This window comes from Eleutherodactylus coqui, chromosome 9, assembly GCF_035609145.1.
Source record: "Eleutherodactylus coqui strain aEleCoq1 chromosome 9, aEleCoq1.hap1, whole genome shotgun sequence".
Lineage (NCBI taxonomy): Eukaryota > Metazoa > Chordata > Amphibia > Anura > Eleutherodactylidae > Eleutherodactylus > Eleutherodactylus coqui.
Genome location: NC_089845.1, coordinates 137863257 through 137920603, shown reverse-complemented (window position 1 = coordinate 137920603; position 57347 = coordinate 137863257). Strand labels below are relative to the sequence as shown.

Genomic DNA, 57347 nt, shown 5'->3' with positions numbered 1-57347 from the left:
TATATATATATCTCATATCTCTCATAACGTATCATGTGGAGCCGATGACGAGAATGCAATATCTATAAGCCGACTAGGACCTTCGGTGCAGGCGGGTTACCATTATGGCGCATGGGGTTCCCGCTTAGCAACAGGTGAGTTCATTTTCACTCCATTATTTGATTGATACATTGGTCTCATGCTTGGTGGTGCAGATTACTTTTCTCTTTAACTAATCCCAAAAGATATTTGAAAGGGGAATTGTTTTTTAATTTTCCAAGTGGCAATGAAAAAGGTTACAAAGAGTTACTCAGGCAGACAGGGTCTGGGTTATTCAACGAAGTGTTGACAGCAGGAACAGTCCAGGTCCACCCACTGGACTTCTTGGACCTGTTTACATGCAGAGTGGGATATTTTAAAAGTATATTTTTCCAGTTATATTGGCTATAGGCAACATTACAAGATATGATTTGTAAAGAGCGCTACTTTATAATTCTGTAGCTCTATGTGGTTTAATCTGTTCAGAAATGTAGACAGGTTCCCTTTAATTCTGACATTTTTCAACACCCTGGAAACAAGTACGGATTTCTGATGTTTTAAGAGGGACCAGTTTATTATTTGATAACAGAATAAAAATTCATTTTCCATTTCTCCTCTCTTATAAATGTTTTATTTGCTGTTCAATTCTACGTTCAAAGCAGGACTGCTCAAATTAGTAACCCAAAATAAAAACTACCATTGCAAGAATTATATGTACCTTTTATATACTGATATACCAAAATGCATGGGACAGGAACTAATATAGTGGAGGATCTCCTCTAGCCCAACACATTGTGGCAACTTGATGTGGCATTAATTCCGCAAGTTGATGAAAGATGTTTGAAGTGATGTTGAGTTGTGCCATCTGGATAGCAACCCACAGCTCCGTGGTATTTGTAGGTTCAGGGTTTCGGGTATGAAGGGACCTCTCCATCACATCCTATAGATGCTTGAGTGAGCTCTGTCAGGCGAATGTGCAGGTCACACCATTTGTAGGAACTCTCTTGAAAGCTTTTTGAACCAGTTCTGGAGAACTTGTACCTGATGGCTCAGTGGATTATCCTGCTGGAATATCCCATTGTGGAGTACATGAAATCCATGAAGGGCTGCAAAAGGTCACCAAGCAGTAAAATGTAATGATCATTGGTCAATTACATGTTTTACATGGACCAGTGGACCCAACCTATGCCGTGAGAATACATCCACACCTGTATGGACACACCACCAGCCTGCACAGTGCCTTGTTGACAACTGGAGTCCATGGCTTCATGTGGTCTGCATCACAAATGAACTCTGCCATCAGCCCCAAAGTAACTGGTACCGTGACTCGTTGGACCACAACACATGTTGCTAGACCTCTAGAATCCAGTTAGCAACCTCAGGAGTCCAAGTGAGGCGCTGTGTTTGTTGTCGTGGTGTTATCACAGGGCTCTTTAGTGGGTCTTCTGCTCCTATATCCCATGGAAGATAAAGAACGTTGTACTGACTGGTGGGATATGCATGTTGGACCTCCTGCATTGAATGGAGATGTGATTTCTGCTGCAGTCTCTTGGCAGAGAAGAGAAAGAAATACACCAGTAATTTATCAAAAGGTAGAAGATGAGTAAAACCAATTAATTTACAACACGGGATAATTCAGAGATATGTGAAGTGTTCACATTTTATGTAACAGTATTATGGCTGCAGTTACTAGAAGAATTGTGGGTCTCAAGCCAGAAGCACTAGATTGAAATGTCATCTTGTAGTGTGACTGCTAAAATGCAACACATTTCAAGTAGTCAAACGAGTTTATTGTAATTTGCATGTAGGCCTGAAGGCACTAGGATAGTCAGTACGTGACAAAGGGAAAAATAACAAACACACTGGGGGACACTTAGCCTCTGGTGATAGTTTGAAGACATCAAAATGGAGAGGGGAACACAAGGACACTTGATCTTGTGGAGAGAAAAGGACAGTCAGTCATGACAAAGGACACACTCACTGGAGGACACTTACCCTTTGGCGACAGTTCTACCGACATCAAAGGGGAGAAGACACACAAAGGCTTTCTTCCTGTGGAGAGAAAAGGACAGCCAGTACTCAACAAAGGTCTTGGGAGGAGAAAACACAATGTAGTAAAGAATACACAACGGTATAAACATTTCATCCACTGGACACAAAAAGACAGTCAGTGCCTAACAAAGGACAATTTCAGGAGCACACACACAAATATATCAAGAACACTTAACCTTTGGTGAGGTGTCCTTCTCCCCTTTGATGTCAGTAGAACCAACAAAAAAATACAACAGTCTTCATCCTGTTAAGGACGAGAAGAGGACAATCTAAATCTGAAAACAACACACTCACACATTTACACATTTGCACTGGAGAACACTAAGGCCTAATGCACACGGGTGGATTTTTGCTGCTGAATCTGGGGCTGGTGTCTGCCTCCGAATTCCGCAGCAATAACCCTCCATAGCATGCAATTTCAGATGGGCCGCGAATTCCACGGGAAAAGCAGGAGTTTAAAAAAATCTGTACTGCGCATGTCTGCCGGCAAGCCATGTGGACCATCCACAATAGAGAGAACTCAGAAGAAGAAAAGTCCACACAGATGCCACCGCCTGCACACACAGGTACGCAGGGTCACCCGCCGCAGACACGGATGGTTTTTGTGTGAGATTTCCCACGCGGAATCCATGTGTGCCGTGTGCATGAGGCCTTACACTTGGGTTACTGTATTTGCATCAAATGGGGGGACAAAAAGACAAAAACTGATAAAGGACAAATTCACGCATGCACAGGGCCAGTATTAGAGTGAAGGCAGACTGGGCAATTGCCCAGGGATTCTTATCCCCAAAGAAAACCCCTTGTTCAACCTATACCTCCCCGAGTCTTTCTGACTGCACAATAGAACTTGGGCCCTGATGTGAGAAGATTGTGTCAAAAGTAACTCTCAGGGCAAAAAGAGGACATAATATTGTGAGGGGCAATATTACATTATTAGGACACTATTAGATTATGTGGTACATAGCGGGTAGTATTAGATTATGTGAGTACAAAGGGGACTCTGTTACATTATGGTAGCACACGGTGGGCACTATTATATTGTGGGGGACACTTTTACCTTATAGGACACAAAGAGCTGATGAAGCTGAGGAGGGTCTAAAGTCAAACAATCTAAGAGCAGTATACAAAGCAGTCGCCAGAATCCGAGGGTCCTCAGGGACCAGCCGGCATACGCCAATTCACAAGTCTGATGGCAGCCCTTGTACCAACCATGACGAGACACTTCAACACTGGCGTGAACATTTCTCATCCTCCCTAAACCATCCACCGGCAAACCCGTGCCATGACCTCGATGACCTTGCATCCGTTGCTGTGGATGACCATTCTGTGCCTGCGGATGCTCCTTCATGGGAAGAGCTTCATTCTGCTATTCAGAAAATTAGATACAGATGGCATTCCACCCGAACTGATGAAATGTGCAATTGAGCCGATAAGCGCTGCTTTACATCAACTATTTCTGCGCATTTGGTCTTGTGGGAAAGTCCCCGTGGAATGGAAGGAAGGCATCATCCCCGCCCTGTACAAGGGAAAAGGCCCAAAAACAACCTGCACTAGCTACAGGCCGATAACGCTCCTCTCCGTTCCCGGCAAGGTTTCGCGCATGTTCTACTCTCAAGGGTACAACCACTCCTGACCTCCAAGCGGAGACCCCAGCAGTCAGGCTTCATGGCAGGCCGCTCCACCAGGGATGTCTGGTGTTCGACAAGGTTGCGTCTTGGCTCCTGCACTCTTCTGCAGGGCCATGGACTGGATTCTTCAGTGTATTTTCCAACGTAATGGGGTCACTCTTCTGGAGTACCACTTTACCGACCTGGACTATGCCGATGATGTTGCACTTTTGGATGTCACATCTAATAATCTGAGACACTCATTAGAACAGTTCGATTTTGAGGCATCCTGTCTTGGGCTTCACATCTCCTGGCAAAAAACCAAGCTGCAGAATCTAGGAGCTGGCGCAATCCCTCCGGATCTAGACATAAACAGACAGAGAGTCGACGCTGTCAGTGAGTTCTTGTACCTCTGCAGCGTTCAGCACACATATGGGAGGGGGCTTTCAGACATCCTGCGGAGAATAGCGCTGGCAGCCTCAGCGATGAGGTCCCTGGATAAACTCTGGCAGAGGCAGAACATAACACTCAGGACAAAGATTCGATTCTACCACACCTGCGTTATGCCAATATTATTGTACGGCTCAGAGACTTGGACCTTGCTGTTGCATACCACTGAGCATCTGGAGTCCTTTCACATGCGATGCCAATGCCAGATTCTCCGTGTCCATTGGTTTGACTTCATCAGAAACAGCGAGATACAGGCTTGCACGGGGCTTGAGTTAATCACAAAAACAATAACAAGGAGAAGACTCGCACTTTTTGGTCATGTTGCACGCTTGTCAGAAGCTGTTCCGGCCCACGGTGCTCTAACCGCAGCAATTGCTAGGAAAATTGAGAGAAGACCCCCTGCCGGATGGCGGAGGCCCCCTGGTCATCCGCGGCACTCGTGGGTGCAACAGATAGTCAACGGTACCTCCTCCGACATCAACACCGAATGGAATAATGCTCTTGGTTGTGGTTATTCTAGATCGGCGCTACGGACCCTCCTTGTCCAAGCGAGATAACTAACTAACTAACACAAAGAGAGCACTATTATCTTATATAGACGCAAAGGAAAAACTATTACCTTATAATGGATCCAAAGGGGCACTATACCTTGTGGGGGCCTAAAGGGGCACTATTACCGTACAAAGCCACAAAAGAAGCACAATTACTTTGTGGGGACACAAAAGGAACACCATTTGTTTGTATAGGAACTATTACAAAGATGACACTATTACCTTGTAGGTGCATATATAAGGCACTATTACTTTATATAGGTAAAAGGGGACAGTTTTACCATGTGGGGCACAAAGTGAGCACAACTACCTTATATGGGCACAAAGAGAACACTGAGGACACTATTACTCTCTGGGGGTACAAAGGGGAGACGTATCTTATGGGGGAACAAAGGGGTCATTATTACTTTCTATGGGCATGAAAAAGGCACTCTTATCTTATGAGGACACAATAGGGTATTATTACCTTGTGGGGAGACAAAGGGGGCACTATTACTTTCTGGGGACACAGTGCTGTACTATTACCTTATATGATGAGCACAAGAAGGCCACTATTATCTTATGGGAGCACAAAGGAGGTACTATTACATTGTGGGCCACTAAGGGGGCATTATAAGGGAGTGGCAGGATGGGGATAGTGTACAGAGATGAGTTGCGTCTGGAAGAAGTTTCTCATGTCGGTCTGGGTTCAGAAACAGAAGAAAAAGGAATGTGAACAATTTAAGTCAAAGAAGATATCATCTGCTTACTTTTGTGGATTTACAGCTTACTTGATACACTGATAGATAATCTTTATGGCCACACATGGTAAACCTTTGGCAGACAACATCATTCTCCATGCCAGAAGTAATAATCCCGGGAGGGGAGCCAATACTTGATGCAGATGTTGCCCTTGGTCAGACTTCAACCAAAGATCTCTAAGCACTGAGCCACCATGCACATGCTTTGCACAGATGGACGGTAGAATCTTAGAATAATTTCTGATGGGTGGGCACAATAAAACCAGGTCCGACACTGGTACTGTATATGTTGAGAACAAACGAACAGCTGGATTTAGCATTGGATTTCATCATGTCTACCATTTGGAGCCCTGTTTGTCTTCTTATCTCTGACTTCCTGTCTTCTCACATCCCTACTAATATTTTCTCTGCCATTTTCAGTGATTACTTTATATCTTCATTCCCCTATGTTTTTCGTTTCAGGGACAACCAGAAGCCATATCCTTCATGCTGAATAGATCAATCCTTCATATAAACAATGTAAAAGAGAACATTGCGTTATTGTATTCCTGAGAGTATTCTTGGATTTAATGAATGATATAGACACAAAGTGACAAGGCACTCAGTGCCGAAGGTCTCGTCTCTTTTGTGAATTTAGATTAAGTCCCTCATGGCTCCTATTATATTTCTTTGGGATGAACGTGAGAACGTTGATGAGAGCATCATATAATAGTGTGCCCAGATAACATGCAATATGATGTGGCAGCCCATTGAGCATTCAGAAAGTTCTTGAGCCAAGGACTGTATTTCATGCCTCCACAACAACTATCAAGGATCTTAAGGCTTTCTAAGATTCTAAAATGCTGCTGTATGTAATGCCAAAAATAACCTTGAAAAGTAAGGCTCTGTTCACATCTGCGCCCATCTTACATCTCAAGAGCCAGACTTTGTTAATGCTATTGTAACACACCCTTCTGTTGTGAAGTAATGAGTAATACCTCTTGTAAGTTTACAGAGAATTAGTTTTAACTGAAGGTAAAAAGATTATACAAAAAATCTTTTGTAGCTTTCACTTCTGATAAATAAAACCTCTTTTTGTGATACCTTTAACAAAAGTATGATTACCATGACAGTAAGAGAAAGTTCTTTCACATCCTATGTAGAATATAGAGTTGTAACCAAAATTATTCAACCCCCGTTGCAAATTACATTTTTGTCAAATTAACAAAAAGAACAATTGAAATAGCTCAACACAACTAATATAACAAGTGGTTTCTCCAAATTCAACATAAAATGCCACTTTCAATGACTACCGAAGTCTCAAAATTATGTAAGCCCTTGAATAGGATCCCTTATAAGAGCAAACATCTGTTTTGGCATCCCAAGAAGAAAATTATATAATATACAGTATATATATATAGTGGTAGCTTGGGGATTATTCATACATGGCCTGCCATCTTTCCTCCTCCATAAGATGGGTGGCAACACCTCAGGAAAATCACATCCAGGTGAAAGTAAGTCCATTGACTCTCTCAAAATCAGGATATCAACAATATTCTGCTCATATGTTCTCTCTGAAACCACTTTTAGGGCAGCAACACCTATATGCTCTTCTCTGGGGGCCACACAGGCCCTTACCTCAGAGAGGGCAGTCTCCTCCAGCACTGAGGTATTCCACAACCATGATGTAAGTCTTGGAGCGTCCTTCCTGTCAGACTTGGTGCCTTTCCAGCTTGGCCCGCACCAGACCTCGGACTTGCAGCCCTCTCAGCTCCTTCTTCTGAGCTGTCTGTTCCCCCTCTGAAGCGATGTGGTTGTAGGTTTTAACTCCTCCAAACCTCCCCCTCTACAGCTGTCCCAGCACATTGGTAGTCAGTCTGCCTGTTTTCCAGCCCCCTACAGACTATCCTGTCTACTGGACTACTGCAAAATATATACAGTCCCCATTCCACAAAATTTGGGACACTGTAAAATGTAAATAAATCTAAAAAAAAAAAAAGAATGCAAGGATTTGGAAATCTCATATAACCATATTTTATTCCCAATAGAACATGTTTCAGAAGTTAAAAATTAGACATTTTTCCATTTCAGCATCTTCTGTGGGCCAAAGCCCATTTAAAATGAACTGAGGCAAAATGGAAAACTGTTCTGTGGTCAGATGAATCAAAATTTGAGATTCTATTTGGAAACCAAGGACGCCATGCCCTGTGGACTCAAGAGGAGAGGGACTTGTTATCAGCGCACATTTAAAAAGCCTGCTTCTCTGATGGTCTGGGGTTGCATTAGTGCCTATGGCATGGGCAGCTTACACATCTTGAAAGGAACTATTAATGTTGACCAGCATATAGAGGTTTTAGAACAACATCTGCTCCCACCCAGGCAACATCTTTTTCAGGGAAGGCATTGTATATTTCAGCAAGACAACGCTAAACCACATACTGCATCCATCACAACAGCATGGCTTTGCAGAAGAAGAGTCGCTGCCTGCAGTCCGGATCTTTCACCAATAGAAAACATTTGGCGCATAATGAAAAATGCAGCAAAGAAGAACCAGGACTGTTGAGGAGCTAGAATCCTAAATCAGAGAAGAATGGGACAACATTCTTCTCCAAAAACTGCAGCAATTGTTCTCTTCACTTCCCAGACACTTGCAGACTGTTGGAGGATGCTACACAATAGTAAACATGGCTCTGGCCCAACTTGTATAAGAGGCGTTGCCATCAATTTCTAATTTTTTTTTTCATTAAATGGAAAAATGTCTCCCTTCTACCTTCTTATAATATGAATCTATAAGATTTCCAAATGATTGCATTTTTATTTCTTTACATTTACTTACATTTTACACAGCGTCCCAACCTTTTTGGAATTTGGGTTGTATTCATACACACACAGTACCAAACTCATGACATAAATACAGCATGAACCAACCTTAGTATATAGATACAATACCAGAGCCAGTAGCAGAACTAAGTGACGATGTTGCAGTGGGCGCCAATGCGCTGACAGGGGGCTCTTGCTTTTGTATAACCATTAGTATGCCATTCTTTATATATACATAGTAGATTCTTTCTATGGACTAGCAAAGTCAACTATTCTATTCCATATAATAAAAAGGTATACCAAAGTATACTAGCCAAACAGAGAGCAAAAGGCCTTTTGGCCTCCACTGGGTGAATGGAGCTCTATGGATATGCTTAGAATTAATGTTGGGAGCTCTTCCCGGTGTACACGCTAAGCGTAGGTCATTAAATGAGATGTGAACAAGGCTTAAAAGTCAACAAAAATCATAGGGGCAATAAGGAAGCACTGAATTCAATGGCATTTGCCATTTATTGCTCCTACAGTGCCCATTCCATTCAATTGCCACTCATTGTCTCTTTAGTGCCCTTCTTTTCAATGCCGCTTTGGTACCCATTTGCCATTTATTGCCCTTTAGAATCTTTTTGTGCCACAGATATATAGTGCTTCTGTAAAGCAATAGTGCTGTCTTTGTGCCCATAAAACAATAATGCCCGCTTTGTGAATCATCCTCCTCTGTGTCCTCCCCTTTGATGTTGTGATGCACTAGAGTGAAAGAGCTGGAAGAAGGATGATTTGTGTAATTACACAATGCAGTACCATATCTGTCTGCATAACCCTAAGGCCTCGTTCAGACGAGCGTGGTTTACATGCTGTTACAACAGCGTATAAAGCACGTTTCTATAGCAACCAAAAGGTTGCTATGCAAGTGCTCTCATGGAGTTTTTTTTACCAGCGCAGAATCTGTGCTGGTAAAAAAGATGCGACAGCAAGTGCTGACTCGCCTGTCAACTCTATGCTGCGCCGCTGTCCTTGGTGCTGACAATCAGCTCCTATTGGAGATGTGGCAGCTCTGCCTACAGCATGGACAAGTGAATGGGCTGCTCTGCGGAGCACTAAGCAGCTCATTCATCACAGATTTCCTGCGTTTCAGCAGCGTGGTTTACACACTGTTGTAACAGCGTGTAAACCACGCTCGTCTAAATGAGGCCTAAAGGGGAGGATTGCTTCAACCCCTATAAACTGGTGGCTAGTATGATCTGCGACTTCACAGGTTGTGCATAGCTAAGGTTGACCAAGCAGAGGTCATATCTGGAACCATGGTGTATGAGGGGGTCCAAATCTGCCACACTAGAATACACTGGTTTTATAAATGATACATGGTACCTTGGTGGCTCTCCAATAAGTCTTGCCAAGGATGTTCAAGTTATACCTCTGCTTCACCCTGAGTCTTTAGAATTTGCATATAATATAATTAAGAACTCTATTCAGCAAAAACTTTATAGAATACATTTCTGCTGGATACAAAGTCATCACACAATAAGGTTAATTCTTCCGCAAATAATTCAGCTCCTCCAGCATGCAAATTCTTCTGAGCACAGGTTTTGTCACTTGTCTGTTTGGCATCTTATTTGATGTAATTATTCTTCGTTAGACTACAAACCCTTTTTCTAATTGACTTTCTTAACTTGGGAGTTATTTGTATTCCCATAATCCATAACTGTATTAGAAGAGTAATTTATTCCAACAATTCATCAAATGTCTTGATGAATGCAAAATACGACATGAAAGGTGACAAAAACAATTCACAATTCCTATAGTATAAAGTGAATGTAATACAGTAACACAGCATGAAATATATAATTAATGCTGCAAAATAAAATATGTGCCCCCAGGAAGAGGATCTCAAAAAGATGAGATATTTTATAGTTTATTATTCTCTTCATTCAGATTTTTTTTTCTCTTATTTACTGTTTTAGGTGCTTTCAGACATGCGTGTGCATACATAGGTGTGCACAAAACCACAAAAAAGTCTATTAGAACCATGGGTTCCCTATGGTGTGTTCACATGTTCAAATTTTACAGGTGTGCAAACACACGTACCTGCAAAACATAGGACATGCGTGCACCATAGGTCTGTAGTGCCCGTCAATATTTCCCAGCGGGGAGTCCCCTTGTCACTGAACACTGTAACAGCACTGTCACATTGATCAGTGCCACGAGCACTCCCCGATGGGAGTAAAGAATCCCCTGCCACAGCTGTCACAGAGGATCACCATGTTCTCCTATTACTTTCAATGGGACCGGCGCTTCTGCAGTCCCATTGAAAGCAATAGGCTGCCAGCAAGCCCTGCAGGGATTTTCAGGGGAAGGGCTTTAAATATAAGCACTTCCCTGAAAATCATTCATAGAATGTGTTAAAATTAAAAAAATATATACTCACCTCTCTGCAGCTGCCGGGGCTCAGGCACGTCCAGCCGCGTCTTCTCCCTACACTGCTCTGAATCTCTTTCAGCATGTGGGGATTTTTAATCCCCACCTGCTGAAAGGGCTGTATCTGATTGGCTGAGCACTCAGCCAATCACAGGCAGCGCTCAGCCATTCATTGAATGACAGCTGAGTGCTGCCTGTGATTGGTCACAGCGCTCCTCCAATCACAGGCAGCGCTTGGCCATTCATTGAATTCAAGATACAACAATACCGGCATGTGATACCAGGAAGTGGCACACAGCAGGAGGTGAGTATTTTGTTTTATTTTTATATACAACGTGCCCACCCCCTCCTCCCATTCCCGGGGCGCTGCCAGCAATCTTAGGGGTACTTGGACAACCCCTTTAAGAAAAGGGGTGTGCTGAGAGGTGGGCAGCTTACTCACATTTATTGAATGGCAGTCACATACAATAGGGGTGCTCAAGATGCACCTGCAGCATAGACAGAGCCTGTGTGATTCTGTCGCAGGGCAAGCAACATCCTTTTCAAGTGATGACAGCTAAGGCGACATAAAGAAGGGGTGGGCAAGGGAAACACAGAACAGCGAACGCCTATAATAACGGGCTAGGCTAGGTAGACTAATTGTGTCTGGGAGACTGGTGTTGCTTGGTGGCTGCAGACACAGAATTGTTCTGTCGGGGGCCCTCTTGAGCCTATGGAAACCCGGGGGCTCCCTGAATAAGGGAGAATGTGGACCCTGGAGTTAGAGCTCCAGTGCTCAAATTTCAGTCTGGCCCTGACTGTTGATAGAGTCTGCTCTCCCTGGGCTTGTACGACAGTTGTGTTGCCATTATTCAATGGCCAGTATGTGGGGAAATCTCAATACAATATACCGGTAGTATAAAAATTGTTGACAAATACAGAATGAAAGTCTTTTTTTGCTACTTATCTCCATTGTCTGTGTGTGGTGTTGCAGCTCAGCACCACTTAAATGGGATGCAATACCAGACATGATCAAGGACAGAAGGTATGGAAATAGAAATATGAAAAACCTATATAAAATAGACAAACCTGATTTCAGCAAAGCCTCAGATGGGTAAAAGGAGAAGAATCATGATTTAAAGCAGAGAACTAGATAAAAAAGATTATTTAATATGTCATAGATACATATCACCAACTACCATGTGCTATTTGCAATATTGGTGTCTTCTTATGTGGCAAAGAGGCCTTTGGGTGACTGCTACCCCCTATAGCTAAGCCCAGGGGTGGCTCTAGCCTTTCTGCTATCTGAGGCAAATATCAAATTGGAGATTAGCGACCCCCTATATTGGTGGCCCCAGTAGTAATAGCGACCCCCTATATTGGTGGCCCCAGTAGTAATAGCGACCCCCTATATTGGTGGCCCCGGTAGTAATATCAACCCCCTATATTGGTGGCCCCAGGAGTAAAAGCAACCCCCACAGTGGCCTCGGTAGTAATTATTGCGGCCTCGGCAGCAATAGCGACCCCCTATTGTGGCCCCGGTAGTAATAGGTGACCCCAGTAGAGAAAGCGGACCCCTATTGTGGCCCTAATAGTGACAGCGGCCCCCTGCTGCGGCCCCAATAGTGACAGCGGCCCCAATAGTGACAGCGGACCCCTGCTGCGGCCCCAATAGTGACAGCGGCCCCCTGCTGCGGCCCCCTGCTGCGGCCCCAATAGTGACAGCAGCCCCCTGCTGCTGCCCCAATAGTGAAAGCGGCACCCGGCTGGTAAGTAACTGAGCTGCAGGGACCACAGCAGAGCACACCTAATGACAGCCAATTGGGCGGTAGGGGTGTGACAGGGCCATCCCTGTATCTAAGCCTTGTCACGCCTCTACCTTCTGATGGAATTTCCAGCCAGAGAGCCGTGGCACCCCTGGCAGCCTCTCGTGGCACCCTGGTGGGGAATAACTGCTCTAAAGACTATACAGTGACTACAGAACTGCTCAGATGCAACCAATGGCAGAATAAACGATGACATTGTGACTCACACAACATCACCTCTAATTTGCATTGTTGTTTTCTTCTCCATCCCGTCCAGACTGAAATGACCACTTTTCCTGGATACAATTTCTCTCTTCAGAGGTTACCACACTGATGTCTTTAACTCTTTGCTTTTTCATATCCGTAATCCCTATATTAAGATAAACTTTTATCAGTGCCACACATCATTTCTCCCAAACAGTGCAACTCACAGTGCCCCCTGAGTAATGAACACCACACCGCTCTGTCCCCCTGTAGTAATATATAGCCATACTGTCCCCCTGTAGTAAATACGGAGCTTTACTGTCCCCTTTAGTAATAAATAGCCATCATGCCCCCTGTAGTAATAAATAGATGTACTGTCCCTTGCAGCAATAAATAGTAATAATGCCGCCTGTTGTAACAAATATCCATAATGTCCCCAGTAGTAATCAATAGCCATAATTTCCCCTGCTGTAGTAAATAGCCATAATGCTCTGTTTAGTAATAAATAGCACAAATGCCCCCTGTAGCCCCCTGTAGTAACAAATAGCCATAACGCACCCTGTAGTAATAAGTAGTAATAAATAGCCATAATGTCCCCTGTAGTATTAGCCATACTATTCACTGTAGTAGCCATAATGTCCCCTTTAGAAATAGCCATCTTGTTCCCCATAGTAAAATAATAAAGTCACTCACCTGCTCGGATGGCACATTCCGTCCATTGCCTGGCCTCTTCTGCCTGACATCCTGCAGAACGATGCAGGCAATGTGAATACATCATTGCGCTACCTGCGTCATATAGAAAGTGCCAGGCGGCAGTTCAGGAAGTCCAGCATGGCTTCCGGCACCAGTGCTGCTACGGTTTATTGTATCCGCATCTTAAAGATACAAATATAATTAACTTCAAATTCAAATATGGAGATAAAGCAGGCAGTAGCTCTTTTAAATTACCCCCCCCCCCCTGCAGTGGGGGAGGGCTACAACAGGGGTAGATGTTTCCTGGATATACCTCAGGTTTAACCCTTTCCAATCCACTGTTTGACATCTGAAGACATTATGATTTAAGGCTGTACAGATCCGATGTTGGTAGACTTCCGTCGGGGGTCCTCTTACTGTATATTGCCAGCCTCTCTGCTGTCTGAGCCTCTCCAACGTGTCACCTCATGCAGTACTGGCTTTAGCCAGCATATAGCGCCGTTGTATAACGGCAGAAAAGAGTAAGCCCCCTAGGAAAACCAGGATACAAATTGGATTGGAAAGTGTTAATGTGCCCCTGTATTTTATGATGTTTTTCTGCTGATTTTATAATAGGTGTATTGTCACTTTAAGAGGTGGGTCGGGGCTGCGGTGCAAACAGGAAGGTCGCATGTTTCATGTTCTTCAGAGGAAACAGTTACTGAGCAAGCCAGACATATTTTCTGTTCCTGCCATTGGGAAGCAGCACTGTGAATTGGCTCCTTCGGAGGCTCAATGAGCGGCCTGGGCTTTTGGGACTGAGTTCATTATTCCCCAACACCATCAGAACGATCCCAATTAGAGAACATTCTTTTACCACCAGTTAGTTTGTGTAACGGTTCACTACAATTTAACTTCTGTGCCCCAGAGAACCCGGAGACTGAACCAAGCCATCATATTGTTAACTAAAGGTTGTATTACAGCATGGAACCAGGCTATTTTGACTTTGATAGGGAAAGAGACATGCTAGCTCGGGTATACGTATATCTGGCCCCAGCACGACCGATAGGGTGTAGCAGCTTGAGGGAAGTAGAGAGAGAGGAAAGGCTCACCTGATCTTAGGCCCAAGAGGGATGTCCAACTCAAGAAAGTGTATGTGCCTGTGGCATATTATCCATTGAGAGAGGCCCTACCACCATCACCGATGACGCCTTCTTCAGGATCACCTGAGGCAGAGTATTCAACTCACAGACAGCCTTGTCCCTGGTTAAGCCCTCTCTAATAATCAGGAGCAGTTACCAGTCACCAGATCTCAATCCAATTAAGAACATTTAGGATGTGGCAGAATAGAAGGACTGGAGGGATTCACCCCATTCTCCCACCAACCTGCTCCCCTCTTAGGCCTCATGTCCACGGCACGCACAAAATCCAGCACTGCAACGGCCAGTGAGCCCTGCCTACCTGCACTTCACCGGCAGTGGTGTCTGTGCGGATCCCTCCACTTCTGGGTTCGCTGTACTGTGTATGGTCTTCACGGCTTGCCATCAGACATGTGCAGTACAGGTCTTTTTTTTTCAAATCTCCTGTTTTTTCCGCGGATCTGTAGCACATCCGTAGTGTCAGCTGCGAGTGTGCCACGGATCAGACGGCTTCCTTTGAACTCAATAGAAGCCGTCTGTGCTGGACCCGCAGAAAAATAGAGCATGCCATGATTCGTTTTCTGGACCAAAAGGTCCGCAAGTCAAATCTGCATGTTTTAATCCATTTGCGGATGCCTATGCATCTGTATGGGTGTCTTGATTTGCAGATTTCCCACACGGGTGCCAGGCGCGAATTATGTAAATTGGACCAGCCCATGGACATTGGGCCTTATTCTAAATGGAAAAATCCACACAAAATTGGCTTTTTAAGTGGGGAAGACCACAGCTTTATTAACCAAACCATTTATAACAATTTTAAAAAACAATCAAAAATGTATCAAATCTTTAAGTAATCCTCTAACTCTTCCCATGCTTGAAAACACCCCTGATTTTCTTTGAGTCCGAAAGGCGTTAGAAAGCCCCCGATATAACTCAGGCTTGTAAATCACCCTTACCTAATCCAATTGCTGGCATGGAAAACAATATCCGCCTACACCTCCGCTGTGACGACTTACGAAACTTCTGCATTCCATCTTCACTCTGACATGAACCTTTTGTGCCCCTTCCCTTGGGCAGGCGGGCAGGTGTCTTCTCCACAGCTCCCAGGTTCCAACTGCTGCTTGCTCCTTTCTTCTTCCTCTTAACTAACCCTGCCTCTTCCTATTGCTACACTCCACCCCCTCTAACTATAGGTCGCTGGCCCCTCTAACCTAGTCCCCCCCCCCCCCCCCCCCCAAGGCAGCTTCATTATCTATTCTGCTGCTCTACAATCCTCAGCATAAAATGGGTTTTCCAATTAAAGAGCATTGGTGGCATTGGAGGGATGATGTGTGTAATAAAATAAAAAGCTGCTCCACCACCGGTATTTACTGCTGCTCTGGTCTAGGTTTACTTCACCGGCTGCAGTGATGTGGGGTTTTTACCCAAGTGCCGCTGTTGCCAATAGAAGGCCGGCAGGGAAACCATCAGTGAGGTCCTGTAAACCTCCCTCTGAGCTCCTAAATTACAGGTTTACAAGATATCACCAGGCCTGCTGGCCATGTGATGTTTTCTGTCAGATGCCATTGTGTTGAACTGCTGAAGCAGCTATCCGGAGCCACAGTGAGTATACTTCTTTTATATACTTTTGGGTACAGGGGGCCCAAAACTTTGTTTAAAAAAACAACTCAGAAAACCCCTGGTGCATGATAAATAAAACCCCATTAAAACTTGTGTATATGATATTTACCTCATCCAAGGACTCTATATAGTGGCACAAGCCCTTACAGAAACCCTCTTCCCCAATAGATGCAATGTTTCTTGGGGAGAACAGCCGCTTAATGTGGCATAAAAGAAAAAAAAAAGGAGGTATGCAGCAGAAAACAAAGTCATGTGACCTCTCTCTGGAGGTCCTAACAGGAACATAATGAAAGCACAACAACAATATATGCTCATTGATCTTTAACCCCTTACAGCAGCTTCCCTGGCAGGGAATCACTGCCCTGAGGAATGTTTCCAGCACCTTGTTGGGTGCCACAGAAAAGTCTAAAGCCAATTGTCAGTCCTATCCACTACAAAAAGTTGGACATAATAAAGTGGCCACAAAGAGTCCGCACACATTTATATTGGTAATTATGAACGATGACAATTGCTGAGTAGTGCTGTAATTCTAAAGTACAATAACTCATCAGGAAACAAGTAATAGCTTAATTAAAGTGAAATAACTTTACAGCTCATCAGAACAATAAAATTACTTTGTGAAAAGTTATTTAGTTCACATTGTACGCGCAGCCTTGCTGTTAATTAGGATGATTTTTATGGAATAATTATAGCAGACTGATTGTTAATTTCTAAAACTATTTAAGGAGGTTTATTTTACGAAGGATTAAGCACATGCAGAGTAGACCAATTAGCAAGATGGGAGAATTAAAGCGTACATGATAGTTATTATATTTTGGGGAATATTTTGGGCATTAATGCCCAGAGCAAAGTTTTCTCTTCTGGAAAAGCTAAGTTTTACTTTTTCTTGCGGGACACTTGGGCTTTATTATTATCTAAATTCGGAGCAATCTCAATTAATTTTGAAGGTCGTTTTTGAGGAAAAATGGTCAAAATTAGGAAATAGAGATGAGCGAGTACCAAAATGCTCGGGTGCTCGTTATTCGAGTCGAGCTTTTCGTAATATTCGAGAGCTCTATTCGAGTAACGAACCGCATTGAAGTCAATATGGGACTCGAGCATTTTTGTATTGGACCCGCCAGGTGCCGAGCTTTCTTTTTCTCTCTCTCTCGCTCTCATACTGCTGTGGACGTACGCATGCTGGCACGTCACAGCAGGAAGTGGTAATGTGGGGAGGGGTCAAAATGGGGAGGGGGTCCAACTCGGCGTCGTACTCGCTCGAGTAACGAGCACCATCGAGTATGCTAATACTCGAACGAGCATCAAGCTCGGACGGGCATGTTCGCTCAACTCTATTAGGAAAGCAAATAAAGAAGTATTCCTATCTTATAATGTTTAGCACTGCAACGCTTTACTATTTTGCACTGTACAGCATTGCTCCAGCCACCCGCAGTTTGAAGAACTGCAACTTGGCTCTATCCAAGACAAGCTTCAGTTCCTTATAGCCAATGGCCAGGAGCATTGCAGTGCAGAAAAAACATATAAGAGGGAGCAGTGCTATACATCACATGTATCAAACTCAAAGCTCATGGACCACTTTCCACGGAAGATGCACCCAGTTCTTGGCAGAGGGGGGGCGGTCCTGCTCAAGGACAGTCTGTCAACTTATATTCTTAGTACCACCACACCACTCTATTCAGTAATTCACCGGTGGTGTCACAACCCTACCTAGTCACCCTAGCCACCCTCCAAGGTAGGAAGCTCAGTGGTAAAGACATAACATGGTAACATAGTATGTAAGGCCGAATGAAGACAATGTCCATCTAGTTCAGCCTGTTTATCCTTCTATGTTGTTGATCCAGAGGAAGGCAAAAAACCCCAAGAGGCAGGAGCCAATTAGCCCTTTTGGGGGGAAAATTCCTTCCCGACTCCCTAATGGCAATCAGACTAATTCCTGGATCAACCCCTAATAGTTCCTACCTGCCAGTATACCCGGATTAACAATTAACCTAAGATTTATATCCTGTAAGGTGGAAGGGGAGGGACACCATCGTAGTGCAGAGAACTCCATAGCCATGTTAAGGAATAGTTACGCTTAGGGCTCAGTTACATGATGCAGTTTCAGTCCATGAAGTACACAGCATTTTCACATACCGAAAATGTGCGTATCCACTGCATATTTGGCCCATCTTGCGCTTTTTTTCTATTACAAGCGTATTTGATGCTTTTTTCACGTGCTGAAAAAAAAAAAACACAAGACGACCTCATAGATTTCTCCTGCCTTCATGCATAAATACTCAGTAAATATGCATGTATCGTGTGTATTAACACAATCCTATTGACTTAAATTGCTTAGAAACCTTGCCGAAATGTGAATACCCCTTTAGCTTTAGGTGCAGGCTCTGTAGATGATTGATAATCACCCAGGTACATACACTTTTTGTTGTTGTTTATTCATTCAGTCATTTTCGACTCTTCGTGACCTCGTAGGCCAGCCTACACCAGAGCTTCCTGTCGGCTGTCACCACCTCCAACTCCATCAAGATCCAGTACGTCACCTGAAGGATATCAACCATTCCATCTTGCCCTTGGTCGGCCCCTCTTCTTTTTGCCTTCCATTTTCCCCAACATCAGCATCTTCTCCAAGGTATCCCGTCTTCTCATTATGTGGCCAAAGTACTTCAGTTTTGCCTTTAATATCCTTCCCTCCAGTGAGCAGTCTGGCTTTATTTCCTGGTGTGTGGACTGGTTTGATCTTCTTGTGGTCCAAGGCACTCTCAGCCTTTTCCTCCAACAACACAGTTCAAAAGCGTCTATTTTCCTTCACTCAGCCTTCCTTATGGTCCAGCTCTCACATCCATAGGTTACTATGGGGAATATTATTGCTTTAACAATGCGGACCTTCGTTGTCAGTGTGATGTCTCTGCTCTTAACTATTTTATTGAGATTGGTCATTGCTCTCCTCCCAAGAAGTAAACGTCTTCTGATTTCCTGGCCGCAGTCCGCATCTGCAGTAATCTTTGCACCTAGAAATATGAAGTCGATCACTGCCTCCGCGTTTTCTCCCTCTAGTTGCCAGTTGTCAATCAATCTGGTTGCCATAATCTTGTGTTTTTTTATGTTTAACTGCAGCCCAGCTTTTGCACTTTCTTCTTTCACCTTGGTAATAAGGCTCCTCAACTCCTCCTCACTTTCAGCCATCAAAGATGTATCATCTGCATATCTAAGATTGTTAATAATTCTTCCAGCAATTTTAACTCCAGCCTTGGATTCATCAAGCCCCGCTCATCGCATGATGTGTACAAACAAGTTGAATAGGTAGGGTGAGAGTATACCCCTGCCGTACTCCTTTCCCAACTTAAACCAATCTGTTGTTCCATGGTCTGTTCTTTCCGTTGCTACTTGGTCTCCTGATTCCTCAGGAGGCATACAAGGTGGCTTGGTATCCCCATACCACCAAGAACTTGCCAAAATGTATTATGATCCCCACAGTCAAAGGCTTTAGAATAATCAATAAAACAGAAATAGATGATTTTCTGAAAATCCCTGCCTCTATTATCCAGCGGATATTGGCAATTTGGTCGCTAGTTCCTCTGCCTTTTCTGAACCCGGCTTGTACATCTGGCAACTCTCGGTCAATGAATTGCTGGAGTCTACCTTGCAGAATCTTGAGCATTACTTTACTGGCATGTGAAATAAGGGCCACTGTGCGATAGTTAGAGCATTCGTTAGTGTTTCCCTTTATTTTTCCAATCTGATGGCCATTTTTGTGTTTTTCATATTTGCTGGCATATGGCATGCATTACCTTGACAGCATCATCTTTCAAGATTTTAGACAGTTCAACATACATTTTTTAGTAAGAAGCATAAAGGTCAGGGTTAAAACAGGAAAAAAAGATGGCTGAGGGTAATCATTATATGTTTGGGGTAACGTACATTCGATGTGACAGGGACACAATGCCTGAGCACTTCATGCCCATGCAAAAGGTGTTCTTGTTCGTCGTTCAGAAACTGCATGTATTTACACTGAGCGAGGTCATGGGAATCCATCTAATAATAGTTTCATGTATAAGCACCTCAAGCCTGATGTGGACGCGTTATGCAACTACTCACTGTGCCTCATACTCACTCATCATCACCATAGCATCTACAGGATGGACCACAGAAAAGTAGCTTGGAAAAACACTCTTTTAAAACCTGTCTGAAGGAAAATTTGTCTTTTTTGCCCGTAACAACCAATCACAGTGTAGCTTTCATTTCTTATACTGCTGTTGTGAATTTAAAGCTGTGCTGTGATTAGATGCTTTGGGCAAGATTTTCTTTTAGACAGCTTTCTTAGGAGTGTGGTATTGGGCTACTTGTCTGTGGCCTACCCCAGAAAGTTGGGTAACATGCAAAAGGGGCTTCATGTTGGTTTGCCCTGAGTACTTTGAGTATTGGAAATAGCTGATGCTTTAACATAATAGCTATTATTCCTAATTCCACTGAACAGTTTTCCTGAGCCTGGATATATATATATATATAATTGCAGTCACCGTTCTACTGGTATTATATGTAAAGCTTAAAGGGGTTGTCCCGCGCCAAAACGGGTTTTTTTTTTTCAGTAGCCCCCCCGTTCGGCGCGAGACAAACCCGATTCAGGGGTTTAAAAAAAAACAAACGAATAGTACTTACCCGAATCCCCGCGCTCCGGTGACTTCTTACTTACCTTGCGAAGATGGCCGCCGGGATCTTCACCCACGGTGGACCGCAGGTCTTCTCCCATGGTGCACCGTGGGCTCTGTGCATTCCATTGCCGATTCCAGCCTCCTGATTGGCTGGAATCGGCACACGTGATGGGGCGGAGCTACGAGGAGCAGCTCTCCGGCACGAGCGGCCCCATTCAGAAGGGAGAAGACCAGACTGCGCAAGCGCGTCTAATCGGGCGATTAGACGCTGAAATTAGACGGCACCATGGCGACAGGGACGCTAGCAACGGAACAGGTAAGTGAATAACTTCTGTATGGCTCATAATTAATGCACGATGTACATTACAAAGTGCATTAATATGGCCATACAGAAGTGCTGAACCCCACATGCTTTCGCGGGACAACCCCTTTAATAGAAAATAACCATAGCTTATATAGAAATATATCAGTAGCCGTGGTGTCTATGTAAGTACTTTATCCTTTGAATTACACAATTTTTTCCAGTTTTAGCATTTTTTTTATTCCAGTGAAAATTTGCTACTGGTTTGGTTCCAAAATATTAAAAAAATAATATTTTCACGGATCTAGAAATAGACATGAAGCTAATTCATCTTTACAACATGAAGGCGTCTGTGAAAATAAGACAGATGTCAAATTTCATACACATATCCAAGAGTTTTCCTATTAGATTTTCACGATACTAACAGTGATCTGAAAGTAACACTAAAATGTGTAGAAACTAGAAACACACTGGACTTAGATGGAGATATGAAATTTACAGAAAGGTGCAGAAGAATCTGTTCAACACATTCGATTGGATGCAACAGTAAGAAAAGACAGAAAATTATAAAGTTGTCTAAACTGCAAAGAAATCTTCTTAAGAAATGCTGATTACACACATAATTAAAATCTCCAAGTGGACAACATAACTTCAGGTACTGTTACGAACAGTGAGTGTGGACCCACTGTGCCAACTAACCGGTTTGGCTTTGGGCTAATCCTAGGGGCATTATCCTGGCGGTTCTCAGGTTTTCACACTTTAACCCCTGTACAGGGACCTGGTCTTTGCTGTTGGAAACCAAACTGACCGTTACCTCCTGTAGTAGTCCCGGTCTAGTTGGCAGCTGACCCCTAGTAGTCAGAGACACTGGTGCAACACACCATGAAACAATCTGAACTTCTCAGACCAAAAGGCATTACTAAATACTCATGGTGCCCACCCTGCGTGTTAAAGGCGGTCTTACACTCATCACATTTGTGGATGCGGAGTAAATAGTAAGCTCCTCGTAGGTCCAGTTTAGTGAAAATACATGCACCATGCAAATGGTCCAAAAGTAACCGATATTTGTTAATAGTGTTCAACCCCCGATAGTCTATGCAGGGCCAGAGTAGTCCGTTCTTTTTTTAACAAGAAGAATCCAGCCCCAGTGAGCAACAGAGGGTATACTTTGCCTCAAGGAGGTAAGGAATCTGGCAGCAGAACAACCAGACAGTCATAGAGATGATGTGGTGGCAGACATTCTGCCTCTCTCTTGTCAAAGACATCAGAAAAACTGTAGGATGCATCAAACAGGCTGTATAGGAAGCAGGCACTTGGAATAGCAGGATGACCCCCAATTTAAAACCTCTCCAGACCTCCAATCCAAGGTAGGATTATGCAGATGAAGCCATGGCAGACCCAACAGCAGAAAAATGGTGGACCTAGGAAGAACCAGCAAAGAAATCTTCTTTGAGTGGAGAATGCCTAAATGTTGCCATAAAACGTCTCTCGAACCATTGAACAGGAATTTGGTCGCGTTTCTTATGCAAGAAGTTCCCTGCCGAACCAGAATTCAGGAAGGCGGAAACCGTGAACTGAGTATCGGAGGCAAACAAAGTCAGCGGTAAATTCAATCTTTGAGAGGACTGATTTTCATCTAGGGTAGCCTCTCCCACTCATCATAGGCTTAAGAATTTCCTGGCTTAAGAGGACAGGTACAGACGTAAAGCCGCTGGGCTCCCCAGTACATTCACAGATTTTTGGAATGTCTGAGCATGCATTCCTCCTCTGTTAGCTTGAGCCTATTGACTTGCATGGGCTCTAGACCAATAGCCACTGAGGCAGTCGGAGAGACATAAAACAGCATCTGGAACTTGGGTGCCAAGTACAATTGTAATCCAGGTAATAAGTCCCAAAATCAGGGCAGACACAGGAGTCAGAAGCAGAAGAACTTTGCTAGGTGACTGAGACAAACACACCAATACTCAGGTAAGGAGGAGGATCCCCAGCTTAGCTAAATAGCAGGCCAATAGCCTATTACCTTGCAGCTGGGCTGACAGCACTGTTGAGGATTAACTACTACAGTGCTGATGGAAAGTACACAGCTACAAGCCCACTCATAGGGGAGAAGCAGAGCGATGCCTGCATCTGCCCGGAAAAGCAAGAGGGTGGCAGACATGGGTAGCTGACCTAACACATGCTTAATATTCTATCTTGTTCTTCTACTGATGAAAGAAATTATGACCAAATCTCAAGAATAAAGTATTGTTAAAGATTAGAAACTCTACAAAAATACAAAATAAGGCTGCTTTCACATCTGTGTCGGGGGTTCCGTCCACTGAGTGGCTTTTAGACCTCATGCATATATTAGAGTCTAGTATACAAAGCCTGGATAGCAGTGCATGAAAACTGGAAGGCTGTTTTGAAGGGAAACATACAGGAGGTGGACAAAAATATGGAAACACTGTATGAAATACATGGGGGTTTAACCATTACCACTGAGCTTCCCTTTTGACCCCTGCTTGGCTAAGAGTTTTCCTGCCAAATTTGTGTTTACTTCACCTCTTGTTCTGCTCTGGGTGTTTTTGGGAGCCAGCTGGTAACAGCAGCTGAATGGCTCAACCCCCTGACCAATGGAACTTTGTTGCTCGGGAAGATGTACACATCTGCCTGGCAGCCTCTGTGTTATATTACCTCCACTTAATTTACATGGGATTCTAAATTATATTTCAATAAGACATGTAGAGACAGATTTTAAGGCATGAATTTTGTGCGGTATTTCCATATTTTTGTCCACCCCTGTAAATGTTCCATACACTGCTCTAAAGGTCCTGTTTAGAGATGAGCGAGCGTACTCGTCCGAGCTTGATGCTCGTTCGAGTATTAGGGTGTTCGAGATGCTCGTTACTCGAGACGAGTACCACGCGATGTTTGAGTTACTTTCAATTTCATCTCTGAGACATTAGGGCGCTTTTCTGGCCAATAGAAAGACATGGAAGGCATTACAACTTCCTTCTGTGACATTCCAGCCCTATACCACACCCCTGCAGTGAGTGGCTGGGGAGATCAGGTGACACCCGAGTATTAAAATCTGCCCCGCCCGCGGCTCGCCACACATGCATTCTGACAGAGATCAGGGACAGTGCTGCTGATGCTGCTGCTGCTATAGGGAGAGCGTTAGGTGTTATTTTAGGCTTGAAGAACCCCAATGGTCCTTCTTAGGGCCATATCTGACCGTGTGCAGTACTGTTGAGGCTGCTTTTAGCAGTGTTGCACAATTTTTTTTTTTGTATATCGGGCGTGCAGAGCATTGCGTCCTCAGTCTGCAGTCATTGTACATAGTATAGGGCCAGTACTGGTGAGGCAGGGACAGTGGGAAAGGTGAAAGAGATATACTGTCTATATAGGCAGTGGGCTTTTTCAAAGAAATTGGGGAAAAATACTATATTTGGGCTGCCTGTGACCGTCTTCAGTGTACTGCGTGTCTGCTGGGGGTAGTAGTCCTAATTAATACGCAGCTAAGTGTTACAGCAGGCTTGTGCAAAAGTGTTTCCTGGCTCTGCTGTGCCCGTTACATCACCGCCATGATAGCACCAGAGGGAAACAGTAAACATAATATACGCTGCATACAGTATCTGTCTGCTGTTTCAGCTCACGACTTAAAAAAAGGGAAGCCAAATACTTAAGGCGTACCACTGCCCTTTGGCGACTTGACTGCTTCTGCGCTGTGAATTGCACTAGCTCAGTCCTACGCACCTATGTCTCACTACAGGTGTGCGCAAAATTGATTCCTGGCTCTCCTGTCTCCGTTACATCACCGCCGTGATAGCGCCAGAGGGAAACAGTAAACATAATATATGCTGCATACAGTATCTGACTGCTGTTTCAGCTCACCATTTAAAAAAAGGGAAGCCAAATACTTAAGGCGTACCACTGCCCTTTGGCGACTTCACTGCTTCTGCGCTGTGAATTGCACTAGCTCAGTCCTACGCACCTATGTCTCACTACAGGCGTGCGCAAAATTGTTTCCTGGCTCTGCTGTCTCCGTTACATCACCGCCGTGATAGCGCCAGAGGGAAACAGTAAACATAATATACGCTGCATACAGTATCTGTCTGGTGTTTCAGCTCACCATTTAAAAAAAGGGAAGCCAAATACTTAAGGTGTACCACTGCCCTTTGGCGACTTGACTGCTTCTGCGCTGTGAATTCCACTACCTCAGTCCTACGCACCTATGTCTCACTACAGGCGTGCGCAAAATTGTTTCCTGGCTCTGCTGTGCCCGTTACATCACCGCCGTGATAGCGCCAGAGGGAAACAGTAAACATAATATACGCTGCATGCAGTATCTGTCTGGTGTTTCAGCTCACCATTTAAAAAAAGGGAAGCCAAATACTTAAGGCGTACCACTGCCCTTTGGCGACTTGACTGCTTCTGCGCTGTGAATTCCACTAGCTCAGTGATACGCACCTACGTCTCACTACAGGCGTGCGCAAAATTGTTTCCTGGCTCTGCTCTGCGTTCCGTAAGCGAAGTCAGCCTCCAACCACAGGCCAATAAGCGGCACATTTAATTACAGCGTTCTGTTTCTGCTCTACTCGTAATACACCATGCTGAGGGGTAGGGGTAGGCCTAGAGGACGCGGGCGAGGACGCGGAGGCCCAAGTCAGGGTGTGGGCACAGGCTGAGCTCCTGATCCAGGTGCATCGCAGCCGACTGCTGCGGGATTAGGAGAGAGGCAAGTTTCAGGGGTCCCCAGATTCATCTCACAATTAATGGGTCCACACGGTAGACCTTTATTAGAAAATGAGCAGTGTGAGCAGGTCCTGTCATGGATGGCAGAAAATGCATCCAGCAATCTATCGAACACCCAGACTTCTACGCCGTCCACTGCTGCAACTCTGAATCCTCTGGCTGCTGCTCCTCCTTCCTCCCAGCCTCCTCACTCCATTACAATAACACATTCTGAGGAGCAGGCAGACTCCCAGGAACTGTTCTCGGGCCCCTGCCCAGAATGGGCAGCAATGTTTCCTCTCCCACCGGAGGAGTTTGTCGTGACCGATGCCCAACCTTTGGAAAGTTCCCTGGGTCCGAGGGATGAGGCTCGGGACTTCCGGCAACTGTCTCAAGAGCTTTCAGTGGGTGAGGAGGACGATCACGATGAGACACAGTTGTCTATCACTCAGGTAGTAGTAATTGCAGTAAGTCTGAGGGAGGAGCGCACAGAGGATTCGGAGGAAGAGCAGCTGGACGATGAGGTGACTGACCCCACCTGGTTTGCTAAGCCTACTGAGGACAGGTCTTCAGAGGGGAAGGCAAGTGCAGCAGCAGGGCAGGTTGGAAGAGCCAGTGTGGTGGCCAGGGGTAGAGGCAGGGCCAGACCGAATAATCCAACAACTGTTTCCCAAAGCGCCCCCTCACGCCATGCCACCCTGCAGTGGCCGAGGTGCTCAAAGGTCTGGCAGTTTTTCACTGAGAGTGCAGACGACCGACAAACTGTGGTGTGCAAGGTTTGTCGCACCAAGATCAGCCGGGGAGCCACCACCACCAGCCTCACCACCACCAACATGCGCAGGCATATGATGGCCAAGCACCCCACAAGGTGGGACGAAGGCCGTTCACCGCCTCCGGTTTGCACCACTGCCTCTCCCCCTGTGCCCCAACCTGCCACTGAGATCCAACCCCCCTCTCAGGACACAGGCACGACCGTCTCCCGGCCTGCACCCACACCCTCACCTCCGCTGTCCTCGGCCCCATCCAGCAATGTCTCTCAGCGCAGCGTCCAGCTGTCGTTAGCGCAACTGTTTGAGCGCAAGCGCAAGTACGCCGCCCCGCACCCGCACGCTCAAGTGTTAAACGTGCACATAGCCAAATTGATCAGCCTGGAGATGCTGCCGTATAGGCTTGTGGAAACGGAGGCTTTCAAAAACATGATGGCGGCGGCGGCCCCGGGCTACTCGGTTCCCAGTCGCCACTACTTTTCCCGATATGCCGTCCCAGCCCTGCACGACCACGTCTCCCGCAACATTGTACGCGCCCTCACCAACGCAGTTACTGCCAAGGTCCACTTAACAACGGACACGTGGACAAGCACAGGCCGGCAGGGCCACTATATCTCCCTGACGGCACATTGGGTGAATTTAGTGGAGGCTGGGACCGAGTCAGAGCCTGGGACCGCTCATGTCCTACCCACCCCCAGAATTGTGGGCCCAAGCTCGGTGCTGTTATCTGCGGCGCTGTATGCTTCCTCCACTAAACCACCCTCCTCCTCCTATGCAACCTCTGTCTCGCAATCAAGATGTGTCAGCAGCAGCACGTCGCCACCAGTCGGTGTCACGCGGGGTGGCAGCACAGCGGTGGGCAAGCTCCAGCAGGCCGTGCTGAAACTGCTCAGCTTAGGAGAGAAGAGGCACACGAACTGCTGCAGGGTCTGACAGAGCAGACCGACCGCTGGCTTTCGCCGCTCAGCCTCCAACCGGGCATGGTCGTGTGTGACAACGGCCGTAATCTGGTGGCGGCTCTGCAGCTCGGCAGCCTCACGCACGTGCCATGCCGGGCCCACGTCTTTAATTTGGTGGTTCAGCGCTTTCTGAAAAGCTACCCACGCTTGTCAGACCTGCTCGGAAAGGTGCGCCGGCTCAGCGCACATTTCCGCAAGACCAACACGGACGCTGCCACCCTGCGGACCCTGCAACATCGGTTTAATCTGCCAGTGCACCGACTGCTGTGCGACGTGCCCACACGGTGGAACTCTACGCTCCACATGTTGGCCAGGCTCTATGAGCAGCGTAGAGCTATAGTGGAATACTAACTCCAACATGGGCGGCGTAGTGGGAGTCAGCCTCCTCAATTCTTTACAGAAGAGTGGGCCTGGTTGGCAGACATCTGCCAGGTCCTTGGAAACTTTGAGGAGCCCACACAGATGGTGAGCGGCGATGCTGCAATCATTAGCGTCACCATTCCTCTGCTATGCCTCTTGAGAGGTTCCCTGCAAAGCATAAAGGCAGACGCTTTGCACTCGGAAACGGAGGCGGGGGGAAGACAGTATGTCGCTGGATAGTCAGAGTACCCTCATGTCTATATCTCAGCGCGTTGAGGGAGAGGAGGAGGGGGAAGAGACAGCTTGGCCCATTGCTGAGGGTACCCATGCTGCTTGCCTGTCATCCTTTCAGCGTGTATGGCCTGAGGAGGAGGAGGATCCTGAAAGTGATCTTCCTAGTGAGGACAGCCATGTGTTGCGTACAGGTACCCTGGCACACATGGCGGACTTCATGTTAGGATGCCTTTCTCGTGACCCTCTCGTTACACGCATTCTGGCCACTACGGATTACTGGGTGTACACACTGCTCGACCCACGGTATAAGGAGAACCTTTCCACTCTCATACCCGAAGAGGAAAGGGGTTCGAGAGTGATGCTATACCACAGGACCCTGGCGGACAAACTGATGGTAAAATTCCCATCCGACAGCACTAGTGGCAGAAGGCGCAGTTCCGAGGGCCAGGTAGCAGGGGAGGCGCGGAGATCAGGCAGCATGTACAGCGCAGGCAGGGGAACACTCTCCAAGGCCTTTGCCAGCTTTATGGCTCCCCAGGAAGACTGTGTCCCCGCTCTCCAGTCAAGGCGGAGTCGGCGGGAGCACTGTAAAAGGATGGCGACGGAGTACATAGCCGATCGCATGACCGTCCTCCGTGACGGCTCTGCCCCCTACAACTACTGGGTGTCGAAGCTGGACACATGGCCTGAACTCGCGCTGTATGCCCTGGAGGTGCTTGCTTGTCCTGCGGCTAGTGTCTTGTCAGAGAGGGTGTTTAGTGCGGCTGGGGGAATCATCACGGATAAGCGTACCCGCCTGTCAACCGACAGTACCGACAGGCTTACACTCATAAAGATGAACAAAGCCTGGATTTCCCCAGACTTCTCTTCTCCACCAGCGGACAGCAGCGGTACCTAAACAATACGTAGGCTGCACCCGCGGATGGAAGCATCGTTGTCTATCACCATCAAAAACGGGGACCTTTTAGCTTCATCAATCTGTGTATTATATTCATCCTCCTCCTCCTGCTCCTCCTCCTGAAACCTCACGTAATCACGCCGAACGGGCAATTTTTCTTAGGCCCACAAGGCTCAGTCATATAACTTTTGTAAACAATGTTTATACGTTTCAATTCTCATTAAAGCGTTGAAACTTGCACCTGAACCAATTTTTATTTTAACTGGGGTGCCTACAGGCCTAGTTAGAAATTAAGCCACATTAACCAAAGCGATTAATGGGTTTCACCTGCCCTCTTGGTTGGGCATGGGCAATTTTTCTGAGGTACATTAGTACTGTTGGTACACCAATTTTTTTGGGCCCTCGCCTACAGTGTAATCCTAGTAATTTTTATGGGCTTCGCCTGTACTCATGGTACAGCAAGGTGTGTGGGGTTGGCCCACACTTTTGCTACATAAATGTAACTGGGGCCTTGTCTATACTGCAATTACTGAAATGAGAAAGAGACTGTTATCTCCCTAAACTGCTGCAACGGGAATGTTACTGTGGCCTGTCTTGACTGCTACTACTACTGAAATGGAACTAATACTGTGCTCCCCCTATACTGCTGCTTCGAAATTGTTACTGGGGCCTGTCTGGACTGCTACTACTACTGAATTGGAACGAATACTGTGCTCCCCCTATAATGCTGCTAGTGATATGTTACTGGGGCCTGTCCCTAATGCTACAGCTGAAATGTTACTAATTCTGGGCTCTACCTATACCGCTGCTAATGCTATGTCACTGGGGTGTGGAAACGGAGGCTTCCCAAAGACATGATGGTGGAGGAGCCATTTCCCACCAACGCGGTTACTGTTAAGGTGCATATAACCACGGACACGTGGAGAGGACACGTAGTGCCTCAAAAACATCTCCCTCCTCCTCCAACAATGAAAACATTCTTGGCAAATACCTTTCAATTGGTCCGTCTGGTGGCAGCCCAAGAATTTCACCTTTACCGACACAACAAGAGAGCCCCCCCCACCATTCCCCCGCCACGGTCCACTTAATCCTGGCCACATTCCGAAAACCAACTAAATAAAACCGCGCTACTAGGTCCGCAGTCGCCACCACATTCCCACCAACGCGGTTACTGTTAAGGTACATATTACCAGTCTGACTGGGGCATGCACTTTGGCCTGAAGCACACCTATATTGTATGTGACGTTAGCTCTGCTGAGCAGGGCACTGCAATGGGATACATTTATGTACCGCCGATGGGTTCCAGGGAGCCACACATGCTGTGGGTCCACAGGGACTTCACATTAGGGATTTGTACCTGCCAGTGTCTATGTATTAAAAACCCCAGTCAGACTGGGGCATGCAGTGTGGGCTGAAGACCACCTGCATTTAATCGGACGTTACCTCAGCTGTGATGGGCAATGCAATGGGATATATTTATGTACCGCCGGTGGCTTCCAGGGAGCCACCCAGGCTGTGAGTCTACAGGGACTTCACCATAGGGATTTGTACCTGCCAGTGTCTATGTATTAAAAACCCAGGTCAGACTGGGCATGCAGTGTGGGCCGAAGACCACCTGCATTTAATTGGACGTTACCTCAGCTGTGATGGGCACTGCAATGGGATTTATTTATGTACCGCCGGTGGGTTCCAGGGAGCCACCCATGCTGTGGGTCCACAGGGACTTCACAATAGGGAGTTGTACCTGCCTGTGTCTACTTATAAAAAACCCCAGTGTGACTGGGGCATGCAGTGTGGGCCGAAGCCCACCAGCATTTAAACCTACGTTAGCTCTGCTGTCCAGGGCACTGCAATGGGATACATTTATGTACAGCCGGTGGGTTCCAGGGAGCCACCCATGCTGTGGGTGCACACGGAATTCCCATTGCGGAGTTGTACCTGCCTGTGACTATTTATAAAAAAACCCCGGTCTGACTGGGGCATGCAGACACCTTGACAGAATGAATAGTGTGTGGCACATGGGTTCCCCATTGCTATGCCCACGTGTGCAGCTCCTGATGGAGGTGGCACAGGATTGGATTTCTCATTGCTTCTGTACAGCATTGTGGGCTATCGCCCCGCCCCTTTTAAAGAGGGTCGCTGCCTAGCCGTGCCAACCCTCTGCAGTGTGTGCCTGCGGTTCCTCCTCATGGCAGACGCACTTATAAATAGACATGAGGGTGGTGTGGCTATGCGGCCAGCGTGTGGCATGAGTGCAGCTGAAGGCTGCGCAGGGACACTTTGGTGTGTGCTGTGGACACTGGGTCGTGCGGGGGGGGGTTGGGCAGCATGTTACCCAGGAGAAGTGGCAGCGGAGTGTCATGCAGGCAGTGATTGTGCTTTGTTGGAGGTAGTGTGGTACTTAGCTAAGGTATGCCTTGCTAATGAGGGTTTTTCAGAAGTAAAAGTTGTTGGGAGGGGGGGGCACTCTTGCCGCTATTGTGGCTTAATAGTGGGACCTGGGAACTTGAGATGCAGCCCAACATGTAGCCCCTCGCCTGCCCTATCCGTTTCTGTGTCGTTCCATCACTTTCTTGAATTGCCCAGATTTTCACAAATGAAAACCTTAGCGAGCATCGGCGATATACAAAAATGCTCGGGTCACCCATTGACTTCAATGGGGTTCGTTACTCGAAACGAACCCTCGAGCATCGCGAAAAGTTCGTCTCGAGTAACGAGCACCCGAGCATTTTGGTGCTCGCTCATCTCTAGTCTTGTTACATTAGCCAAATTTTCAGCCCATTTTAATGAGCACCAGTTGACATGCATGTTAATTGGTGCTTGTTTCATTTTGTGTTACCTTGGCCGAGAATTGGCTTATGAGGACAAACAATCTATTATCTTTCAAGCCCACTGGCTAGATGTACATTTCTCTGATTACATGGGAAGATGTACCGCTGATCAGCAAGCATTTTTATGCTGGTTGAAGCTGAATGGTCAGCTGATAAATGAGAATTTGGTTGTTCATTGCTGATCTTTATTTTTTTACATGGCTCAATTGTCAGGTGAACAGACATTCAAAGGTACATTCAGGCCCAAAAAACAGCCAGTATAAAAAGGAGCTTAAAGGGGTTCTGTCATTAATAAAAAAAATTCCATACTCACCTATTCCTCCCCAAGCAGTCTACTTATCTCATCTTCTCTCCACCGATCTCCTCCTGTCTCTTGCAGACCCGGGGGTTTGGTCACCTCACCTCCAGCTGGCTGATTCTTCTGCTTTCTGTGAGTAAGTGTCCATTCACAGGCATTCCCCTTCCTGCTCGGCAATGTACACGATATCACTAGTGACGTAGTCTTCACAGCCTAGCAGGGAGTGCTAGGCTATTGCAGAGGCTGCACATGCAGGCTGTCTGCAATAGATCAGCATTCCTTTCTAGCCAGTGAACACTACGTCACAGTGATGTAGCGAACATTGCCGGGCAGGAAGAAGAATGCAAAAAATGCACGCTTCATAACAAGAAGAAGAGTATCCGTCCGGCTGTAGGTGACATGACCCGCTGGACTGGAGAAGATCAGTAAGATGAAGGTACGATAAGAAGGCTGCCTGGGGAGGAATAGGTGAGTATATTATTTATTTATTTTTTAATGACAGAACCCCTTTAAGGCTTTGCTGTATGCCTTTCTCCAGATGAGATTCTTTTTCTTTTAGTTTCTTACTACAGAATGAAAAAATGGTGGCAACATCTGAAGGTCTCAGAAACACAGAAATAGACAAGGAAGCAGGACTAGCTGTGCCTACAGTAACTATTTTCAGTGAAAGGGCAACAGTTCTATCAGTGCGCACTGTAACTATTTTAAAGGGGTTGTACCATAATTACAAGTTTTCACCCCTGAGACCCCCACAGATCTTGGGAATAGGGATGCCCATGTCCCCTTTCTCTAGAGTCTGGGTTTACTGCACCCTCCACAGTGAGGAGAAAAACTGAAAGGAGCGCTGGTTGCAGAAGTGTAATAAAGCTCCATTCAATGGCAATGGGACTGCAGAGAAAGCTGAACGGCATGCTCTTTGGTATTTCCATCAGTCCCATTGAAATTACTGGAGCACCAATTGTGCATGTTCGGCCAGCACTCCATTTAAAGTGATGTCATTGTGGGGGAGATGCGACTCCTGCAGTGAGGAGGATGGGAATACAGGAGTCTCAGTGGTACTCCCCAACATGCGTAATTGCCAGGACTCTATCAGGAGGCAATACTATCTATGCCTACAGTGCATTAGTCAGGAAGGGTGTCGTGTCTCCTTAAGGAGAGCACCCAAACAGTGTGTGGAGACACCTAGGGGGTGAGTGGGCTGGGGGATGTTATAGTCTCTCCCCAAGGAGACCAACCAAAAGGGGTGTGGGGACACCTAAAAAGTGAGCAACGAGACTTATAAGGCCATGTTAGTTCCTCTGGGTAATTTATGCAAATAGGTAAGATGGCAAAATACCTCTACAGTGCCACCTATTGCATGGTAGCTGCACATTGATGAGGGGCAAACAGCTATATATCAATGGTTTTCGGCCTTGGTTTCCTATTCCCAATCATTGTTAAGACTTGTTAGAAAGTCACTTTGATTTGAAGGATTGCTGCCAGCCAATAGATGGCACTGCAGAGGTATTGTTCCATCTTCCTTATTTGCATACAGTACATTACTTACAGAAAACAACAGAGAGAGAGAAGAAGTAGATTCTGTATCTAGGTTATTTACTGGAGGAGACAAGGAAGTAATACTATCTCTGCCTACATAATTTACATGGAAAGACAAGGCTGCAGTTCTCTCTAAGAATACATTATTTACAGAGAATGTCACTTTGCAGTTGCATGGGCTATTCACATGCAACAGGCCCCAACTATTGTGAGTGCATATTTATCATAGAATCATACAATCGTAGAGTTGGAAGGGACCTCCAGGGTCACCTGGTCCAACCCCCTGCTCAGTGCAGGATTTACCAAATCATCCCAGACAGATATTTGTTTGAACACTTCCATTGAAGGAGAACTCACCACCTCCCATGGTAACCTGTTCCACTCACCGTCAGAAAGTTTTTTCTAATATCTAATCTGTGTCTCCTCCCTTTCAGTTTTATCCCACTGCTTCTAGTCTTTCTTTGTGCAAATGCGAATAGGGCTGATCCCCCTGCACTGTGACAACCCTTCAGATATTTGTAGACAGCTATTAAGTCTCCTCTCCCTTCTTTTTTGCAAGCTAAACATTCCCAGATCCTTTAACCGTTTTTCATAGGACATGATTTGCAGACCGCTCACCATCTTGGTAACTCTTCTCTGAACTTGCTCCAGTTTGTCTATGTCTTTATTAAAGTGGGGTGGCCAGAACTGGACACAGTATTCCACATTAGGTCTGACTAAGGAAGAGTAGAGGGGGATAATTACCTCACATGATCTAGACTCTATGCTTCTCTTAATACATCCCAGGATTGTGTTTGCCTTTTTGGCTGCTGCATCACATTGTTGACTCATGTCCAGTCTATGACTATTAGTATACCCAAGTCTTTTTCGCATGTGCTGCTGCTTAGCTCAATTCCTCCCATTCTGTATGTGCTTTCTTCATTTTTTTCTTGCCCAGATGTAAGACTTTGCATTTATCCTTGTCAAATACCATTCTGTTAGTCACTGCCCACTGTGCAAGCTTTTCTAGATCTTTTTGAATACACTGTGTCTCTTCCCTAGTGTTAGCTAATCTTCCTAGCTTTGTGTCATCGGCAAATTTAATCAGTTTCCCATCAATTCCCTTCTCCAGATCATTTATATAAGTGTTGAACACCACTGGGCCTAGGACAGAGCCTTGCGGTACCCCACTTGATACATTCTTCCACTTGGATGTGCAGCCATTTATGACCACTCTTTGAGAACGATCACTCAGCCAGTTGTGAATCCACCTAACAGTTGCCTTGTCAATCCCATATTTGGTCATTTTTTCAATAAGTATAGTATGGGATACTTTGTCAAATGCTTTACTAAGGTCAAGAAAAACTATATCCACCACATTTCCCTGATCAACCCAGTTAGTGATACTATCATAGAAGGAAAATTAGATTCGTCTGGCATGGCATGTTACAAACCCATGCTAGCTCTGGTTAATTACTTCATTTTCATCCAAGTACTTGCATACATGCTGTTTAATAATTTGTTCAAAGATCTTTCCCGGTATAGAAGTCAGGCTCACAGGCCTGTAGTTTCCTGGACCCACCTTCTTCCCTTTTTTGAAGATAGGGACAACATTTACCCTTTTCCAATCTTCTAGGACTTCTCCTGTTCTCCAGGAATTTTCAAAGATTGTGACGAGTGGTTCAGCAATTACCTCCGCTGCTTCCTTTAATATCCTAGGATGTAATTCATCTGGACCTTGAGACTTGAATTCATTTAAGTTAGCTAAGTGTTCTCTCTGCTTACAGATAGCCTGCATTCTTTTATTCCCCCAATAGCACAGGGAAGATCAGTTGATGTTCCATCTACTTTCTGAGAGAAAACAGATTCAAAATAGGAATTTAAAAATGTCGGCCTTCTCAACATCATTCTTAACCAATTCACCATTTTCATATTGTAAGCATCCAATAAATAGCATCTTTGAGTTTTCTTTCGCTTTTGACATACCCCCAAAATCTTTTTTTATTGCTTTTGGCCTCTGTTGCGAGCATCAATTCATTATTAGCTTTAGCTTTTCTGACACTTATCCTACAGTTTCTGCAGACCGCATTATATTCTTCTTTAGATATTTCCCCCTCTTTCCATTTAGTAGTTACATTAGGATCCTTCTATAGGGGAAATGCCTGTGGCGTGGCTTGATAGATTGCTCAGATCATGATAGAATGTAATACTATGGCAGTTTTTGACCCTCAAGGAGAATAATAAGAGATGTAAAAATCAGATTAAAAAAGCTTTATTAATTATTAAAAAAATATAAAAGCTAATAAAAGTTGAAACAAAACAAAATGTTTGCCATATTTATAGTTAAAAAAGCATAATTCTAAATAATAATTTAAAAAGCATATTTGGTATCGCTGCATCCATAAAAGTCTGATCTATCAAAGTAACGAATTATTTGTTCCACATGGTGAGCGCATTTCTGATTACCCAGTCTCCAAAAGAAATGTAATAAAAAACTATCAAAAAGTCACATGTACTCCAAAATGGTACCACTAGAAACCAAAGGACGTTCCCCCAAAAAACGAGCCTTCCCCACAACTGTCAATGCAGAAATAAAAAAAGTTATGGCTGCCAGAAGATGGTGGCAAAAAATAATTTTATTTTTTTCTAAAGATATTTTATATTTTAAAGGTAGCACAGAAAAAAATAAAACTGTATACATTTGGAATCATAGTAATCGTACTGACCCATAAAATAAAGTTATCAGGTCATTTTTGCTAAAGTGTGTACACCGTCGAAACAAGACCCCACCTCCACCCCCCACACACAAAAATGGCAGAATTTTGTTGTTTTTCAATTTCATTCCACTTAGAATTTTTTTTTAAGTTTATAAGTACATTATATGGTACATTAAATAATACCTTTCAAAAATACAACTCGTCCCGCAAAAAACAAGTCTCCAGTCGATCGATAAATGAAAAAGGTTATAATTTTTTGTTAAAAGTGGGGTGGAAAAAGCAAAAATGAAAAATAAAAGGGCTGCATCATTAAGGGGTTAATATATAACCATAAATACAGAGAATATGGCGGCATATTCATGTTCACTATCATAAACATCGCCAAGCTAAGATGCTAGGTGCATTGCGATTATTTAACCTTCTATGTCGATTCTTTTATAAGTGACTCGCGGAGTAAGCCCTAATTTCAGAAGTGCTGATAATTGCTAGCGGTTCCTGTAAATCTGGATTGCTGGAAGCTGTGTGGAACTTTAGGGAACAAAAGATAGAACCATTCCCGTGGCATTAAAAACAATCGCCCTGCTGAACAATCCAAAGTTCAATCTATTATGTGTGAACACAGAAGGTAGAGGCTTCAACCTCCGCTATTGTGTCTTTCATACCTGCGCTGCCACAATGCAATCACTAAGGAAACCGATTCTGGACAATCAGTGCTATTCATTCAAACTTCAATGCGGTGGTTTTGAGAAGGGGGCACATACATTTTAGTTGCATTATTTGTAACATACAGTAGCAGCAGGCCCTCTAAATCCACTGAGGTTCTTTTGCTTTCAATGTATATTTCCAGTAGGACTATTTGATCATTCAGTCTTGAGGATGTGCTGCGCCAGGAGAGACTTGTCAGTAACGGCCTCAGGCACCTTATCACTAAGTCGGGTCATGGCATACTTGGGCTTGGTTTACAAGTTATGGTCATTTAGCATACTTGTCTAGTTTTGAGAAATAAAACACTTTCAGATCTTTTCCCTACTACTTTATATATCCTGAAGGTCGCATCTCTGAAGTGCCACCTTGAGTAGTGCATATAGACTGTAACAAAAGACGTTAATCATTAGGACTTTATGCATGGCATGAAATGCTAGACCCCAGAAATAGAGATGAGCGAGCATGCTCGTCCGAGCTTAATGCTCGTGGGAGCATTGGCCTGCTCTATATACTCGTTACTCGAGCCGAGCACCACGCAGTGATCGGGTGCTCAAAAAAAAATCACCCTCTCCTCCCACGTTTTCAATGGAGCCGCAGCTGCTGCCGGCGGCTCCTCCATTGAAAACAATGGTCTGCTGGCGCCCCTAAATTGTTTTTCAGGGAAGGGCTTTAAACATAAGCCCTTCCCTGAAAAACAGTCATTTTAGTGTAAATAAATAAACTTACCTCTCTGCCGCTGCCGTGTCCCCCGGGGTGGATGTAGAACACATCTGCCGCATGCGGAGGATGTTTCCTTTATCCCCATTAGTAAAAAAGAATTTCCTGCTGCTACATCTGTGACAGATGCAGCAGAGGAATTCTTCAATTCCCTATGGCAGCTGTCACACATGACAGCTGTTGTAGAGGATCCTGCTGCTGCCACCCCTGAATTGTTTTTCAGAGAAGGGCTTTAAACATAAGCCCTTCCCTGAAAACAATAATTTTAGTGTAATAAAAAAATAAAAAATCTTACTTGCCATGTCCCCGTGGGGATGAAGAACACATCTGCGTTTCCTACATCCCCGCGAGGAAAAAGAATTCCCTGCTGCACCTGCCACATCCATGACAGATGCAGCAAAGGAATTCTTTACCCCTGTGGGGAATAAAGAATTCCCTACCACAGCTGTCACAGATGACAACTGCGGTACGGAATCCAGTTGCCGGCATCCTGAAATTGTTTCTCAGGGAAGGGCTTCAAATATAAGCCCTTCTCTGAAAAACAAGAAGAAATGGTGAATAAAATAAAAAAAACAAAAAGGAATACTCACCTTTCTTCAGCTGCTGGGGTCAGCCGCATCCAGCCGGGTCTTCTACCTGTGCTGCTCTCAGTAGTATTCAGCAAGCGGGGATTTAAAATCCCCACCTGCTGAATGGGCTGCCTCTGATTGGCTGAGCACTGTGACCAATCAGAGGCAGCTCTCAGCTATTGAATGACAGCTAAGAGCTGCCTCTAATTGGTCCCTGCGCTCAGCCAATCAGAGGCAGCACTCACCCATTCATATGTAAAGCCCTTCCCTGAAAAACAATTCAGGGGTGTCGGCAGCCGCGGCTCCATTGAACACAATGCAGAGCATGGGTCACCTTGAAAAATGCTCGAGTCTCCCAATGACTTCAATGGGGTTCGTTACTCGAAACGAGCTCTCGAGCATTACAAAAAACTCGGCTCGAGTAACGAGCACCCGAGCATTTTGGTGCTCCTTCTTTCTCTACCCAGCAACCATACTCCAGCACCTAAAACCAATTACCCAGACTCTAAACCCCAGCACCCAAACCCAGACCCTAGCACATGTGTGACATAACTGAGCGCTAAAACCCCAACATTCAGATGTCAGCATCCAAACCATAGCACAAAGTACTCGGCAATCATACTCCAGCACCTAAAATCAATTACCCATACACCAGTGAATAGCCTGCAGAACTCAGCGCCAAGACCTCAGCACCCACACTCTAGCACCCAGACCCCATTATTCAGATCCCATTACCCAGACTCCAATACCCAAACCCCATTACTCATACCCAAGTACTCCATCCTCAGTACTCAAACCCCAGCATCAAGACCTCATAAACCACACTGCAGAACCCAGCATCAAAACCCAAGCATCCAAATCCAATATGTCAACATTCAAAACTTATTGCAGCACCCAAAACCACCCATTAACCAGATCTCAGCACCTTGACTCCAGCACCCAGACCACATTACTCAGACTTTAGCACCCATACTCCATCACCCAGAGCCTATTACCCAGACCCCAGCATCCAGAACCCACTACCCAGCACCTAGACCTCAGCACCCAGAGCTCATTATTCAGATTCCAAGACACAGACCATTTAGTTGACTCTGGACTTCATATTGTGACCCCAGTCAAACTATAAAGCCCCCCCCCCCCCCCTCACACAGGCACTGTTTATGGCAATTTGCGCCGCAGTTTCAGCAACATTCCTATTTTACAACACTCCTGAGTAAAATAGGAATGTGCCACATTCTTTTCCAACTCCATGGGAACACCCTTTTAGTGCTCACGATTGCATAGGCAACATTTTCTCATGCTTTCCCGTGTTGGTGAGAGTTATTAGAGATGCTCTGAGAACCATGTCTTCACTAGAGGATGATGCTGTCTTAGCTCATCTGTTTTTTTGCACTTTTGCGCAGCCAAGTCCGATGCATCAGAGCAGTGAGTCTGCTCATAACATAAGTAGCCTTTGTATTGCTATTGTAGCCTATGTATTGCCCCCAATATCCACAGACAACCGCTTAGATGGGTATGGTGGTCCCTAGAGGCTCCTACACTGTCTGCCTACAACTTCCTGGTTTCTTTTTTAACTTCCTTCCCATGTCTCCAACATGCATAAAAAACTGCGTATGCATTGCCTTCAGAATGCACCCATAGAGAACAATATGGCTCTTAAGTGTGTAATATGCAGAAAAATAGAACATACTGCATTCCTTTATACGTGCATAACAGATGCATAAAATATATGCAAGTGTGAGTAGAGCAATTAAAAGTAATGTACTTTCGTTGATGACATTGGGTACGTAATATGCAATGAAAATACAGTCATACATCTATAAACAGTACCCTCTATACTGAGGTCGATATCTCCAGTGCCAGATACGACACATTATACACAGAGCGGTATCTCCAGTCGGTACTGTTGTACCTTAACGTCATTGGAAGTGGTGGGTGTAGTCAACTGTTAGGCTGTTTGACAGCCAGGTGATGCCCCCTGTGCCTGAATGGCTAAAAAGCTACTGATTGTCTGAGCGTGGATGGAGTTTCTGCTGGGAAGGAGGGTCAGGGGTAGTTTAACAGTTAGGCGTACATTATCTGTAAATGCTTCCATGTTAATGTGAGAAGCATTTACAGCTAATAATGTAGGCTAACTGTTAAACTACCCCTAACCATCCATCCCACACAAACTCCGTCCACGTTCCTAGGAACGTAGCCGCCGCCGTCTGCACCCCCAGGCCACCCACCACCACAGCCGCTGCCAATACAACCTTGCCGGTACTCTCCCCTGCAGTCTAAACCCATGCCACCTTGCCCAACGCCGGCGCTGCACATGGCAACCTGGGAAGGCACACGCCGCCACAAGGACCTTGCCTCTGGTGTCTACTGTCCCCTGCACTGTGAAGCCCCAGTGCTGCAGATGCCGATCCGCGGTATCTAGTCTCCCCTGCATTGTGAACCCCCGCCGCTGCTCTAGTTGGTGACCCGGGAGCCACAAAATTGAGAGAGGAAGAGGCAAACAGAAGGCACTGCCCCGGAATCACTCGCCGCAGCTGGCAGACAGCATTCTCTGGAGCCCAGGAACAAACACAGCCAATCAGGTACAGGGGGCATCACCTGGCTGTCAAATAGCCAAACACTTGGCTAAACCCACCACTTCTGGTGGCGTCAAGATACAACAGTACCTCTCCAGTGCCCACAATCTGGATTCGGATGTCTTAGGCATTGGACGTTGCCTTGTTTGTGTGGAACTACAATAAAAGTATGTTTTTGCCTTTCACCCATACCCTGACACCTGGAGCCCTGTCTCATTAGGAAATATCTGCATTACGTAGCATACTACATCACCCTCCAGGAGCAGGGACCACAACCAGCATAGTTCATAAACTTTGTTTGGAGCACGACTGGGTGGGAGAGCAGCTATCAAGTTGCCCCTCACTCCTGCCTGCTGCAGACTGGCATCATGAACTACAACCACCATTTCATACTTTTACTTATAGCATAGTGGATGGGAGTCAGAATACATAGCAGCTGTGAAACCAATCTGATCCCCAACTCCCGCTCGCTACAATAAGACCACAAGTTTGCGTGGTGTGCACAGTGTGTCGCTTTGATCACCATCTTCATGAATCTCCCTGACGCCTGTTCCCAAAAGTTGGCAAGTGCACCTTCATTCGATATCAGGTTAATAATGCAGGAAGATATTAAATTCCTTCGTGGAATGTGAGTGGAATGAGGGAGGTAAACAATGTAGATATTATTGCATTACGGGAGACAGTATTACATTCTGTTCTCATTCCAGAATGGCGTCGCTCGAGTATTTTATTTTTTCTATGAACGGTTTTCCACAGCAGAAAATTGCTGAGCGCATTCCTGTGAACAAAGGGCGTAATATGTTTCTGCAGTGGTTTATTGCTGCTGGAAATAAGAACTTTACATATCAAACATATTTCCAGGACCCGGAGGAAAGAATAAAAGAAAAATGGCCATAAATTGTTACATCGCAGCAGTTGGGGCACATTGTGTTCCAGGTAATTGTCAGAGACCATTGATTCGCACAGTTTTCCAGGAGCGTTTCAGTCGCTGGAGCTGGATCAGTACTGCAAATCTCTGACAAGACGTCCTCCAATAACGGCTAATGGAGACCTGTGGGACCTTATTGGCAGCCATGTTCAGCTGTGATCTCCCTTGTAGAAAAATGGATGTAGTAGGGCTCAGTGCGTAAAGTGACTATTTTTCGATCACCATCTGATATCACAACACAATGTGCCAATGTACAAAAAAAATCTGCTATGCCCGCTGCAGCACTCACATAGACAAGTGCAATATCCGTCCGAGAAATGGAGATATTGCACTTGCAATCTGGCAATTTCTATTGTGAATGCGATTGGTTTTGCAAGAAAACAGCAGTGTATCTCTGCAACATGCAAATTTTCTGAGCGGTTATCACACGTGTGAAAATCGCACGTTGTTTCAACAGTAAAAATTTAAAAGTTGCATCGCAATCACACAAATATAGCAAAATCGCTCAAAAATACGACATAATTCAAGATGAAAAAAGAAAAAAAAAACATCATCGGTTCGAGGAAAAAAAAATCACTCATGTTAATGAAATAATTTAAATAAAATGGTCCTCTACATGTGCGATAACTGATCTTATTTCTATAGGTCAGATATCACACATAAAAATTGGTCATATGAATGCACTCTCAGATGAAGAAGGCAACCTGTAATTCAGGTGGGGCCACCCAGAATTTTAGTCTTGCTGATCTTGTGAGCAATAGGGTCCATAGTGTAGGTGATACATGCAGAAGAAAAGAAAAATGGGTAGAGCCATCCCATAACTCAGGCGGATCCATCGCTTCTCAGCTGGCTCCTGAACCCCATGCTGATTCCTCAATCTGTTTGGGCGCTTCACGGGTGGGCATGGAGGCTCTAGTACCCTGTTGTACCACCTCTAGCTTGGATACAAGATGTGATACGGATGGGCATGGAGGCTCTAGTACCCTGTTGTACCACCTCTAGCTTGGATACAAGATGTGATACAGGCGGGCATGGAGGTTCTAATACCCTCTTGTACTGCCTCTAGCTTGGATATAAGATGTGATTCAGGCAAGCATAGAGGCTCTAATACCTTGTTGTACTGCCTCTAGTTTGGATGCAAGACGTAATATGGGTGCATGGAGGCATACAGGTTCCGTATGGTATCCCACAGCTTATGGGTCCACATTTGCTGTAACTGAGCCTCTAGATCTTGCAAACTCATTGGCTTCCCAGATGGTCCCATACATGTTCTATTGGAGATGAATCTGGTGAGGCATTCTTGTGACAGCCTTGCTATTTGCTGTAAAATGCCTCTTGGAAGCCTCCATGAGAGGCACCATATGTTGCTTCAGGATGTCCTGAACAAATCACTGAGCTGTCATTGTCCCTCGTACCACTACTGGGGGTATATGACTGTAATATGTACTGGCCCTCCATCACACCAGCAGTAGGGGTAGTGTGTCATTCCACAGGAAAGGCAGGATTGAGGCGCTCACCCCTAGGTCACCGGCCACAAACACAGCCATTGCCAGTGCCCAAATTAAAGCTGGATTCATCACAGAAAACAACCCCATTCCACTAACAATCCAGTTTTGTCGTTCGCGACACCGATGCAAACAGAGGCAACAGTGGGTGGGTTTCAAAGGCAGTACACATAATGGTTGTCGTGAGACCAAATGTCCTCCAACCAAGTGCCTGGAAATGGTTCTGCAGACACAGGGACCACCTGTCTCCTAGATGGCGGACAACGAAATAGTTGCAGCTGCTTGTTGGACGACCTGAGATCCTCTCTTCTGGTGGTCTGTTGAAGGTATCTTGAGTATGTACCCTCACACATCCACTGGTACCAACACCTCCAAACGGTCTATTCAGAAAGGCCCAGGTGGCTGGCAATGCATTGATACGACCATCTAATAATGGATTCCAATAATGCCCCCCTCTCAAACTCTGTTTACGATGCAATCAAGGGGATTTTGCCCAGTTGAGGCGTCTAGTAGTCAATAAGCTCTACACAAGCAGAAAAAGAGGTCCACTACACACAAGTAGCCTCGGGGTCAAGGGTGAAACCACTTTTAGGGCCTCAGGGGACAAGCCCGTTCATCTAATCTCACCACAATTCTATTTATCTTCCAATGTATCTAATTTTGTGAACTGCACTCCGGTGTGTCTGTCTGAACATCATATTGGACTTGCATGCACATCGCACGGCCTCTATTTTATGGTCCCATTGAAAACAATGGGCAAGGTGTTCAGAGGGAACGCCAAAGGATAGAACATGCTGTGACTTTTATCCTCCCAGCATTGGAGTGAGGGGGGGGGGATTGCTCATGTGAATAAGTGCATTCAAAAAAAGTTCATATTGTGAGTTTTGTGCATCTCGCAACGCACAAAAATCACGCAAAATCAGGCAGTCATCGCTGAGAGGAATAATCAGGGTATCTCCAGTGGGAACTCAGAACTCAAGGCCCTTTTACACAGAACAATTATCGTTACAAAAAAAAATTTGTTTAAACGAGCGAAAATGAGCAATAATTTTTGTAATTTGTGTAAACACAACCGACGATCGATAAAGTGTTCGCTTTTCGCTCATCATTCATTTTATGCAGGATTAAAAATAATCATTGACTCATTCACTATTCATTCAGTTTAAATAGCGGTCATGAAGGCGTTCTCAGTCACTTATGTATTGAATTTGAACGACTGAACGATTTCTCATTTCAACAAACTAACAACATATCTGCTTGTATAAACAGGCTGCCCCTCCGAACTCGGACATCGTTCTCTCATTCAAACGATACATCATTTGGTGTGAATGGCCCCTTAGTCACATCGGGGTATGTTGTCTGCGTATTACGCACTTATTTCTTATGTGCATAATACGTGATACACAGCAAATACACGTGTACCTCAAGTTATAGCTCTGGGAAGCTACCATGCACATAAGAATGTTGGTCTATTTCCAAAAGCTCCTGGGCCCCAATGCAAAACCTGGAACGCGGCCCCCAACTATAATGCTTTATTCATAGTACTGGGCTTCCTATACGGAGAGAGAGGCCTTATGGGCCCCCCAAGGCTCCAGGGCCGGATGCAACCGCATCCCCTGCATCCTCTATAGTTACGCCCCTGTCTATTCCATCAAAAACTTCTGTGTGTTTGTTGCAAGTGGATAGCACTATGGCACGGTGGTGACAGCATGGAGGCAGAGGCAGCACACAGGTTTTTTGCCAAACAGTTCTTATAAGAACGTGAAATGGGGTTTTAACTTCATTGGAGGGTAAGTGATACTGAAACGTTGCTTGACATAAAATGGTGTTTGCCGTTTGCTTTAGAACATTATATTAGAACCATCATACGGCATAACCAATATATCAACCTTAAAAGTTTTTGGTACGTTGACTAACTCGATTCAGGCTGCAGCAATCCACCTGCTCACTTCAGTGGCCGTTGGCTGTAATTAAAGGGGTTGTCCCGCGGCAGCAAGTGGGTCTATACACTTCTGTATGGCCATATTAATGCACTTTGTAATATACATCGTGCATTAATTATGAGCCATACAGAAGTTATTCACTTACCTGCTCCGTTGCTGGCGTCCCCGTCTCCATGGATCCGTCTAATTTCGGTGTCTTCTTGCTTCTTTAGACGCGCTTGCGCAGTCCGGTCTTCTGCTGTGTGCTCGCGCCGGAGAGCTGGTCTGCGCGTCGTCATCGTAGCTCCGCCCCGTCACGTGGTGCCGATCAGCCAATTAGGTGGCTGTATCGGCAGTGGAACGCAAGGAAGGAGAAGACAATCCATGGTGCACCATGGGAGAAAACCGTGGTGCATCATTGGGAAAGGACCGGTGGCCATCTTTAAAAGAAGAAAAGAAGACGCTGCGCGAACGGGGATGCAGGTAAGTGTTTTTGTTTTTTTTTAAATAATTAACAGAATTGATTTTAACGGGGCAGAATGCGGGGGTAAGTTAAAAGAAACAATTTGGATTTCGCCGCGGGACAACCCCTTTAACTCTGTTACATGTAACTTAGACCTTACCACCCTGTAAGGACTGCGTTTCTCCAACAGAGATGTCAACTATATCAATGCTACACAAGTCTGTTCCTGGCTACATCACCTTCTTCTTTCACTAATGCAGGTGTGATCATTGCACCCCCTCTTTATCAGCAGAAGCTTTTCTTAATCCATCGCAAAGAACAATGATGAAATTTACCCCAACTTCCCCCCAAAAAACTTTTTAAGTTCTTTTTTTTCTTTTGTAATTACAGTGTAATAAATAAAACTTTTGGACAATCGCATTATTAACTATGGAACATGAAATCTTCAGTAATGAGACCACAACATAGCAGGCTCATGACTACAAAAAAGGTTAATTAACTGCAGATCCGCATCGTACTCGCCGCTCTCACCAGAACTTAAAAATTAGATCAGCATCTTTCTTCAGTGATTTCTGATTAGTAATTTATCTAATTTCATACACATCTCATTGATATGCCCGGAATTACATCTTAGTTATGCGAAAATAGTTCCAAGAGTGTTATATGATAGAAAATACTGATAATGTCAGCGACCTTCAAAGCGATCTTATGAAAATGAACACTAATTTTTTGTTTTTCTCATGATTTTTTTTTTACAAACAGTTTAGCATAAAATCGTAAAAATAAAAGTAGTGCGTCCATGTAGGAATTGATGCTGCATGTCCAGCATGTATGATCTGGGCTGGTGTCAGCACTTAGTAAATCGAGCAGATGTCAGGGCCCACTGAGCCTGGCGGTACACTCAGAGAGGGATCAATCCAGTCTTCACTCTTTAAAGTTAATTGACTATGATAGTTGCATTGCAGGAAGCCAAGAAGGTTCTGCTCCTCTCTGCAGCGCCATCTCTGTCATGCAGGTGGTTTGATATCATCATTGCATCACCCATGTCATGCTGTACAATCCTGCCAAGAAGAGGCCAAGGCAGAATAGAGAATGCCATGGGAGTGTAATGGAGGTCAATGAGCTTATTATTTTAATGCTAGGGAAAAAATGTGGTTCATAAATGACTCAACGAGCCCAATGGGACCTATAATTGAATTAGTGGGCACAGCAGGGCCTCTAAATGACCTAGAGGGCACAGCGGAACTTCTAAATGACCCAGGACACAGAGAGACCTCTAAATGACTAAGGGGTACAGCAAGACTATAAATGACTCAGGGGGCATAGCAGGGCTGTAAATGACTCAGGGGGGGGGGGATGGATTGTTCCACATTTTATGTATGGTTCCTTGTCTATTCTGTTTGTATCATTTAACTGGTTTTATGTACCCTTGGGACAGGAGGCAGAATTGGTCATTAGGTGCTGTGTACTGTAAGGGTGGGAAGCAGCATTGCCAGGCAATGCCCTTGGTGGTAAAGAAAAATGTTTGATTGAGTTCTGATGTAGAAAAATTCCAAGGGACTCTGTCCACTGAACAAACTCAAGAGAGAATGGCTAAGCTTGAGTTGAGACGAGCTTGGCTTTGAAAATAGTCCATTGCTCCGGGTTGACTAGATGGATGCTCGAGTTGTTACAGCACCTCATCTTGTTTCAGCTATAATGCTCAAGAGTAAAGAATCCAGAATTCTTGTTTAATAAAGCTGCCTAACGAAAAGCATCACTACTATGGAGTGGGTGCCAGCCCTGGCCGCAAAACAGCAGCGCTGAGACCTTGGAAAGCTCTGTGATCATCTCTATGCCCATAGGTTCCTGGTGACTCTGCACACTACGCTAGCCATGTTGACCACATGCCCAAAGGCCAGTAAAGTGCCCTGGTTCACCTCCAGAAAATCCCCTAGTCCTCAAGTGCCAAGTTCTGGCCCTACACCAACATCTGTCCACTCTGATCTCCATTACAGGGGCACAATTGTGTCTAAAAATAACTAAAGGGCCCATTGTGACTCTGTTACCCAAGAGCCCACGTAAAGCTGCAGCCAGTCCTGTATATGATACTTCTAGGATTGAACATACTAAAATTTCTAATTGCTTTTCCTCTACTTTTTATTCAACAGACTGTACCCATACAGTACATGTTGGATTGTCAGTTAATCTTGTAGAAATTGGTGGTAGGTACGGACAGATATCTAGAGTGTATAGTAAGCTTAAGGGGGTTTCTCTGTTGGACACTCACTTTTTGCTTGAAGTATCACCTTATGATAAAACAAATGCACCACTAGAGATGAACTTATGTACTCGTTAAGGGCTATTTCGCAATCGAGCATCGCTATTTTCGAGTACCTGACTACTCGGGTGAAAAGATTCGGGGGGCGCCGGGGGTGAGCTGGGGGTTGCAGAGGGGAGTGGGGGAGAGAGAGAGCTACCCCCTGTTCCCCACTGCTACTCCCCCGCTCCACCACGCCGCCCCCCCCCCCCCCCCCCCGGCGCCCCACGAATCTTTTCACCCGAGTAGCCAGGTACTCGAAAATAGCAATGCTCGATTGCGAAATTGGCCTTAACGACTACGTTCGCTCATCTCTATACACAATGCATTATTGTGAGTCCTAAAATCAGCTCTGACCTCTGTGGGATTTAGAAAGCAAGAGTTCTACTCTCCTATAGTGCCACCATGGGGGAAATTAAGTATTAGCAATTCCACATTAATTGGAATGAAGCTAAAGCAGGGCAAATACTTATAAAGAAAAAATACGTAAAATGCAAAGTTCTTTTCAGTTTGTAGAAACTGCTGACTGAATTTTGTCTTTTGTTGCATCTGCATTGTGGAGGAGTGGCTGCCTCCATATGTCATGCACCCCATTTTTCCATCTGTCCCAAACCTTTTAATAAGAGTACATAGCAAAATACCACTTATCCTGAATATAATGGGAGGCTTTTCTGTAGGCCTTAAGAGAGGGGAGTCTATTAGGGTGGGGTTCCATCTAATAAAGGTAGCATGGACATGGTGGACGGGCCCACATGGTTTGATCAAAATCTGCACTACGAACCTTACATTCTAATGTGGTTGGTAAATATAACAGTTATTCAATTTTAATTCAGACTTTAAATTTGTACGAATGTTGTTGCAACACATCTTTTTTGTGCTGTAGTACTACAGTCATGGTGTATTTGCATTGAGTTTTGTTTTTGCTACAATAAAAAGTACATATTGTTAACCTGTGACACAAACTTAACTCTCCAACATTGCTGCAACTTGGAAAGCAGGGACAGAACCAAAATTTGTACTGGGGTCTAAAAAAATCTAGTTATGCTTAGTAAGGTTATCATGTGCGTAATGAATAACTGAAAGGAAAAAAAGTCACAAGAAGTGTCACTCTAAACGTTCCTGTCTGAATGTTTTATTCATATATGTGTGTATTCGCATGTGTCACATATGCACTTCCCCAGCACATAACATGAATTTGACTGCAAGGGGTTAATCTATCTCATTCACTCAAAATTGAGCTCACCCTCCACTTAGGTTGCAAATTGTGCATAGATCACACACCAACACTTCTGGTAAATGAGACAGACATTCCAAATAAACTCACAAGGCTTAAAAAGGTGCCCAGTAAAAAAGACTGACCTTATTAAAGTTTTAAGCTTAAATACAAAAATGCAGTGCTAACAAAAACAAAAAAAGGCAAAATAAAACACATACACGAAAAATACAAAACCGTTCTAAACATAAAATGGAGAAAGACAAGAATTATTCTTACCGTTAATTCCTTTTTCATGAGTCCATCATGACAGCACACATGGAGGTTGCTCCGCCTGTGATCCTTGGGACAGGAAGAAGGAGTTCTTTAAAAGCCACCTCCCATCGCTTGACTCCAGTGACTTCCAAATTATCACAACGGATACGAGGTCCAACAGTTTTATTATTAGCACTGAAAGACATTAATCGTATGTACAGACATTATATACATCAATCAAGGGTGGGAAAGCATATGCTGTCATGATGGACTCATGAAAAAATGGATTATACCTACCTGATAATCAGGTTTCCAGGAGTCTCCACGACAGCACCAATTGAGATTGCCTCCTCCTTATAGGACAGGAACACACTGAGAGGTTAAAAGCTCCCCCCCCCCCCTTCCCCACTTTCCTCAGTGGATTCTAACGAATTGCCGGGGTAGGAGCTCAACTTAAATTTCTTCCCTTAACCGGGGTTTTTTGTTGATTATAAAATTATATTATTTATTTATTTTTTATATTATATTCTATAGTTTCTTTTCTATCAATTTAGGGGGGGAAGGTACGGGTGCTGTCGTGGAGACTCCTGGAAACCTGATTATCAGGTAGGTTTAATCCATTTTTTCCCCCAGTCGTCTCCACGACAGCACCAATTGAGACGTACCAACTAAAGTTTATTAGGGTGGGATTGCTGCCGAGAGGACTTTGCGGCCGAAGGCCATGTCCTCGTCCTGCTGCACTTTTACCCTATAATGTTTAATGAACGTGTGGGGTTTTTTCCAGACTGCGGCCTTGCATATCTGCTCGACCGAGGCTGAGCTATGTTCGGCCCATGAGGATGCTACTGCCCTTGTAGAATGGGCTTTAAGAGCTAAGGGGATTTCCTTCCCGAGGGCCTTATAGGACTCTATGATGGCCAGGCTATGGAGTTTTTTGCCGCTTTGTTCCCTTTATTTGGGCCACTGAACTGGACGAACAGGTTGCCGTCCCATCTCCAGTGGCTTGTCGCATCTATGTAGCCTAGGACTGCTCTCCTGACGTCCAGGCAGCTTAGGATTTTTTCTTCCTCGTTTTTAGGTTTGCTAAAAAATGAGGGAATTATTACGTCCTGGGACCTATGAAAATGTGATACCACCTTTGGCATGAAGGCAGGGTCCATTTTAAATACTAATTTGGAGTCCGAGATTTTTAGAAATGGGTGGCGAATGGACAAAGCCTGAAGCTCGCTAACCCTTCTCGCAGACGTGATGGCTACTAGAAAAACGGTCTTGATCGTAAGCATTTTTATCGGTAGTGCTTCGATCGGCTCGAATGGTTCCGCTGACATGGCCCTTAGAACCCAATTAAAGTTCCAGTCTGGAACAAGTTTTATGGGTCTAGGTCGTACTCTAGCTGCTGCTGTCAGGAACCTGTTGACCCATCTATTGTCCGCGAACTTTGTGTCGCATATGGCGCTAAGGGCTGCGACCTGGACCTTCAGGGTATTTGGAGAGAGGCCCATCTGTAGGCCCTCCTGCAAGAATTCTAAGATCAAAGGGATGCTCGGGATAGAATCCCCGGAATCCCTTCCCTGTCTCCATGAGGAGAACCTTCTCCAAAACTTCTGGTAGATAAGGTGGGTCGTCTTTTTTCTGCTGGACATTAACGTTTCTACCACTCTTTGTGAGAATCCCTTCCCCCTTAGTGAGGATTCCTCAAGAGCCATGCTGTTAAGTGGAGTCTGTCTAAGCCCGGGTGGTTCAGTGGCCCCTGTGATAGCAGATCTGTCCAGGTCGGAAGGGTGACTGGGTCCTGGACACTCAATGTTGTAAGAAGACCGAACCAACTTCTCTTGGGCCAGAAGGAGTTACCAGGATTAGCGTGCATACCTGGGTTCTGAAATGTTGTAAGACCCTGGGGATCAGCGGTATCGGAGGAAACGCGTACACTAGACCCTTTCCCCAGTCCTGGCCTAGGGCGTCTATTGCTGTAGGACGATCTCCTGGCTGGAGGGAGAAGAAATTGCCTACTTTGGCGTTCTCCCTGGTTGCAAATAGGTCCAATTGTGGGGACCCCCACCGGTTGGTCAGGATTCTGAATGCCTCCAGGGAGAGAGACCATTCTCCTGGATCTATCTGCCTCCTGCTGAGGAAGTCCGCTTTTTGGTTTAGCGTCCCTTTTAAGTGTGTTGCCGTGATAGAAAGGATCCGGCCCTCTGCCCAGTGGAAGATTTTCTGCGAAATGTTTTGCAGGGCAGGAGACCTTGTGCCCCCCTGGTGCCGAATATGGGCGACCGTGGTGGTATTGTCCGACAGTATCTTTATATGCTGGTTCCGTAGCGAGTTTCCTAACTGCTGTAGGACCCGCCATACGGCCTGTAGCTCTCTGTGATTGGAGGATTGTTCTTTTATCCTTTGGGACCACGGGCCCTGAAAGAACTGGTTCCCCACATGTGCTCCCCATCCCCAGGCGCTTGCGTCCGTTGTGATGTGCGTGGCTGGGTTTTGTAGCCAATGAACCCCTTCCTGCAGGTTCGCTGGGGATGTCCACCAACGCAGGGATGTTTTCACTGTGTTTGGGATATACATTTTTGTCCCCAGCGAGGACTGCTTTTTGTCCCATGTGGATAGGACGGAGGCCTGTAGAGCTCTGGTGTGAGCCTGGGCCCATGCTACTCCGGGAATGCATGACGTTAGGCTTCCCAGGAGAGACATGGCTTCCCGAATTGTGCATGATCGTTTCTGTAGGAAGGATCTGACCAGCCTTTGGATTTTTTGTATTTTTTCCTCGGGCAGGCAGGAGCATTGTAATTCTGAGTTGAGCTTTATGCCCAAAAACTTCTTCTTCCTGTCGGGATCTAAGCTGGATTTTTCCCAGTTTATGATCCATCCTAGAGACTGGAGGAGTTCTAGCACTATCTCTAGGTGCTTCGTTAGTAGTTCCCTGGACTCTGCTATTATTAAAATATCGTCCAGGTAGGGTATTATTAGGATCGACTTTTTCCTCAGGTAGGCAACTACCTCTGCCATAATTTTGGTAAAAATTCTGGGTGCTGAGGAGATCCTGAAAGGCAGGCATCTGAATTGGTGGTGCTCTATTCCTTTGCCCATATCCACTGCGAACCTTAGGTATCTTTGGGACCCCTCGTGGATCGGTACGTGGAAATAAGCGTCCTTCAGATCGATGGATGCCATGTAGGCCCCTTTGGGAATCAACTTTATCGTTGAAGAAATGGACTCCATTTAGAATTTTCTGTACTTGACACAGGTGTTCAAAGGCTTCAGATTCACTATCATCCGCTGTTTCCCGCAGGGTTTTCTTACTAGGAGGAGCCTGGAATAATGGCCCTGAGTTTCCTCGTTTTGTGGTACGGGGGATATTGCGTTTAGATGTTGCAGGTCCCGTAAGCTCTGCCTTAGTAAGTGTAACTGTTGCCCTGAGCCTCCTGTGATAATGAATTTCCTTCTGGGGAGGGACACCAGTTCTATCCGGTATCCCTGCTGTAGGATCTTTGGGATCCATGGGCCTTCGCAAATTGCTGCCCATTGGTCCACAAAGTTCCCCAGCCTTGCCCCTACGGAGCTGGCGTCAGGGTCTCTGCTTGGGCTCCCCCTGGTGGGGATTAAAGAGGATATTTCTCCCTCTGCCCCCCTTGGGGTAACTCCAGCGGCCTGTCTTGCCCTTGCCTCGGTAGGCCTCGGGCTGTTGCCCTGGGGTTCGGAAGAAGGTCTTCCCTCTCTGCGGCTTTTCTTCTGGGAATCCCTTCTTTTTGTCGGCCGCCTTCTCCAGGATTTTGTCTAGGTCTGGTCGGAACAAGAACTGACCGTAGAACGGGAGGGCGCATAGTTTATTTTTTGAGGCTAGGTCGCTGGACCATGATTTCAGCCATAGTACTCTTCTGGCTGAGTTAGATCGGGCTGTAGCTTTTGCCGAGAGTTTAACCGCTACGGCCGCGGCATCCGCTAGGAAATTTGTTGCCATACACAGGATAGGTAGGGAATTTAGGATCTGTTCCCTTGGCGTTTTATTGGTTAAGTGTAGCTCCAGCTGTTCGAGCCATACCCTCAGAGTGCGCGCCACGCAAGTGGCTGCGATCCCTGGCCTAAGTATGTTTGCCGCTGCCTCCCATGATTTTTTTAGAAGGCCTTCGGCTTTGCGATCCATGGGATCTTTTAATTGTGCGGCGTCCTCAAAGGGCAGGCTCGTCCTCCTAGCTACTTTGGCCACTGGGACATCTACCTTGGGTATCTCTTCCCAGCTTGCGCAAACTTCCTCCTCGAATGGGTACCTTCTTTTTACCCCTCTAGCGGAGAAGGAACCTGCGTCTGGTTTCTTCCACTCCTTTTGGATAATTTTAATGATGTTTTTGTGGACAGGGAAGGTATGTTTACGCCTCTCCCCTAGTCCCCCGAAAATCTCATCTTGCAGGGTGCGTGGTTCTCTGGGCTCTCCCATTTTTAATGTAGCCCTGACTGACGTAATCAATTCTGTTAAGTCGTCCTGATGGAAAAGGTATCTTTTGTAGTCCTCATCGTCTGAGGACTCCTCGGCCGCCTGTTCCTCTTGCTCCGATCCGATAGAACTCTCGGAGTCGGAAGGCTCGTCGGGAACATACGCTTTTTTCTGGCGTTTCTCTGGCGGCGCCAGCTGTGACGTTAGGGCTGATCGAACCTCCTCCTTCACCAGCTTCCTAACGTCATCCATGAATCCCCCCAATTCCTCTTTGACTAGCCTAGCTACGCATGCCTTGCATAGAGGCCTCTGGTACGTAGCTGGCAGTCTCGTCCCGCACTCCACGCATTTTTTGGGTTTTGTTCTGGGGGGATATGTCTTTTTTATCCCCCTGACAAAAAAGGGAAAGTATTTTTTGCGGGTAAATATGCGATTTTTCCATATACAATACATTGGATTTTGCATTTTGTATTTTTTGCCGCACTGGCTACTTACGGCCGCTGAGGCTGAGGTTTCAGCTATCTCTGGGGCTGGAGCACTCATTACTGTACCGATGCTGCAGACACCCTGCGACCTGTAGTGCTGGTCCACCTTCTGGCTTCTCTCAGGTTCCTTATTTTGAATTTTTGCGCTAGTGCGCAAAGCCCATCCCCCTCCGTGCGGCTCCTGATGCGAGCGTGATGACATCACTACGCTGGACACGTGACGCGACGCCCCACCCCCCGCCGTCAAAGGGCTTCCTGGAGTGCCGCGCTGTGACTATACAAGGAGGAGGAGGGGGACTGAGGCTCCCGCTTTGTACCCCCCATGGGCCGCCACGGGAGGAACCTGGCCCGGGGGTTACCACCCCATGTGGCGTCCCGGGAGTCGTCTGGCTGGGAAGGGAGGACAGGCTGACCCACTGCCCTCCGATCCACCCGTGAGTATGCTTTGGCTGGCTTCTCCACCAGCCCCTCTCAGAGATCCTGCCTCCTGGCAGGACAGGAAGACACTGAGGAAAGTGGGGAAGGGGGGGAGCTTTTAACCTCTCAGTGTGTTCCTGTCCTATCAGGAGGAGGCAATCTCAATTGGTGCTGTCGTGGAGACGACTGGGGGAAAAAGGAATTAACGGTAAGAATAATTCTGGTCTTTTCACAGCGTCCATCATGACAGCACACATGGAGGTATACCAAATCATAAGACCTTTCTTTAGGGGGGGACAACTGCCTGGAGTACTTTCCATCCAAAGGCCAACTCCGTGTTTGAGTGGAGATCTAGTCTATAATGTCTTGCGAACGTATTTATACTAGACCATGTTGCTGCCTTGCATATCTGATCTATTGAGGCTCCCCTGTGTTCTGCCCAGGAGGTGGCGAGTGCCCTGGTGGAGTCGGCCCTCGTCCCCTCCGGAGCTACCAAACCTCTGGTTTTGTAGGTCTCCTGGATCGCTAATCTGATCCATCTAGCTATAGTGTCCTTAGAAGCTGGTCTGCCCCTATTTGCCCCTTGGTATTGTAAGAAGAACTTTTCTGACTCTCGGAAAGTTTGAGTAACCTCTAGATAGGTTTTTACTACTCTACGGACATCTAAACTATGAAGACGCTCTTCTTTCGCGTTACTAAAATTTTGGCAAAAGGATGGCAGCGTTATTTCCCGATTTAAATGAAAAGGAGACACGACTTTTGGTAAAAAGTCGGGGGTGTGTTTGAATATTACCCGATCATCTAAGATCCTTAAGTAGGGTTCTCTACTGGATAAGGCTTGCAACTCGCCAATCCTCCTGGCCGATGTAATGGCGATCAGGAAGGCGACTTTTATGGATAGATTTTTAACCGTGATTTGGTTAATGGGCTCAAATGGTGGGTCCCAGAGGCCCTCCAGGACTAAATTGAGATCCCATGAGGGGGATGGCCCCCTCACGAAGGGTTTTGATCTGTCAGCCCCCTTCAGGAACCTTCTTATCCATTTGTTTTCCGAGAGTTTGAAATCAAACAGCACTAAGAGCTGCTGTCTGAACTTGCAGAGTTCAGGGACTGAGACCTTTGTCTAGCCCTGCTTGCAGAAAATCTAGAATTTTAATAATATCCGGACAATCTAGGTTAGGGCTCTCTGGTTTATACCATGTACAAAATACTTCCCAAATTCTATAATAAATTTTTGAAGTAGTTGATTTCCGACTCTTGAACAAAGTATTAATCACCTTGTCGGAAAGCCCCTGTTTTTTTAATCTCTGCCTCTCAGCAGCCAGGCCGTCAGTTTTAGCCAGTGGATTCTCTGGAACAAAACTGGGCCCTGGGATAGGAGATCCTCTCTGAGGGGTAGCGCTATTGGAGATTGTATTGGCAACCAATTCAGCATTGGATACCAAGGTCGTTTTGGCCACGCTGGGGCGATGAATATGACGGTGGTGTGACTGCATGCGATCCTTTGTAGGCATCTGGCTATCAACGGTAAGGGAGGGAACGCATAAGCCAGGGGCATTTCTCATTCCTGGGATAGTGCATCCAGTGCTAGTGGTTGGTCTGCTGGATCTAGGGAGAAGAAGTCCCAGCATTTTGCATTTTTTCTTGAGGCAAACAGGTCTACTTGTGGTAGCCCCCACTGGTCTGTAAGTTGTTGGAATACTTCCGGGTTGAGGGACCAGTTTCCCAGATCCAGTCTTTCGCTGCTCAGGAAGTCCGCCACCTGATTTTTAGTCCCCTTTAAATGGACCGCCGAGAGGGATGCTGTGTTGACCTCTGCCCATGATAGGATTTTGCTCACCATATACTGCAGGCGAGGATACCGGGTGCCTCCCTGGTGACAGAGAAAGGAAACTGTAGTCATATAATCTGACAGTATTTTTACGTGTCTGTTTCTCAATACATCCTCAGATCTAATCAGGGCCTCCCAGACCGCCCTTAGCTCCCTGTAATTGGATGAGTGGGTTCTGGTGAACCTAGACCAGAATCCCTGTAAGGCTTCACCTGCCACTTGGGCTCCCCATCCTGTACCGCTGGCGTCAGTATTTATAGTGACGCATGGAAAGAGTGTCCACTGGACTCCTTTCCTAAGATTTGATGGTGTCAGCCACCAGTCTAAGGATTTTTTTACCCATGATGGTAGTTTAAATTTCTCCTCCAAGGACTCCTGGGAGCGATCCCAGGTCGCCAACAATTTTTGTTGTAAAGACCTGGAGTGAAACTGAGACCAGGGACCTGCCAGAAGACAGTATGTCATTAGGCCCAAGATGTGCATTGTTTCCCTTACTGACACCTCTTTTTTCTTCTGGAAATTCCGTACCTCTTTCAAAATGTGGGAAACTTTTGATTCGGGTAAAAAGGACCGATTTTTATTTGAATCCAGGAGGATCCCCAGAAAAATCTTTTTGGTTTCTGGCACTAGGCTTGATTTTTCATAACTGATGATCCAACTTAGTTTTTTGAGTAGATGTAATGTCTCCTCTAACTGGATCCTCACGGTTTTAGCGTCACTTGCTATCAATAGAAGGTCGTCTA

General features: G+C 45.6%; 1 long non-coding RNA gene across 1 annotated transcript; it reads right to left on the bottom strand.

Annotated features, from left to right (window-relative positions):
• Nucleotides 1–729: 729 nt before the first annotated feature.
• Nucleotides 730–49703, bottom strand: LOC136578858 (uncharacterized). Its single transcript, XR_010786670.1, has 3 exons — nt 49464–49703; nt 2014–2070; nt 730–1566 (listed from the first exon to the last, which is right to left on the bottom strand). It is a non-coding gene; the product is annotated as an uncharacterized lncRNA (long non-coding RNA).
• Nucleotides 49704–57347: the final 7644 nt, after the last annotated feature.